The 72,089-nt window shown below is 42.5% G+C and overlaps 2 protein-coding genes and 1 long non-coding RNA gene across 4 annotated transcripts in view; all 3 read right to left on the reverse strand.

The window, feature by feature from the left end:
- The window catches only part of LOC124285169 (acid phosphatase type 7-like), an 18,628-nt gene extending 15,818 nt beyond the window's left edge, over positions 1-2,810 (reverse strand). Inside the window, 1 exon segment of the mRNA XM_046721351.1 lies at positions 2,674-2,810. Within this exon segment, the coding sequence (XP_046577307.1) occupies positions 2,674-2,782 (109 nt within the window). The 5' untranslated portion in view covers positions 2,783-2,810.
- Positions 2,811-4,315: 1,505 nt separating this feature from the next.
- Positions 4,316-33,344, reverse strand: LOC124285168 (acid phosphatase type 7-like). 2 transcript variants are annotated; one of them, XM_046721350.1, is made up of 12 exons: positions 33,189-33,344; positions 32,400-32,600; positions 14,323-14,499; positions 13,483-13,508; positions 13,135-13,232; positions 12,453-12,521; positions 11,651-11,765; positions 11,409-11,522; positions 9,634-9,762; positions 8,703-8,774; positions 8,217-8,354; positions 4,316-4,710 (listed from the first exon to the last, which is right to left on the reverse strand). In XM_046721350.1, exons 1-12 carry the CDS (start codon positions 33,295-33,297, stop codon positions 4,636-4,638), a joined length of 1,323 nt encoding a protein of 440 aa, XP_046577306.1. In that variant the 5' UTR covers positions 33,298-33,344; the 3' UTR covers positions 4,316-4,635. The 2 variants fall into 2 exon arrangements, with proteins under 2 accessions (XP_046577306.1, XP_046577305.1); XM_046721349.1 differs by lacking the exon at positions 9,634-9,762 and adding an exon at positions 9,815-9,943.
- A 17,819-nt stretch (positions 33,345-51,163) lies between these two features.
- LOC124285188 lies at positions 51,164-68,831 on the reverse strand. Its single transcript, XR_006900751.1, has 5 exons — positions 68,790-68,831; positions 66,279-66,425; positions 65,304-65,839; positions 62,934-62,936; positions 51,164-51,174 (listed from the first exon to the last, which is right to left on the reverse strand). It is a non-coding gene; the product is annotated as an uncharacterized LOC124285188 (long non-coding RNA).
- Between the last annotated feature and the right edge of the window lie 3,258 nt (positions 68,832-72,089).

Here is a 72,089-nt window from a genome sequence, read left to right on the forward strand (position 1 = left end):
ATTTACGGAAGTGCTTTGTTAAGCAACTCAACCAACATGGACATTCTTAAATCTACACAGGTGTTTATCATAAAAGCAAATCTGTTTCATGTTGGCACCACTGACTCACAAGTCTTAATTTGCACATGTTGACCTTTGTTACTATATTATTTAAGTCTTGAAATATGTTTAGATCAATCTTCTTATTGTTCATCGTTACTGGACTGGTATTGATGTAAACATTCTTGCTTGTTTACCAGTCTGTGTTTGTTTTGGACAAATAAACATGTTTAAAACATATCAATACTGCGACATAATTCTGCTATCAGTGAGCTCAAATTTACCCATTGCCAATTTGCATTCTATAGTCAGGTTTTTGTTGGTATAGCGATATTGAAAAAGCATGTTGCAGGCTTACATAGGGAAAATGCTAGAAGGCTGGTGAATGTTGGTGATGGTGGTATATATGCTGCTACTCCCATGCATTTTATCAGGGAGACCATATAACGGGGACTGGTCACTCCTCGAAAAGCCCCTTAGCGTATGCCTCGGCTTGTCACATGACCAGTGTAGCCAATATGGTGGCAGCGTAGTTTTTAAGATTGAGCCCGTTTTTTTTTCAACAGCTGATTACATTCGCTGAGAGTTGTGACAACTGAAAACGTACATGTAGAAGATAAGTTACCTATTCTGTCACTTCATTTTAAGTCAAATAATTGTTATTAGTGTCAGTATTAGTGCAGTAGATTTGTAGTAAAGTTTCAAGTCGGCATGTTGTAGCTCACTGGCTTCAATTCTCGGTACACAGCGAAGAAAGACGTGTTTGCAAGTAACATTGATAGTTTTATAACTAAAAAAAATTGTTTGGGTGTATTTGAGGTGTGTGAAAAATATGACATATCGCCGATCTGCCATTGAAATACTACAGTGCGTTGTTTGAGTGTTTCTAGTTATTGTTCTAAAACATCTTTCACATACACCTTTAATTTTTATGAGGGGAATATACCATCAGGTGAAAGGTGTTTGCAAGTAATAGTGATAGTTTTATCATTTTAAAAAAATTGTTAGCGTGTACTTGAGGTGTGTGAAAAATATGACATATCGTCGATCTGTTCTGATCTGCCACTGATGCTTGTGATGCTTGAGTGTTATAGTTCTAAAACTTCTTTCTTTCTTGTTGATCTTAGTATTTGACAAAACTGGAAAGGTGTTTACAACGATTTGTGATAGTTCTAAACTTTCTGTTTTTGAGGGGTGTGTGACTATGTCAGTTAACATTCTGTCAATGCCAATGCCATTTCACACATGCAATAAGATATCTGAGTTATTTACTAATGTAACAAATGTCTGTAAGTAGATTTAAAAAAAAAAGGACAGCTGATGTTAACGCATGTGTTTTAGCGATAGTTTTGCGTTCTTTAACATGTTTGGGATGGCCGTGGTGTATCATTTATTCTTTCATTCATTCACATATGTATTGCTTTCTGTTGTTCTTTTTCTCTATTGCTTTCATTCATTCACATATAATTCTTGCTCTTCATTCATTCATTCATTCATTGTAAAATTCCGACTGTGTGTGTTGGAGCATGACGAGGCACACGCTAATTAGTACAAATGGTAAAGAAAGCAAGCGAGTGACCTATCCCTGTTGTAGATTATCCCTGATTTTATTCAATGAGCTGGAAAATAGAATGTTTTACACACGTTCTGCTTCCTGATACCTCTACTCAAAATAATCTGCTGCCATTGTTGACCCCCTGGTTGAGTGACATGCGAGAAAGTTCAACAAGACTGATCCTCTTTAGGGAACACACTGAATGTCTGCCCAGCAGCACCTCCCTACTTAGAAACCGGTACATAGGACCTGTCTAGACCAGATTTTACTGGTCTTCACGATTTTGTCGTACATGCTGCTTGAACATGACAAAATGGTTTATTTAAATATTATGTTTACTTTCTGTCAAAGTAGTCTCCACTCATCAGTATGATGTATACTAATTCACGAAGGCTAACAACCCACCAGCTGTGGGAGATGCATAGCCGAGAGCCGCGATGCGGTCCATAGGCTAATAGCCTATGGACAGCATCGTGGCTTGCCTATGGCATAGGCGCCTGACTCTGATATATTTATAAGTATGACCTATATTATATACATTATGCGGTCCTATACAGTCAAGACAGGGTCATGTCTTGACTGCATAGGACGGCATCGCGGCTCTCGGCTAGGAGATGCACTCTTCTCCTGTTATAACATGACTTGTAGTATGTAAAAATACATTTCTGCTTGTTTATCAATCCATTCCACTTCTAAATGCCCTTCAAAGATTAAAAAAAAAGGCTAGAATGCACTTTACCGGGCGCAGCCCTCGCTGCTCCCTTTACGATCCTTAGGGTTTAGGGTATGCCACCCTTTACGATCCTTAGGTTAGGGGTTAGGGGTTAGGGTTAGGGTTAGGGTTAGGGTTAGGGAAACCCAGCAGCGCTAATTAATCTGAAAAAGTGCGCCCGGTAAAGTGCAGTACTCAAAAAAAACACTATTGTGAAACTCAGTTTGAAACTGGGAAATAACCAAGCCTTGATTTTTGCCCAGTTTCAAAGTGATTCAAGACGGGCAGCGGCTACACAAAGATAGACTACATCTATAAGAACAGTCTAAGTCATCTCTTACTCTGATAATGCTGTGAAAACACTTACGGCCATATGACAAGTGTATCTGCTCTGGTTGTTGGTAACTTATGCCATAGGATCTCTGTAAAACTGTCACAAATACCAAGGCACACAACATCGCCCCTACCGCCGCCATGCTGGATTTGTATTGACACGAGTGTTTATGGTCACATGACCCGGGAATGGTCACGTGAAAATGAGCCGTTTTGGGTCGCGCTTCCAATTAAGACTAAAACTCTTCAAATCCAGTTTTTAATCCTTTCACTGCAGTGATTTTTCATATACAAGTCAGAGATTCGGCGACGGCGACTACTACGTATACTATACGTATTTATTTTTAAATTGAGAAGTTGACGCGCTTTACTTTAACCACTTTGCAGTGCCACAGGTCCGGTCACAGTACCAGGTCGCCGTGACTTGGTTGATATATAGCCTGCTAGCTGGGTCCGGGCACAGTTATCAGGCCACCGTGACATGGTTGATATATCCTGCTAACTAGGTCCGGCCACAGTTATCTGGCCACCGTGCAGACATGGTTGATATATCCTGCTAGCTGGGTCCGGCCACAGTTATCAGGTCGCCGTCACATGGTTGATATATCCTGCTAACTAGGTCCGGCCACAGTTATCTGGCCACCGTGACATGGTTGATATATCCTGCTAGCTAGATCCGGCCACAGTTACCTGGCCACCGTGGCATGTTTGATATATCCTGCTAGCTAGATCCGGCCACAGTTATCAGGTCGCCGTGACATTTTTTATATATCCTGCTAGCTAGATCCGGCCACAGTTACCTGGCCACCGTGGCATGTTTGATATATCCTGCTAGCTAGATCCGGCCACAGTTATCAGGTCGCCGTGACATTTTTTATATATCCTGCTAGCTGGGTCCGGCCACACTTACCAGGCCACCGTGACATGTTTGATATATCCTGCTAGCTAGATCCGGCCACAGTTATCAGGTCGCCGTGACCCTGCTAGCTGGATCCGGCCACAGTTACCAGGCCACCGTGACATGTTTGATATATCCTGCTAGCTAGATCCGGCCACAATTATCTGGCCGCCGTGACATTTTTTATATATCCTGCTAGCTAGATCCGGCCACACTTACCAGGCCACCGTGACATGTTTGATATATCCTGCTAGCTAGATCCGGCCACAATTATCTGGCCACCGTGACATGTTTGATATATCCTGCTAGCTAGATCCGGCCACAGTTATCAGGCCACCGTGACATGGTTGATATATCCTGCTAGCTAGATCCGGCCACAATTATCTGGCCACCGTGACATGGTTGATATATCCTGCTAGCTAGATCCGGCCACAATTATCTGGCCACCGTGACATGTTTGATATATCCTGCTAGCTAGATCCGGCCACAGTTATCAGGTCGCCGTGACATGTTTGATATATCCTGCTAGCTGGGTCCGACCACAGTTATCAGGTCGCCGTCACATGTTTGATATATCCTGCTAGCTAGATCCGGCCACAGTTATCAGGTCGCCGTCACATGTTTGATATATCCTGCTAGCTGGGTCCGGCCACAGTTATCAGGTCGCCGTCACATGGTTGATATATCCTGCTAGCTTGATCCGGCCACAGTTATCAGGTCGCCGTCACATGGTTGATAATGATATATAGAGGCTTTAATGATATATAGATACCGAGGCTTTAACTCCACCACGCCATCTGAGACATGTCTTTATTTTCCACTGTAGATAATTAATCAGGGTCGCAGCAACATTTCAAATGTTCCGTTCATTAAAAAACAAACCAAGAAAAGGTAATCAAATAGTTGAAGCAAATATCTTCAAATCTGACGAAATTTCAAGCTCGAAACGAATGAAGACATATCGTCATAGGACAGGATCAACAATATCAAATGTCAAAACATTTTAGAAAACATTAATACAAACTGGATCGTGCCTATATTCGAAAGACAAATTACATGTCATTTACGCATATCTATTTTGGGATAGCTTTCTGTGATTCAGTTGCCGCCACTAAGCCCGTAAGATTCGTGTCTGTCTTTGATGAGCTTGAAACTATCCACGATTTGCCCCTTCTGAAACGAAATAAGGAAAACGTGCATCAGATTCCCATGGCTCAACATTGTCTAATACATGTAGTAAAATATATCAAAAAACTAAACTTCCTCAATATCAATCGTGATAGCCATGTAAATGAGTCACAAACAAGTGGGATAACATTATTGGGGACGTCTTTATCATATCACGTCCTTGACAACGACATAGTGATCTCTATGGAAACGTTGCATCTTAACCCTTATCCCACCAAGTGGGTCATTTGAGGCCCGAAGTGCACTTTGATGGTATGCCAAAACTTCATTTCTTTATATAAATGTTCAGTATTCAATGTATTCCTGAAAATCACAATACTGATTGCTGTGAAAAAGTTTCAATTTAATTATTTTGAAATAATTACCATTACTTTTAAAAAGCACATATTATTGCATTAACTGCTTTGCCGGGCCTCTGAGGCCCGGTCAGCCCCCTCAGCTTCCACTCAACGCCCTTGATAAAGCTTCCTAATGAATACATTGCATAGTAACTGCCAGAAGAAGTTTGAGAAGAGGAACACTTTTTATGAATAGACAAATTCTTTACTGCGGTGGATGCGAAGTTTCTGTGTAGATCCTAACACCGTTATCAAGCAAATGATACACAACATATGCACAAGGAGAATTATATACATGAAGGGTATTTGGGTTTACATGTACGAGTCTCCACATTTGCATTGAATGTAGTAGACAACGCCTGAAGGGTCTTCTTTGTTGCTTGTAGCTGGTTTACTGTTGGCTTGTAGGATATGCTGAATTGATGTTCCTCTCTGGAACACAGCATCTATGTTGGCTTGCTTCTTCAGTAATCTGGGGATATGGTGGCTGGTTGTATCGACATATGGTATACTGGTGATGAACGGGGATGATTGTTGACATGGTGGTTTGTGTTTTGGGTTGAGGGTGGTCTTGATGGTTCTGTTGACTAGATTAGCTGGGTACTGATTAAGGTTTATGAAGACATGGCGAAGGTGTTCTAACTCGACTTCAAGCCTTGAGTTGTTGAGCTGATGTTCTTTGCTCTTCTGGCTAGGGTGGAGATTATACCTCTCCTGACTTGTATTGGGTGATTAGATGAGAAGTGAAGATATTGGTCTGTGCGGGTTAGTTTCCTGTAGACACTTGTTTGGAGTTTGTTTTTGTCTTTTTCTACTTGGACGTCGAATTTCATGCGTGGATGTTGGGCATTAAGGTGTTTGAGAAGGCAGATGGGATCATCGGTGGGGTTGATTATGACAAAAGTGTCGTCTTCTTTCCGGAACCAGCATATTGATGTGACGGGTAAGGTGAGGAGGGTCTTGTCTTCAGGTTCTGTCATGTAGATCTCGGTGATGATGGGGGAGAGATGTGAGAACTCCTAGAGGCAATCAACATCAAACGGCTCAACCCGACAATCAACAGAGATTCTTATTACATCCCTACAGCTTACGATCAACTAATCAAAAATAACCCACCCTTTGTTTACTGGCTTCAATCATTTCTTATCACAACAAGCCTCATGTCAACACACATCGACCTCTTCTGTTGTATAAACCCAAATACCCGTCATGTATATTTCTCCTTGCGCAGATACTGTGTATCATTTTCTAGATAACGGTGTTAGGATCTACACCGAAACGTCGCATCCACTGCAACAAAGAAGTTGTCTATCCATATAAAGTGTTCCTCTTCATCACACCAGCTTCTAAATGCCACTTAAGGAAGTTTGAGAAGCAATTTTCGCGATGTTTTGCTCCAACCTGCTGCTGCAGATGATGATGGTAGTGGTGCTGATGCAGTACCTTCTGACAGTGGAACAGATTCTGAGTTTTAACCTCCCTTTGAAGAAAGTGTTAGTGACAGCAGTGACTGTTCTAATAGTGAAGAAGAACGTAATATCCTGTCAAGCTCTTTGATATGAATCAAAATGGGGTGACCGGGCCTCACAGGCCCACTTGGCGGTAATGGATATGAAGAAAGCTTGGTGGGATAAGGGTTAATATAATAAAGAAATTATCATCCATAAAGTGTCTCACTTTTCTTGTAGCTCATCAGCGTTTGAAATGCCAGTCAAACAGATTGAGTCTGAGACATAAATCTATCGAACGATACCATAAGCATGGATTGGATACAATGACATGGATCCAGCCAGACAGCGAGCTGGACCACCGATCCCACTAGACAAGCCCACAACACGGGTTGCTGGATCCTCACGGGTGGTTATGAATTACAATAAGACTTATTATACCATGACTTCAGTAAATACTGGATTGTGATTGGTTAATTAAACTCATTCAGAAGCATATAATCACGTTATATCATACCTCTGATTTTCCTAATAGCTCTAAATCAAATTTAGAGCTGTTATAATATCGTTATATACCTCTGATGTTCCCTCACAGTGTGTTTATCTCCTAAATGAAGTCTTGACTGGTGGTTTATTTAAAAATATCCAGAATACTTTCAACAATAGTTTGTTGCAGATATTGTGTTGTTTACTGTATTACATACTACAGTTATAGAATGTAACCCAGTTATCGATCCCGTCAGTTTTTGTTATAATGTAAGCGAAGAGCCAGCTAACCTTATAGCATCTTGTCGGTACAACTCTGGTACTCTACATGGTTACAATTCATGGTGTTTAGACACTAGACGAGTCAAACTCTGGGACCAGCGACGTGTGCAAGTGTGTTAAGACACTAGACAAGTCAAACTCTGGGACCCGTGACGTGTGCAAGTGTGTGTTTAGACACTAGACGAGTCAAACTCTGGGACCAGCGACGTGTGCAAGTGTGTGTTTAGACACTAGACGAGTCAAACTCTGGGACCAGCGGCGTGTGCAAGTGTGTGTTTAGACACTAGACGAGTAAAACTCTGGGACCCGTGACGTGTGCAAGTGTGTTTTTAGACACTAGACGAGTAAAACTCTGGGACCCGTGACGTGTGCAAGTGTGTGTTTAGACACTAGACGAGTCAAACTCTGGGACCAGTGACGTGTGCAAGTGTGTGTTTAGACACTAGACGAGTCAAAACCAGTGACGTGCTGGGACCAGTGACGTGTACAAGTGTGTATTAAGACACTAGACGAGTCAAACTCTGGGACCAGTGATGTGTGCAAGTGTGTGTTAAGACACTAGACGAGTCAAACTCTGGGACCAGTGATGTGTGCAAGTGTGTGTTAAGACGCTTTAATAACATTCCTTACAGTGGAGACATCTTTTCCTACGTCGCCAGTCATCCCATTTACACCACAACGACAGTCCACGAGTCACAGGCGGTGGTGTGGCGGTGGGGTCGCCTAGTGGTTAAAGCCGTGATATTGCTGGAATATTGCTAAAAGCGGCGTAATATTGCTGGAAAATTGCTAAAAGCGGCGTAAAACACTCACTCACTCACTCACTCTCACTCACTCACTCACTCACTCACTCACTCACAGGCGACTGTAAATGAAAGTCAGACTTCAAGATGAATGTATTGATAACTGTGGCCTGAAACAATTCTCCAAGTTTCACCTTGTCATCCGACACCTGTTCAAAGCTGATGTGGGTGCTGTTGTGGATGGTCATCCGAGTGTAGCCGTAGTCAAGGTTGCGGAATGCTGACCACGGGCCTGCATCCTTGGCGAAGTTGTCATGGCGCTCACTGCAGCCCTGTGCGAGAAATGTATATTCCACTCTTTAATCTTTATTCACGTTACAATCCAAAGCAAAACCAATGTAAAAGTTTTGGTGTGTTTGGTGTGTCTGGCCCAGTCGTCTTGGGTGCCGCTTTACATAACTCAGTAAAACACAATCAAGTCTTTGGTTCGAGTCCCATATTACCCCAATGATGATCAAAGCACCCCCCACTCCCCACCCACCAGATAGTCAAGTGCGGCGAATTACATAATTCAGGTCTGTTCTGTGAAATAATACACATATACATAATATTTATATACAGTTACATTAATTTTAACCCTCCGGAATGCTTTCTATAAGGTGTGTCACACAACTTCTTACCGCTGATCCTGTGATCAGATGGACGGGGGCACCAGGGTTGGTGTAGGGCTGGTCGTAGCTGCCGTTGTACACCTGTAAACAAACACATAAGAATCTACTGTTAACATATATCGACTGTGTTTCTTGGGTGCACTATCGTTTTTCAAACCTGTTTTTTTGCATTTTCCAGATTCCCTGATACAGAACCCTGCTCCCTGGCGATAACTGATGGACACGTGCCCTTGTCTACAAGAGGACACAACTCCCTGCTCCCAGACCTCATTGTAAAGGTTTACCACTAAGACAGACCTCATTGTAAAGGTTTACCACTCAGACAGACCTCATTGTAAAGGTTTACCACTCAGACAGACCTCATTGTAAAGGTTTACCACTCAGACAGACCTCATTGTAAAGGTTTATCCACTCAGACAGACCTCATTGTAAAGGTTTATCACTCAGACAGACCTCATTGTAAAGGTTTATCACTCAGACAGACCTCATTGTAAAGGTTTATCACTCAGACAGACCTCATTGTAAAGGTTTATCACTCAGACAGACCTCATTGTAAAGGTTTACCACTCAGACAGACCTCATTTGTAAAGGTTTATCCTCAGACAGACCTCATTGTAAAGGTTTATCACTCATCGGTCTCATTGTAAAGGTTTATCACTCAGACAGACCTCATTGTAAAGGTTTATCACTCAGACAGACCTCATTGTAAAGGTTTATCACTCAGACAGACCTCATTGTAAAGGTTTATCACTCAGACAGACCTCATTGTAAAGGTTTACCGCTCAGACAGACCTCATTGTAAAGGTTTACCTCTCAGACAGACCTCATTGTAAAGGTTTATCACTCTGACCTCTATCCCTCTGACCTTGTGAAGGCAGTATAGACGGCCATCTTATTACAATAGTTACTGTCGTTTCCGACATGCTCGCTGACAACTTACTGTTCTGTTAAACACAGGCCAAAAGCGTTCATAGGAATGTTCGTGAGCCCACACCGCCAAGTCCACTCCATACCTGTCGAACATGTCCTCCAAACCGTTAACATGAAGTTTGGGAATGCCAGTCCTTACCTGGACAAATAGAATGAAGACAGTGACTGAGCGCTCCCCTGCTGGTACCCACCTTCCTGTTGTAGACGGGCCACAGTCGTTCGTAGGAGTGCTCGTGGGCCCACAGTGCCAGGTCCACGCCGTACTTGTCGAACATGTGCTCCAGCCCGCCCACATGCAGGAAGGGAATCCCGATTCTGACCTGCGAAGTTTAGATTCACATGACACCTCTTAAACAACAATGATAATCATAGGAGTGAGTCCATAGTGGGTCGCTTTGAACATTATTTATGTTTTATTATGGCGAGAGCTTAATGTGGCTGAAACACCAGAAGTAATGAAGAGATTAACCATTCTGCTCATGGGCACGGGTAGTTAAAGTTAACTGCAACAAGATTCGAATCCACAATCATCGGATCCTGCCAACATTAAGAAACGCATCTCTATGTGCACAGAGATGTGCAGTCCCACTGTACCGTTCGTGTTCCATGGGAGCATACACGCTGAAGAGGCAGAGGAGCAGGAATAAAACCAAAATCACATTCTAACTGCAATTATTCCTTTCTACGCTGTTTTTTGTTTGTTTTTGTTGCTGTTGTTCTGTCTAACAAATCTGATGTTTACGTCGCGTTCCCGATTAGTGAATAGAGTGGCGACATGCTTGCATATATGTGCGGCTGGTTATATTGTTTTCAGTTCAGAATAGTTCTGATTTTACAGAGCTACCACTGAGATACAGTTTAACATGGACAGCCTATTCAGACACAGTACACTCCAAGTCCACCAGTCGTTGCTCAGTCCTGTGCCTTGTGCTGGGAAGGGTAATAACTACTACTCTCTCAACATGTTTTCGTACGACGCGGTGGGGATCGAACCATCGAATTCCGCTCTCCGGCCAGACGCCCTATCCACTAGGCCAAGAAGGCGTTTGCTTTCTGTAGGTCCTCCCTGTTCTAGCTGTCCAGTTCTATTCAGCTGAACATAAATATATACGACGTGGTAACTGTGTACGCAAAGTCTTTTCATTTCCGCAAGTCTTTCAAGAAAACATTGACGGGTGACACTGCTACTTTAAGTGCATTAAGTTACAAGTATCTGATATACTTGACCATCTGACCATAAGAAATCTTCCTGATGATCATATTTTATCTATTATACAGATAACACAACTGGCAAGTGATAGTAACTTCTTACAGACAGTAGCATATGTAACATGTTATATTAGTAAGATCGTTGCATTGCTAGATTACGAATTATTACAAATTATTTTAACGATTACATTATGACAACATTCCTTTGTTTTAACTACGGTTTGCTGAGCTCAACTAAACTAAGCCAACCTCCCCTAACACAAGCTAGCCGTCAAGGTCCGGGTTAGAACTGGTCTTCAGTAACCCACGCTTGTCATAAGAGGCGACTAACGGGATCGGGTGGTCAGGTTCTCTGACTTGGTTGACATATGTCAACGTATCCCATGCTGTTGCTTTCTGGATTGTCTGGTGCGGCGTAAAACTTAACTCACTCACTCACTCACTCACTCACTGTGCTACGTCCAGGTTGTTCAGTGTACACATATCCCAGCTTCAGTGACAGTCAGGGGTAAATGAGAGAAGCATGCGACACACAGGACTGGGAACCAACTGAACACAACCATAGTCTGTCCTCACCAAGCTCTCCAGGTGGGTGCAGTCGTCGTTGTCAGTGTTGGAGCAGTACATCGGTCTGTGTCCCATCGTGATGATCCATGGCCGTTTAGCTCGGTTCTCGGGGAGACTTGCTTCCTGCATAAACACAGGAGGGTCGTGTAAGGTGAATGTGTAAGAGTGAATGTTGTCTGAGTGGAGGTTAAGGACATGTCCACGAGGACGTGAGGAACATTTTCAGTAGTCGGAGTACATGCTGTCCCTACCTTGAGGTCCTGCTCCAACCACTCGTACTGCCGGACAAGCTGAGAGATGCCGTAGTTGACGTAGAAGTAGTACTCGGTAGAGAAGGAGATGATGTGGGCGGGGCCTATGTCGAAACTGGAACACATAGAAAGCAGAGCTGATGAGTCCAGACAGACATGGAATCAAAGACCCCATCACAAGGATTGAGAGAGCAACTTAACGCCACAAACTCCTATTTGGTAAAAGAAGTAACCATAAGAAATGAATACAATGACATTCTCAAAAAGACAGCTATGATACAGTATGGTACAGTATGATGTAAAACTGTGAGTGCCGCACAAGCAACATATTATCTTCGGTCACTTGGACAAATTCTACAGCTGTTCGAAGAAATGCTGTTTGCACCACCCGTTTGAGAATACCATGAGTTCAGTAGGTCCAGAACCTATAAGAGTTTGAAGAATCAAGTGAGATGCAGTTCTGACGAGCATGCCCCATAACATTCTTGAGAACATTATAAAGTTTCCAATATCTCATACAATAGCTGTTTTATTGTGACCTCTTTCAAAGGACCTCTTTCGCTTCCAGAGCCTTGTCTTAAACCAAAAGGCGAGGCCCACTCTGTTGATCAATAACACTCTCCTAGATGAGGTAAGTTGTCGGATGTAATGTGTTTTGACTATACACGTACGTCACGATGTTACTGTGTTATGTACCAGTACACGTTAAATACCTTCCTACCATGTCCACTGGACCTACCGTGGCACTATGCAACGTCGTAATGTGTTTCTGGGATGGCTGCCTATCTGGCACTTTGCTTACCTGAAGAACATTCTATCTGACTGCTCGTCAGACGGCATGGTGAATCTGTTCTTATAGTTGGAGAAGTTGCTGGAACAGAAAAACCAGAATTAACAACGCCAGATCTTGGAAACAGGAGCTGTGAAAATCTGGATAAACACACGTCCTGGACAATTTACCCTGCCCATCTCATGAGTCCTCACACCGACGAAAATGTTCACACATTAAACCTCCGGTAAATGTAATGAGGTCGTCTAGCACAAACAAATAACATCCTTGCAACAATGCGATGGAAATGTTGGGTGGTAAGAGGGCCCAGTGTAGTTACAGAAGATATATTAAGCGAACAAGAGTTTCCAAATATACCACTTCATTCCCACCCAGTCCTCCTTAATATGAACAAGCTACTCTTCATGTTTAACATTTGATAATATGTCATATGCACATTGTAGAGGTGGCCAGTCTGTGGTGACTCGATCACTCCCTCGAATAATATATGAAGTAATTGTTCTTGAAGGATTTTACGAGTCTAAGTCAAAATCTCAGTATTCTGACAATTCTGTTAAGCTAACAAATCTTTTATACACAATCTTTTATTGTGTATAAATGTGCTGTAAACCGACCTCTGCCTAAAACGACATTATGTTTATATCTATCGGATGTCGGTTTAGACAGAGTCTGTTCACTATGACGGTAAACTGACTAGCTGTTCTCGTGGTTGCCAGGGCAGGTCATGTAAGGGAGATAAGCAGCTATGGGCTGAATCTGCCGCATGAAGGCGTCACCGACGGCGCTCTGATTCTGGAATGATAAGGTTGTAATGCGTGTATACAAGCGGAATGGATATTAAAGGTACACCTGGGACGTAGTAAGACTTCGGTAATGTACACATTTGTGTAAGGTCAATTTTACGCACGCACGCACGCAACTAACACGCACTCACGCACGCACACGCCCATACATACATAATTTATGAAGCCAATTATTCCGATAGTGAAATCAAACCGCAGGCACTCACTCCCGAGCAAATGAAAAGTAAACGCATACTCACCTTGTCCATGTCGTAAGCAAAATCACCTAAAAGTGGGAAAACACCGAATGTATTATTTTGCAGAAGAACTAAACAAAACAACACACGCAATATTCAGTTAAATATCAGCACTTTACGACTGAATCGAATATTTATACTATCTCAAAAGCCTTTAATTCAAAAGATAATTAATGTATTGATCGACATTATAATTCCTTAGAAACAACCAGGTTCAACTTTACAAATCGCTTGCGCACTGGTCTGAATAACACGAGTGCCCTTTAGGACTGATACTGGTGGTCCAGTGGTCTAAGCTGCACTTCGCTGTGCAGAGGTGCGGATCTCAGGGATCATTTACTGCTGTTTGTACCTCAACCCGTATCCACATTTGTATTCGCTAAATTGCATTGCTGAAAATAGACTTGGGCATCAACAGTTGTATCCGTACATTTGGGATACTTGCCCCGCACCCATTGTTGGTTCGATCCCGGTTTTTACAGAAACGGTCGGATGGAATAGTGCCTGTTCTTACGTCCGATTGTGAACCACGTGGGATATCCTTCATGCACGTCTGGAACACGGCATAAGTGTGGATACGTGTGGAAATAATCACCCACCAGGGTAAACATGAATACGGATCACGGTTACGGATACCCGGGTGAAAATAGAGACAGGGGTGGACCCGACCTTAGCCCGCTTTTTGTGATTCGAAACCCAGACTTCCCGTCAGTCTGTCAACTCAATATCCATTCTCGTGGTAGTCAATATTCATGAACTGCTCCACTTTGCAGTTGCGTACAACGTTAAGATGACAAACTGTGGATACACCCGACTGCGGAGGGTATTGTTGTATTTACGTACCGATGTGCAGGACGGCATCATACATGTCCACCTCAGACTGAAGTCTGGGCAGGGACTGGGCGTTCACGTTCCCCAGGTCCCCGAACATGACGATGCGGGGACTCCACTCGGTCCCCTCGGGCATGGCTGTAAAGGAGAAGGGATCGCTCCACCCATCGTCGCTGCCGCAGTGGTAGACTGGAGGTGTATGAAACAGACATCGTGACATTTACAAGTTAATTGTTGATGGTGACTATGATATACTTGTAATATTGCTGACTACGGGTCTATGTGAAATAGCTGTTATATTGCTGACTACGGGTCTATGTGATATAGCTGTAATATTGCTGACTACGGGTCCCTGTGATATAGCTGTAATATTGCTGACTACGGGTCCCTGTGATATAGCTGTAATATTGCTGACTAAGGGTCCCTGTGATATACATGTAGCTGTAATATTGCTGATTACAGGTCCCTGTAATATAGCTGTAATATTGCTGACTACGTGTCCCTGTGATATAGATGTAATATTGCTGACTACGGGTCCATGTGATATAGCTGTAATATTGCTGACTACGGGTCCCTGTGATATACCTGCAATATTGCTGATTACAGGTCCCTGTGATATAACTGTAATATTGCTGACGACGGGTCCCTAATATATAGCTGTAATATTGCTGATTACGGGTCCCTATTATATAGCTGTAATATTGCTGACTACGGGTCCCTGTGATATAGCTGTAATATTGCTGACTACGGGTCCATCTGATATAGCTGTAATATTCCTGACTACCAGTCCCTGTGATATAGCTGTAATATTGCTGACTAAGGGTCCCTGTGATATAGCTGTAATATTGCTGACTACGGGTCCCTGTGATATAGCTGTAATATTGCTGACTACGGGTTCCTGTGATATAGCTGTAATATTGCTGACTACGGGTTCCTGTGATATAGCTGTAATATTACTGACTACGGGTCCCTGTGATATAACTGTAATATTGCTGACTACGGGTCCCTGTGATATAACTGTAATATTGCTGACTACGGGTCCCTGTGATATAACTGTAATATTGCTGACTACGGGTCCCTGTGATATAACTGTAATATTGCTGACTCCGGGTCCCTGTGATATAACTGTAATATTGCTGACTACGGCCCACAGTAAACTTCGTTTGTAACGAACACGCTTATTACGAACTAACGATTATAAGAAACTGTTCTGGGTGTCCCTTGCACTTACTATAGCTGTTAATGGAAATGCGTATGACGAACTACGGTTATAACGAACCAAAACTAGTGGTCCCTTGTTCGTCATAACCGTGGTTTACTGTACCTATATGGTATTAATACCGATAGGTCACGATATGAGGTACGCACAATACCCTGTACCTATAAAGTAATAATACCGATAGGTCACGATATGAGGTACGCACAATACCCCTGTACCTATAAAGTAATAATACCGATAGGTCATGATATGAGGTACGCACAATACCCCTGTACCTATAAAGTAATAATACCGATATGTCACGATATGAGGTACGCACAATACCACTGTACCTATAAACTAATAATACCGATATGTTTCGATATGAGGTATGCACAAAACCACTGTACCTATAAAGTAATAATACCGATATGTTTCGATATGAGGTACGCACAAAAGCCACTGTACCTATAAAGTAATAACATCGATATGTCACGATATGAGGTACGCACAATACCACTGTACCTATACTCTAACAATACCGATATGTCACGATATGAGGTACGCACAATACCACTGTACCTATACTGTAATAATACCGATATGTCATGATATGAGGTATGCACAATACCACTGTACCTATACTGTAATAATACCGATATGTCACGATAAGAGATACGCACAATACCACTGTACCTATAAAGTAATAATACCGATATGTCACGATATGAGGTACGCACAATACCCTGTACCTATAAAGTAATAATACCGATATGTCACGATGTGAGGTACGCACAATACACTGTACAATAAAGTAACCTCACGATGTGAGGGTACGCACAATACCACTGTACCTAATACCGATATGTCACGATAAGAGATACGCACAATACCACTGTACCTATAAAGTAATAATACCGATATGTCACGATGTGAGGTACGCACAATACCACTGTACCTATACGTAATAACACTGTACCTATAGTGTAATAATACCGATATGTCACGATATGAGGTACGCACAATACCTCTGGCCTCACAACCTGGGCAAAGGACGTACACAGTCTGTTCGCTGACACAGCTGATGTCCTGATGTTGCATATTAGTCCAGTGGCTTAGGTCCGATTTTCAGGTTTATCTTTACATGCCGGAGTAAAGCATAAAACGTTGCAAAGTGCAGGGGAACATCATGATAAAACATATTTCGGGGTTTGTCCGATGTTTTTGGGACTATTTTCCCAAAAATCCAATAAGGCCTCCAAATATCAAAGAGTGCTGAAGTCCACCCAGAATGGTCGCCGACTATAAAAAATCTTCACTGATTGCAATATGTGAGGTATATTCGCCCTTCAAAGGGCTATTTCTAATACTTTCATGAAATCTAACAATTAAGATTTATGTTTGGTAGTAAAAGATATAATTCATCCTCCAATTAATGAAAAAGTTACTGTTTTGATCAGTCACGTGACATTTTGTCATTTTGTCAATCATCGACCTCTGTGATTCTGAAGTCTCCGTTAACAGTTTCCATTGCAGTTACAGAGCGATGTGCATAGAAGCTGAGAAGATTTACAAATGCACTTCTTTGAGCATAGAGGTTGAGACTTTTTGATAATCTTGTTGATAATGGTACCAGCAGAAAGCCTATTTCAATAGACACTATTTATAGCTCTTCCAAACCTACACTTCCAGACAGTTACTGTATAGTTCCTGCAGTAGCCTGCAATGTGGAGAGAGTTAATGAGGCTGGAACTCACATGCATCATCAAGTCGAGGACAACATCACCAAAGCTAAAGAAGAATCTTTGATCAAGCACTGCATTGGCTTTCTTGCTAAAGAACATTTGAAAAGGATGAGTTTATTTCATGCCTCTCGTCAATCCCACGAACAGGTCGCAGTAGGAATAAGTTCCCTCCTTCCTCTCTCTAAGGACAAAGCCGCAAGTCTTGCCATGGTTAGACATGGTATGTCTATCATCAAGACAGTCACAGAACATTGCAATCCAGGACAACTCCCAGTCATGGCTGTAGACCAACCACTTTGCGTTAGCAAAATATGTTCATTGAAGATGGCGAAAGTGAATTTGGTGAAGACGTGTGCACTATCATGCTTGGAGGTCTTCAAATTGAAATAGCCTTATGGAAAATGTCCTCACTGGAACCGCACGTTCAACAATCATTTGAGGGCTGTCTGAAAAAATTGGATGTCGTACATTGGAGTCCAACATTCAAATACTGGGATTTGATTCTTCATCTTGAGACAATGATACTGATGTTTGTGAAGTCCCATCGTGAAAGAAACATATCTCTGTATATCCAGGTAATCGAACATCTTTTCTCTTGGTTCTTTGCTCTTGATCACACCAACTATGCAGGCTTGTTGTCAGTTCACATCAAAGATATGAAAGCCCTCCCTGTCGACAGAAGAGAAGACCCTTCAGAGAGGTTGGGTTTTCCCCAAAACATCAAACACATTTCTGCCATGCTTTTGGATCAAGCTCATGAACAAAACAGCAAAGTTGTAAAACACTCAGGTGGTGCAGTTGGATTAACAGAAATGTTGCCTTAATTAGATGGGTGATATCTGGACCAGAACATGCAAGAATTCTGCAAGAGTTTGAGAAGCAAGATGACAAGGTGGATACAAGAAGCAATGAACATGGTTTTGCTACACAGCAGACATTTAAGACTCCTGGAAAAGTCTCCTGATCTGATGACCCTTGATGAGCATCACTGTGTTGGTGAAGCTGTTGTAGCATATCACCTCCCTTTTTTCAAGTGACCACAAACAAAACCTCAGTTTAAGTCAAACAGCAAACGGATGACCTGAACAGTGACTACAGTCTCTTCAGTCAGATGTTCATTGAATGTCAGGTACGTCAATATGATTTAAATCAATCTGTTCTCATGAAAACCACCCGTGGCCACCATCCATATCAATTCATGGAAAACTTCAGTTACGAAACTGCAAATCAGAGCTCTTACACTGCATCACTTGAGTATGACTCTGCTCCTGACATTGATGCCAAAGTGTTTGATGGCGCCTCATAGAGGTGATTCCCAAATGTCTGGTGATCCCTATAAACGAAGAGACAACTGGAGGGCTGCCATCGTATGGGCATTGTTTGGGACATCTACAAAGAAGGTAGTATGAAGGAGACAACACGAGAAAAGCGAAGAAAAGGTAGTAGGAGAAAACTTTCCCGTCATACTAGACTACCTATGATCTTTGTTTCTTTTCTAAAAGAATCAAAGGACAAAGAAAAACTCTGGTGTGGCTAGCATCTCTTACCAACCAGGAAAGGTGGTGTTCATAACAGCTGTGGAGTCAGTGGTGACAGTAGGAAGTGAAGAGGATATGCAAACTGGTTGAATTAAAGTCTGCTGTTCAGCTGTGGATGTCATTTGGATAAGGGAAAATCTTCAGATATTATCACATCAACAGAATATTCCAAGATCTGGTCTGTCGAAGATGAGTGGCGCTTCTCTTTTTCCACGCATTCACTGATTCTGACACAACATCACAGTTCAATGGAGAAGGCAAGAAAACTGCTTGGAAGACTTGGATATCTTATGAGGATGTGACTGAGAGATTCCCTTTTCCTGTATAGTATCCATTCCAACCTGTGAACAAAGACTCAGAAGATTTTCATCACTTGAGCTATTCACATGCATCATGTCTGACAGCATTAGGGTCAGTGAACATAGTCAACGAACTGCGACAAGAAATGTTCTGCCACGACCGCAAGATCAAATTGATGCAGAACCTTCTTCCCACTCAGGATGCTCTGCTACAGCACACAAACAGGAGCTTGTACCAGGCCAGCATATGGCCTACTTATTTACTTCCCAGATAGAAAGCACCAGAGCAAGATTTGTTTAGTTGGGCAAGGGACGACAACACATGCCGACCGGTGTAATGCCACTGTCAGAAGCTTCACGAAGTTTTCAAGAACTGTGGCTACAAGTCTCAACCTCTATGCTCAAAGAAGTGCATTTGTAAATCTTCTCAGCTTCTGTGCACATCGTTCTGTAAAAGGAGACTTCAGAATGAGGTCGATGATTGACAAAAAGAAGTCACGTGACTGATCAAAACAGTAACTTTTTCATTAATTGGATGATGAATTATATCTTTTACTACCAAACATAAATCTTGTTTGTTAGATTTCATGAAAATATTAGAAATAGCCCTTTGAAGGGCGAATATATCTCACATATTGCAATAAATGATTACTATGGTCGGCGACCATTCTGGGTGGACTTCAGCACTCTTTGATTTTTTGGAGGCATTCTTGGATGAAAATAGGCCCAAAAAATCGGGCACACCCCAAAAATATGTTTTATCATGATAATCCCTAGCACTGTGCAAGGTTTTCTGCTTTTATCCAGGGGAGAAAAGTCACGTAGTGTTGGAACTGGAAATCCTTATAGTCAGATGACAAAACCAGTGTCCTGAAACTGAGCGTATACTTGTAGTATTTCTGCAGATGTGCGTGTTGTTCATATACAAGATGTACCCCGTCATCTGCCTTTTAACAATTTTTGTAGACCACATTTATGATACGATGATGTGGTAACGATCAAATACACACATATACATCGCTGTGCAGACTTGCGTCTCGTAAGCAACATTTACACCTAACCATCGATCTATCTATCCACTCACCTATCTATCCACACCACAGTATATCTCTCAGGAGTAGGCCCATGATACAGGCCCCTACAAATACTTACAGTATGTCTCTCCAGGAGTAGGCCCATGATACAGGCCCCTACATATACTTACAGTATGTCTCTCCAGGAGTAGGCCCATGATACAGGCCCCTACAAATACTTACAGTATGTCTCTCCAGGAGTAGGCCCATGATACAGGCCCCTACATATACTAACAGTATGTCTCTCCAGGAGTAGGCCCATGATACAGGCCCCTACAAATACTTAGAGTATGTCTCTCCAAGAGTAGGCCCATGATACAGGCCCCTACAAATACTTATTATATGTCTCTCCAGGAGTAGGCCCATGATACAGGCTCCTACATATACTTACAGTATTTCTCTCCGGGAGTAGTGAGGCCACTGCCCATGATACGGGCCCCTACACTTACAGCCTCTCTGATACGGGCCCCTACATATACTTACAGTATTTCTCTCCGGGAGTAGGCCCATGATACAGGCCCCTTCACTGCCCATGATACGGGCCCCTACAAATACTTACTGTATTTCTCTCCGGGAGTAGGCCCATGATACGGGCCCCTACATATACTTACAGTATATCTCTCCGGGAGTAGGCCCATGATACAGGCCCCTACATATACTTACAGTATTTCTCTCCGGGAGTAGGCCAATGATACAGGCCCCTACACTGCCCATGATACGGGCCCCTACAAATACTTACAGTATTTCTCTCCGGGAGTAGGCCCATGATACAGGCCCCTACATATACTTACAGTATATGTCTCCGGGAGTAGGCCCATGATACAGGCCCCTACATATACTTACAGTATTTCTCTCCGGGAGTAGGCCCATGATACAGGCCTCTACATATACTTTACAGTATTTCTCTCCGGGAGTAGGCCAATGATACGGGCCCCTACGTATACTTACAGTATATCTCTCCGGGAGTAGGCCCATGATACAGGCCCCTACATATACTTACAGTATTTCTCTCCGGGAGTAGGCCCATGATACAGGCCCCTACACTGCCCATGATACGGGCCCCTACAATGCTTACTGTATTTCTCTCCGGGAGTAGGCCCATGATACAGGCCCCTACATATACTTACAGTATTTCTCTCCGGGAGTAGGCCCATGATACAGGCCCCTACACTGCCCATGATACGGGCCCCTACACTGCCCATGATACAGGCCCCTACAAATACTTACAGTATTTCTCTCCGGGAGTAGGCCCATGATACAGGCCCCTACATATACTTACAGTATATCTCTCCGGGAGTAGGCCCATGATACAGGCCCCTACAAATACTTACAGTATGTCTCTCCAGGAGTAGGCCCATGATACAGGCCCCTACAAATACTTACAGTATGTCTCTCCGGGAGTAGGCCCATGATACAGGCCCCTACATATACTTACAGTATTTCTCTCCGGGAGTAGGCCCATGATACAGGCCCCTACACTGCCCATGATACGGGCCCCTACATATACTTACAGTATGTCTCTCCAGGAGTAGGCCCATGATACAGGCACCTACATATACTTACAGTATGTCTCTCCAGGAGTAGGCCCATGATACAGGCCCCTACATATACTAACAGTATGTCTCTCCGGGGAGTAGGCCCATCATACAGGCCCCTACAAATACTTACAGTATGTCTCTCCAGGAGTAGGCCCATGATACAGGCCCCTACATATACTTACAGTATTTCTCTCCGAGGAGTAGGCCCATGATACAGGCCCCTACACTGCCCATGATACGGGCCCCTACATATACTTACAGTATTTCTCTCCGGGAGTAGGCCCATGATACAGGCCCCTACATATACTTACAGTATTTCTCTCCTGGAGTAGGCCCATGGTACAGGCCCCTTCACTGCCCATGATACAGGCCCCTACAAATACTTACAGTATTTCTCTCCGGGAGTAGGCCCATGATACAGGCCCCTACATATACTTACAGTATATCTCTCCGGGGAGTAGGCCCATGATACAGGCCCCTACATATACTTACAGTATTTCTCTCCGGGAGTAGGCCCATGATACAGGCCCCTACACTGCCCATGATACGGGCCCCTACATATACTTACAGTATGTCTCTCCGGGAGTAGGCCCATGATACAGGCCCCTACATATACTTACAGTATATCTCTCCGGGAGTAGGCCCATGATACAGGCCCCTACATATACTTACAGTATTTCTCTCCGGGAGTAGGCCCAATGATACAGGCCCCTACACTGCCCATGATACGGGCCCCTACATATACTTACAGTATTTCTCTCCGGGGAGTAGGCCCATGATACAGGCCCCTACATATACCCTCTACAGTATACTTACAGTATATGTCTCCATGAGTAGGCCCCTACACTGCCCATGATACAGGCCCCTACAAATACTTACTGTATTTCTCTCCGGGAGTAGGCCCATGATACAGGCCCCTACATATACTTACAGTATTTCTCTCCGGGAGTAGGCCCATGATACAGGCCCCTACATATACTTACAGTATTTCTCTCCGGGAGTAGGCCCATGATACAGGCCCCTACATATACTTACAGTATATCTCTCCGGGAGTAGGCCCATGATACAGGCCCCTACATATACTTACAGTATTTCTCTCCGGGAGTAGGCCCATGATACAGGCCCCTACACTGCCCATGATACGGGCCCCTACAAATGCTTACTGTATTTCTCTCCGGGAGTAGGCCCATGATACAGGCCCCTACATATACTTACAGTATTTCTCTCCGGGAGTAGGCCCATGATACAGGCCCCTACACTGCCCATGATGATACGGGCCCCTACACTACAATGATACTTACAAACATATTTCAGTATTTCTCTCCGGGAGTAGGCCCATGATACAGGCCCCTACATATACTTACAGTATATCTCTCCGGGAGTAGGCCCATGATACAGGCCCCTACAAATACTTACAGTATGTCTCTCCAGGAGTAGGCCCATGATACAGGCCCCTACAAATACTTACAGTATGTCTCTCCGGGAGTAGGCCCATGATACAGGCCCCTACATATACTTACAGTATTTCTCTCCGAGGAGTAGGCCCATGATACAGGCCCCTACAAATACTTACAGTATATCTCTCCAGGAGTAGGCTCCAGGAGTAGGCCCCATGATACAGGCCCCTACATATACTTACAGTATGTCTCTCCAAGAGTAGGCCCATGATACAGGCCCCTACAAATACTTACAGTATGTCTCTCCAGGAGTAGGCCCATGATACAGGCCCCTACATATACTTACAGTATTTCTCTCCGGGAGTAGGCCAATGATACAGGCCCCTACACTGCCCATGATACGGGCCCCTACATATACTTACAGTATTTCTCTCTGGGGAGTAGGCCCATGATACAGGCCCCTACATATACTTACAGTATTTCTCTCCGGGATGATAGGGCCCCTGCAAATACTTCTTACAGTATTTCTCTCCACTGCCCATGATACGGGCCCCTACATATACTACTTACAGTATTTCTCTCCGGGAGTAGGCCCATGATACAGGCCCCTACACTATACTTCATACAGTATGTCTCTCCAGGGAGTAGGCCCATGTATGATACAGGCACCTACATATACAGGCTACATACAGTATTTCTCTCCTGGGAGTAGGCCCATGATACAGGCCTCTACATATACTTACAGTATTTCTCTCCGGGAGTAGGCCCATGATACAGGCCCCTACATATACTTACAGTATATCTCTCCGGGAGTAGGCCCATGATACAGGCCCCTACATATACTTACAGTATTTCTCTCCAGGAGTAGGCCCATGATACAGGCCCCTACACTGCCCATGATACAGGCCCCTACAAATGCTTACTGTATTTCTCTCCGGGAGTAGGCCCATGATACAGGCCCCTACATATACTTACAGTATTTCTCTCCGGGAGTAGGCCCATGATACAGGCCCCTACACTGCCCATGATATACCCCTACAGTAGGCCCATGATACAGGCCCCTACAAATACTTACAGTATTTCTCTCCGGGAGTAGGCCCATGATACAGGCCCTACATATACTTACAGTATGTCTCTCCGGGAGTAGGCCCATGATACAGGCCCCTACAAATACTTACAGTATGTCTCTCCAGGAGTAGGCCCATGATACAGGCCCCTACATATACTTACAGTATTTCTCTCCGAGGAGTAGGCCCATGATACAGGCACCTACACTGCCCATGATACGGGCCCCTACATATACTTACAGTATTTCTCTCCGGGAGTAGGCCCATGATACAGGCCCCTACATATACTTACAGTATATCTCCCCATGAGGAGTAGGCCCATGATACAGGCCCCTACATATACTTACAGTATATCTCTCTCAGGAGTAGGCCCATGATACAGGCCCCTACAAATACTTACAGTATGTCTCTCCAGGAGTAGGCCCATGATACAGGCCCCTACATATACTTACAGTATGTCTCTCCAGGAGTAGGCCCATGATACAGGCCCCTACACTGCCCATGATACAGGCCCCTACATATACTTACAGTATTTCTCTCCAGGAGTAGGCCCATGATACAGGCCCCTACATATACTTACAGTATTTCTCTCCGGGAGTAGGCCCATGATACAGGCCCCCTACATATATGCCCATGTATGTCTCTCCCCTACACTGCCCATGATACAGGCCCCTACAAATACTTACAGTATTTCTCTCCGGGAGTAGGCCCATGATACAGGCCCCTTACATACTTACAGGATTTACAGTATGATACTCTCCCTAGTAGGCCCATGATGTAGGCCCCCTACATATACTTACAGTATATGTCTCTCCGGGAGTAGGCCCATGATACAGGCCCCTACATATACTTACAGTATTTCTCTCCAGGAGTAGGCCCATGATACAGGCCCCTACACTGCCCATGATACAGGCCCCTACATATACTTACAGTATTTCTCTCCGGGAGTAGGCCCATGATACAGGCCCCTACATATACTTACAGTATATCTCTCCGGGAGTAGGCCCATGATACAGGCCCCTACATATACTTACAGTATTTCTCTCCGGGAGTAGGCCCATGATACAGGCCCCTACACTGCCCATGATTCCCCCAGTATGCCCATGATACAGGCCCCTACATATACTTACAGTATTTCTCTCCGGGAGTAGGCCCATGATACAGGCCCCTACAAATACTTACAGTATGTCTCTCCAGGAGTAGGCCCATGATACAGGCCCCTACATATACTTACAGTATTTCTCTCCGGGAGTAGGCCCATGATACAGGCCCCTACACAGTATTTCTGCTCCGGGAATAGGCCCATGATACAGGCCCCTACATATACTTACAGTATTTCTCTCCGGGAGTAGGCCCATGATACAGGCCCCTACACTGCCCATGATACGGGCCCCTACAAATACTTACAGTATTTCTCTCCGGGAGTAGGCCCATGATACAGGCCCCCTACATATACTTACAGTATATGTCTCTCCAGGAGAGTAGGCCCATGATACAGGCCCCTACATATACTTACAGTATTTCTCTCAGGGAGTAGGCCAATGATACAGGCCCCTAAATATACCTCATGTATTTCTCTCCGGGAGTAGGCCCATGATACAGGCCCCCTACATATACTTACAGTATGGGATTCTCTCCGGGCCCCTACATGGCCCATGATACTTACATATATTACCATAGGCTCCAGGATAGGCCTCCATGACTTACAGGCCTCCCTACACTGCCCATGATACAGGCCCTCCACTACATATACAGGCTCCCTACAGTATTTCTCTCCTCCTGGGAGTAGGCCCATGATACAGGCCCCTACATATACTTACATAGTATTCTCCAGGAGTAGGCCCATGATACAGGCCCCTACATACATATCTCTCCCCTTACAGTATATTTCTCTCCGGGAGTAGGCCCATGATACAGGCCCCTACATATACTTACAGTATTTCTCCGGGAGTAGGGCCAATGATACAGGCCCCTACACTGCCCATGATCTGGGCCCCTACATATACTTATACAGTATTACATATACTTACAGTATATCTCTCCGGGAGTAGGCCCATGATACAGGCCCCTACATATACTTACAGTATTTCTCTCCGGGAGTAGGCCCATGATACAGGCCCCTCCATGATTTACAGTATTTCTCTCCCCAGAGGCCATGATATAGTCATTTCTTCTCCAAGTAGGGCCCATGATACAGGCCCCTACATATACTTACAGTATTTCTCTCCGGGAGTAGGCCCATGATACAGGCCCCTACACTGCCCATGATACTTACAAATTTCTTACTGTATCTCTCCGGGAGTAGGCCCATGATACAGGCCCCTACATATACTTACAGTATTTCTCTCCGGGAGGAGTAGGCCCATGATACAGGCCCCTACATATACTTACAGTATTTCTCTCTCCGGGAGTAGGCCCATGATACAGGCCCCTACTTATATATATTTCAGACAAGATGCTTTCTATTTCTCTCCGGGAGTAGGCCCATGATACAGGCCCCCTACATACTTTCTATATTTCTCTCCGGGAGTAGGCCCATGATACAGGCCCCTACAAATTTACAGTATGTCTCTCCGGGAGTAGGCCCATGATACAGGCCCCCCTCACTGAGTAGGCCCATACATACCCTTACTATAGGGAGGCAGGCCCATGATACACAGTCTCCGGGGGAGTAGGCCCATGATACAGGCCCCTACACTGCCCATGATACCCATGATTTACAGTATTTCTCCGGGAAGTAGGCCCATGATACAGGCCCCTACAAATCTCCTACATATACTTACAGTATTTCTCTCCGGGAGTAGGCTCCATGATACAGGCCCCCTACTAGGCCCATGATGTAGCTACTCCATCCCCTACACTGCCCATGATACAGGGCCCCTACATATACTTACAGTAGTATTTCTCTCCGGGAGTAGGCCCATGATACAGGTCCCTGATACAGGTATTTCTCCTCCATGATACACTTACTTACAGTATTTCTCTCCATATACGAGTAGGGCCCATGATACAGGCCCCTTACACTGCCCATGTATTTCTCTAGGCCTATGATACAGCCCCCTACACTGCCTGGATTCAGGCCTACAGTATTACTCTTACAGTATTTCTCTCCGAGTAGGCCCATGATACAGGCCCCTACATATACTTACAGTATATGTCTCCGAGAGTAGGCCATGATACAGGCCCCCACATATACTTACAGTGCTCCATGATACAGGCCCCTGATACATACCTACTTATACTATATCTCTCTCCTGGGAGTAGGCCATGATACAGGCCCTCCACATATACTTACAGTATTTCTCCCGGGAGTAGGCCCATGATACAGGCCCCTACATATACTTACAGTATATCTCTCCGGGAGTAGGCCCATGATACAGGCCCCTACATATACCACACAGTTTCTTACAGTATGTCTCTCTCAGGAGTAGGCCCATGATACAGGCCCCTACATATACTTACAGTATTTCTCTCCGGGAGTAGGCCCATGATACAGGCCCCTACATATACTTACAGTGATCTCTCCGGGAGTAGGCCCATGATACAGGCCCCCTACATATGCTTACAGTATATCTCTCCGGGAGTAGGCCCATGATACAGGCCCCTACATATACTTACAGTATTTCTCTCCGGGAGTAGGCCCATGATACAGGCCCCTACACTGCCCATGATACGGCCCCTACATATACTTACAGTATTTCTCTCTGGGAGTAGGCCCATGATACAGGCCCCTACATATACTTTTTATATTTCTCTGATAGGCCCATGATACCCCCTACATACTTACAGTATATCTCTCCGGGAGTAGGCCCATGATACAGGCCCCTACATATACTTACAGTATTTCTCTCTGCGGGAGTAGGCCCATGATACAGGCCCCTACATATACTTACAGTATTTCTCTCCGGGAGTAGGCCAATGATACAGGCCCCTACACTGCCCATGATACGGGCCCCTACAAATACTTACAGTATTTCTCTCCCAGGAGTAGGCCCATGATACAGGCCCCTACATATACTTCCATACTGTATATCTCTCCGGGAGTAGGCCCCTACATATACTTACAGTATATCTCTCCGGGAGTAGGCCCATGATACAGGCCCCTACATATACTTACAGTATTTCTCTCCGGGAGTAGGCCCATGATACAGGCCCCTACACTGCCCATGATACGGGCCCCTACAAATGCTTACAGTATGTCTCTCCGGGAGTAGGCCCATGATACAGGCCCCCTACATATACTTTACAGTATTTCTCTCCGGGAGTAGGCCCATGATACAGGCCCCTACACTGCCCATGATATTGGCCCCCTACATATGCTTACAGTATTTCTCTCCGGGAGTAGGGGCCATGATACAGATACTTACAGTATTTCTCTCCGGGGAGTAGGCCCATGATACAGGCCCCTACACTGCTCAGTATTTCTCCTACAGTAGGCCCATGATACAGGCCCCTACACTGCCCATGATACTTACAGTACAGTATCTCTCCGGGAGTAGGCCCATGATACAGGCCCCTACATATACTTACAGTATTTCTCTCTCCGGGAGTAGGCCCCATGATACAGGCCCTACACTGCCCATGATACAGGCCCCTACAAATACTTACAGTGTATTTCTCTCCGGGAGTAGGCCCATGATACAGGCCCCTACATATACTTACAGTATTTCTCTCCGGGGAGTAGGCCCATGATACAGGCCCCTACATATACTTACAGTATTTCTCTCCGGGAGTAGGCCCATGATACAGGCCCCCTACATGCCCATGACAGTATTTCTCTCCGGGAGTAGGCCCATGATACAGGCCCCTACATATACTTACAGTATTTCTCCCATGAGTAGGCCCCATGATACAGGCCCCTACATACTACAGTATTTCATGATACGGGCCCCTGATACATATACTTACAGTATGTCTCTCCGGGAGTAGATGATACAGGCCCCTACACTGCCCATGATACAGGCCCCTACATATACTTTACAGTATTCTCTCCGGGCCCATGGATACAGGCCCCCTAGCATGATACAGGCCTCCAGGAGGAGGCCCATGATACAGGCCCCTACATATACTTACAGTATTTCTCTCCGGGAGTAGGCCCCATGATACAGGCCCCTACACTGCTCCATGATACTTACACTTATGTATCTCTCCGGGAGTAGGCCCATGATACAGGCCCCCTACATATACTTATATATATTTCTCTCCAGGAGTAGGCCCATGATACAGGCCCCTACATATAATTCTTACAGTATTTCTCTCCTGGGCCAGTAGGCCCATGATACAGGCCTCCCTACACTGCCCATGATACGGGCCCCTACAAATGCTTACAGTATTTCTCTCCGGGAGTAGGCCCATGATACAGGCCCCTACATATACTTACAGTATTTCTCTCCAGTAGGCCCCATGATACAGGCCCCTACACTGCCCATGATACAGGCCCCTACAAATACTTACAGTATTTCTCTCCGGGAGTAGGCCCATGATACAGGCCCCTACATATACTTACAGTATTTCTCCCGATGTGGCCCCTAGGCCCATGATACAGGCCCCTACATATACTTACAGTATTTCTCTCTGGGGCTCATGTAGGCCCATGATACAGGCCCCTACAACATATCTTACAGTATATTCTCTCCGGGAGTAGGCCCATGATACAGGCCCCTACATATACTTACAGTATTTCTCTCCGGGAGTAGGCCCATGATACAGGCCCCTACACTGCCCATGATACGGGCCCCTACAAATACTTACAGTATTTCTCTCCGGGAGTAGGCCCATGATACAGGGCTCCCTACATATACTTTACAGTATATTCTCTCCTGAGTAGGCCCATGATACAGGCTCCCTCACTGCTTACATGTATTGGCCCCATAAATACTTACAGTATACTCTCCTGAGTAGGCTTACATGATACCAGCCCCTACATATACTTACAGTATTTCTCTCCGGGAGTAGGCCCCATGATACAGGCCCCTACATATACCTCATACAGTATTTCTCTCCGGGAGAGGCCCATGATACAGGCCCCTACATGATACAGGCCCCTACAAATACTTACAGTATGTCTCCAGGGAGTAGGCCCATGATACAGGCCCCTACATATACTTACTTAGTATTTCTCTCTCCGGGAGTAGGCCCATGATACAGGCCCCTACACTGCCCATGATACGGGCCCCTACATATGCTTTCACAGTATTTCTCTCCGGGAGTAGACCCATGATACAGGCCCATATACCTCTTATGTATGTTCTCTCCAGGAGTAGGCCCATGATACAGGCCCCTACAAATACTTACAGTATTTCTCTCTCAGGAGTAGGCCCATGATACAGGCTCCCCTACACTGTACATGATATATCTCTCCTACAGTATTTCTCTCCAGGCCCCTAGGCCCATGATACAGGCCCCTACATATATCTTACAGTATTTCTCTCTCCGGGAGTAGGCCCATGATACAGGCCCTACATATACTTACAGTATTTCTCTCAGGAAGTGTGGCCCATGATACAGGCCCCTACCCATGACTTCTGTATGTATCTCCGGGAGTAGGCCCATGATATGATTACAGTATTTCTCTCCGAGTAGGCCCATGATACAGGCCCCTACATACAGTTACAGTGTCTCCGGGAGTAGGCCCATGATACATCGGCCCCTACATATACATTTACAGTATATCTCTCCGGGAGTAGGCCCATGATACAGGCCCCTACATATACTTACAGTATTTCTCTCCGGGAGTAGGCCCATGATACAGGCCCCTACACTGCCCATGACAGGGCCCCTATGCTTCTCTCCAGGGAGTAGGCCCATGATACAGGCCCCTACATATACTTACAGTATTTCTCTCCGGGAGTAGGCTCCATGATACAGGCCCCTACACTGCCCATGATACGGGCCCCTACATATACTTACAGTATTTCTCTCCGGAGTAGGCCCATGATACAGGCCCCTACATATACTTACAGTATTTCTCTCCGGGAGTAGGCCCATGATACAGGCCCCTACATATACTTACAGTATTTCTCTCCGGGAGTAGGCCCATGATACAGGCCCCTACACTGCCCATGATACAGGCCCCTACAAATACTTACAGTATTTCTCTCCGGGAGTAGGCCCATGATACAGGCCCCTACATATACTTACAGTATTTCTCTCCAGGAGTAGGGCCCATGATACAGGCCCCTACATATACTTACAGTATTTCTTCCGGGAGTAGGCCCTACACTGCCCATGATATGGGCCCCTACATATACTTACAGTATTTCTCTCCGGGAGTAGGCCCATGATACAGGCCCTACACTTACAGCATTTCTCTCCGGGAGTAGGCCCATATACAGGCCCCTACATACTTTACTGTATTTCTCTCCAGGAGTAGCCTACATGATACAGGCTCCCTATGATACGGGCTCCGTTAATATAGTATTTTCTCCGGAGTGGCCCATGATACAGGCCCCTACATATACTTACAGTATTTCTCTCCGGGAGTGATACAGGCCCATACTTACATACTCCGGGAGGCCCCTGATACAGGCCCCTACATATACTTACAGTATTTCTCTCCGGGAGTAGGCCCATGATACAGGCCCCTACTGCCCATGATACGGGCCCCTTACACTGCCCATGATACAGGCCCCTACATATACTTACATTTCTCTCCAGGAGTAGGCCCATGATACAGGCCCCTACACTGCCCATGATACAGGCCCCTACATATACTTACAGTATTTCTCTCCGGGAGTAGGCCCATGATACAGGCCCCTACAAATACTTACAGTATGTCTCTCCGGGAGTAGGCCCATGATACAGGCCCCTACATATACTTACAGTATTTCTCTCCGGGAGTAGGCCCATGATACAGGCCCCTACATATACTTACTGTATTTCTCTCCAGGAGTAGGCCCATGATACAGGCCCCTACATATACTTACAGTATTTCTCTCCAGGAGTAGGCCCATGATACAGGCCCCTACATATACTTACAGTATTTCTCTCCAGGAATAGGCCCATGATACAGGCCCCTACACTGCCCATGATACAGGCCCCTACATATACTTACAGTATTTCTCTCCAAGAGTAGGCCCATGACACAGGCCCCTACACTGCCCATGATACAGGCCCCTACATATACTTACAGTATGTCTCTCCGGGAGTAGGCCATGATCGTAATCCCTTAATATACTAACAGTATTTGATGTTCGGGAGAAGGCCTACAGTCGTAGCTCATTACATATACTTACAGTATTTCTGTCCAGGAGTAAGCCCAGTGATGACGACTCTGTGTATGTACTGGGCCCTGTGCTCCGTCCCTCCGTCCACAAAGTGGGTGCTGTAGCCAGTAACCTGCTGGTTGACCGCCAGAGGACTGGAACCGTATTTCACAACTGGTATCTTCGTGTCATTGTATGTGTTCCACGTCACGATCATCGAAGACGGGTCACCTGCAACGTACAATGTCAAATATTGGTGTTCAAGGGCACGATCATGGAAGAAGGGTCACCTGCAACGCCACATGTTGGTTTCTAGGTCACGATAATCCGAGGTGGTTCACTTACAACGTTCAAAGTCAAATATTAGTTTCCATTTCATCGGATCTTGGTTACCTGCAACCAATAAGGCCCTAAGACAGTCCAAGAAAAAAGAAAGAATTCAAACCTCTTTTTGTTTCACCAATGGAAATATACTCAGTGAAACGAACAAGGGAACACATGAACGTATGTTGTGCCCTTAAACGCACAATGGTCTTAAGAGGACAGAAATCATGATTTCTGTGCACTTAAGACCATTGTGCGTTTAAGGGCACAACAAACGTACAAGTGTTCCTTTATTCTTTTCCAGGTTTCTTCACAAGGTATGTGTTGCACCGTGAGTGAAATTCTAGAAATAAATAAAGGAACATTTGTACTTTCATGTGTTCCCTTGTTCGTGTCTATGAGTATATGTTTTGCCATCTGTAACCATGTCATAAATGGTGTCATTGGCATGTGTGTATACTGTATATGTGAAGGTGTGATATTGAATATACTTACGGCCGTAAGACAGATGAATCTGTTCCGGTTGAGCGTAGAGTATGCCATGGGCATATTGTAGATATGCCAGGAAGGTAGCGACCAGATGGAAATATGGTCTTCTCGGCATTGCGAACTACTGCCACTGTCCTTATCACAGATCGTCGGTCACATAACCGTACATATTATCACGTGACTATGTGAACATACAGACGATTTCGGTATTAAAATTTATTTATCAGTGTGGACATGACCCTGTTTCACTGATTTGTCATAACGGAGCACACACACATGAAACACTAGTGCTAAACCGATGAACACATTCTTTACACACTTGGTAGCTCGAACCTCATAATTATCTTCCAATGACAAACATAAGGGTTACCATTCACAAATTAATGATTTAACAGCACCGAATATCGATGTCTTCATGATGGTAAACTGGGTCAGTTGATCTGAAATAGAAATTATGCTTAATACAATGTTTTGGCTGGTTCTGTTGTTGCTACTCACAACGGAATTAATATTGTTGTTGTGATCCATTATGTTGGTACAAATATCCTGTATAGCCAATAATAAATAACACCGTCCATTTACACATTTTCCGTTTCACCCGACCTCTACTCTGTTACACTGACAGGTTTGTTGATTGCTCACATTGTCGTCGGCCAGCTGATACACAGATAAACGTACACTGCGATTGGACATATATATATGTTATTACCGGTGACAATCAGTAGAAAGGACATCATTCAGATAAAGGGACAGTTATTAACGCGACCAGTGATACCTGCTCATTGATACACATAGGTGCTTCTTGTGTTCCGTGGTACAACTTCACCTGCAGTCTGTATGTCTCAGCATCACAAGACTCCGTGATACTGCGTGTCCTCGACCATCAACGCTGTGCTACTTTGCTTACAATATCAATCGTTAACTTGTCTAGTCTACTTGTCTACTTCTCTAGTCTACTTGTCTACTTGTCGTATATTTGCAGATCACCGTCATATAGCTGGAAGTGACAATTTCGGCGCCATATGGATGGGCATACTTCATACAGACAGACATGGAGAATTAATGTCAGCATGTACAGCATGCCGATGCTTGTTGACATACATATAATAAATGTCAGCATGTACAGTTGAAACCATGAAGATCCCGGCTAGAATGTGTCTGCAGGAGCCGATGCTTGTTGACATACAGAGAATTAATGTCAGCATGTACAGTTGAAACCATGAAGATCCCGGCTAGAATGTGTCTGCAGGGGCCGATGCTTGTTGACATACAGAGAATTAATGTCAGCATGTACAGATGGAAGCATGAAGATCGCTGCTAGAATGTATCTGCAGGAGCCGAAGCTTGTTGACATACAGAGAATTAATGTGAGTATGTACAGATGGAACCATGAAGATCCCGGCTAGAATGCGTCTGCAGGAGCCGAAGCTTGTTGACATACAGAGAATTAATATGAGCATGTACAGATGGAACCATGAAGATCCCGGCTAGAATGTGTCACCAGGAGCCGAAGCATGTTGACATACAGAGAATTAATGTCAGCATGTACAGTTGAAACCATGAAGATCCTGGCTAGAATGTGTCTGCAGGGGCCGATGCTTGTTGACGTACAGATAAATAATGTCAGCATGTACAGTTGAAACCATGAAGATCATGGCTAGAATGTGTCTTCAGGAGCCGAAGCTTGTTGACATACAGATAATTAATGTCAGCATGTACAGTTGAAACCATGAAGATCCTGGCTAGAATGTGTCTTCAGGAGCCGAAGCTTGTTGACATACAGAGAATTAATGTGAGCATGTACAGTTGAAACCATGAAGATCCCGGCTAGAATGTGTCTTCAGGGGCCGATGCTTGTTGACGTATAGAAAATTAATGTCAGCATGTACAGTTGAAACCATGAAGATCCAGAATGCGTCTGCAGGAGCCGAAGCTTGTTGACATACAGATAATTAATGTGAGCAAGTTTACGTTGTATACACCCATTTTCGATAATCTAGTCCACGTTGTAGACACTCATTTTCGATAATCTAGTCCACGTTGTATACACCCATTTTCGATAATCTAGTGCACGTTGTATACACCCATTTTCGATAATCTAGTCCACGTTGTATACACCCATTTTCGATAATCTAGTGCACGTTGTATACACCCATTTTCGATAATCTAGTCCACGTTGTATACACATATTTTCGATAATCTAGTCCACGTTGTATACACCCGTTTTCGATAATCTAGTCCACGTTGTATACACCCATTTTCGATAATCTAGTCCACGTTGTATACACCCATTTTCGATAATCTAGTCCACGTTGTATACACCCATTTTCGATAATCTAGTCCACGTTGTATACACCCATTTTCGATAATCTAGTCTACGTTGTATACACCCGTCTTCGATAATCTAGTCCACGTTGTATACACCCGTTCGGATAATCTAGTCCATGTTGTATACACCCATTATCGATAAATCTAGTCCACGTTGTATACACCCGTCTTCGATAATCCAGTCCACGTTGTATACAGCTATTTTCGATAATCTAGTTCACGTTGTATACACCCATCTCCGATAATCTAGTGCACGTTGTATACACCCAATTTCGATAATCTAGTTCACGTTGTATACACCCGTCTTCGATAATCTAGTCCACGTTGTATACACCCATTTTCGATAATCTAGTCCACGTCGTATACACCCATTTTCGATAATCTAGTCCACGCTGTATACACCCGTCTTCGATAAATCTAGTCCACGTTGTATACACCCGGCTTCGATAATCTAGTCCACGTCGTATGCACCCATTATCGATAAATCTAGTCCACGTTGTATACAACCGTTTCGATAATCTAGTCCACGTTGTATACAACCGTTTGGATAATCTAGTCCATGTTGTATTCACCAATTTTCGAAAATCTAGTCCACGTTGTATACACCCATTTTCGATAATCTAGTCCACGTTGTATACACCCGTCTTCGATAATCTAGTGCACGTTGTATACACCCGTCTTCGATAATCTAGTCCACGTTGTATACACCCATTTTCGATAAATCTAGTCCACGTTGTATACAACCGTTTCGATAATCTAGTGCACGTTGTATACACCCATTATCAATAATCTAGTCAACGTTGTATACACCCATTTTCGATAATCTAGTCCACGTTGTATACACCCGTCTTCGATAATCTAGTCCACGTCGTATACACCCATTATCGATAAATCTAGTCCACGTTGTATACAACCGTTTCGATAATCTAGTCCACGTTGTATACACCCGTCTTTGATAATGTAGTCCACGTTGTATACACCCATTTTCGATAATCTAGTCCACGTTCTATACACCTGTTTGGATAATCTAGTCCAGGTTGTATACACCCATTTTCGATAATCTAGTTCACGTTGTTTACATCCGTCTCCGATAATCTAGTCCACGTTGTATACACCCATTTTCTATAATCTAGTTCACGTTGTATACACCCGTCTCCGATAATCTAGTCCACGTTGTATACACCCATTTTCGATAATCTAGTCCACGTTGTATTTACCCATTATCGATAATCTAGTCCACGTTGTATACACCCGTCTTCGATAATCTAGTCCACGTTGTATACACCCATTATCGATAATCTAGTCCACGTTGTATACACCCATTTTCGATAATCTAGTCCACGTTGTATTTACCCATTATCGATAATCTAGTCCACGTTGTATACACCCATTTTCGATAATCTAGTCCACGTTGTATACACCCATTATCGATAAATCTAGTCTACGTTGTATACAGCTAATTTCGATAATCTAGTCCACGTTGTATACACCCATTTTCGATAATCTGGTGCACGTTGTATACACCCATTATCGATAAATCTAGTCCACGTTGTATACACCCAATTTTGATAATCTAGTTCACGTTGTATACACCCGTCTCCGATAATCTAGTCCACGTTGTATACACCCATTTTCTATAATCTAGTCCACGTTGTATACACCCATTTATATATATGATTGAAATATGAATGTTTTATCAAACGATGATGATAACCAGATCGAAATATCTATCAATAAAGGTTATGTTCCACATTCATTTTGAATATATTCTATAAGTGCGAGTACCTTCAAAGCATAACAATTATTTTTGTTATTCTCGTGAGACTATGAAGTTGTAAAGCATATACATTCTGAAGAATTAAGAATTCAGCAAAGATTTAATATAGTGCTATCTATCTTTGGGGAATTAATGCAACTGACATTTATATGAACCAGTGAGATATTTTTGAGTCAGTATTTTGATATATTCATAATAGTTGTAACCAAGATATATTCAACAGATACACAGTATATCCTTCGTTGTTTTGTGTTTGTATACTAACACCTTAGAATATCATGTACATAACATGCACATTTTGGCCGTTTGGGGTGTCATCGTTGAGTTTCAGTGGTCCATCCATACGATTCCAACAGCTATTTTCCCCTTTACACCAAATGGAATGGATTTCTGGGGATAGTTAAAACTGAGTATTCCTTTGCAGTAACGTTATATATTTACTTCTCGTACATCAGATTCTTAAAAAATGAAGATCATGAATTTTGTTCAATACACAAAAGGAAAGCTGTGCAGTTAAAGCTTACTTTGATCTTGTGGGTGTCCATCTTGGCAATAACTGATGGCTCAGGTATCAGGGTCACTCTGCAATGCACTACCTTGCGCCATGACAAATGGCACGCCTTCAACACAGGTTGTTTGTCAATCCGTTGGTTTCGTGTACATTAGTGCCATGTCCAGTGCAGTCACCATGGTGACGGCCTCTGCTGAAACAAAGCTCGAACATGTCTGTATGTCCACCACTTGAAGTTACTGCATGGTCGGGATACAAGTAATAAGTAAACTTTCACAGTTTACAGTATAAGTCCTTGTAAACGGCACACTTTCTAAAAACATTATTGATAGCCCGCCTGAAGCACCGTGGAGAAGATTCGGCTTAGAAATTGTCTCCAGCAACTCGTACGTGTGGTAAAAGGCGACTTACGAGATCGGCTGGTCAGGCTCGCCGACATGGTTGACGCTGGTCTTCGTATTCCATTTGCGTCGATCAATGCTCATGATGTCAATCACTGGATTATCTGGCCGAGATATATTCATAGACCTCCGTCACAGCTGGGAAATTGCTGAGTTCGACGTTAAAAAAACAAACAGTTAAATGATCCATCGTTCGTAGGGGCGGTAAAACAGTGGGTATCGTGTTCGCTCGTCACGCCAAAGACCGGGTTCAGTGCTCCACATTGTAACAATGTGTGGAACCCGTGTCTTGTGTCTCCCACATGATATTGCTGTGATATTGGTACATGTTGGTCAGAACCCTACAAACTGACACACCAACAAATGACTGGTTAATGTGTTCCAGTACACACGTCTTCATGACATGTTTCTGGGCCCGTTACTCAAACGATCGTAGCTAAGATGATCGTAACTCCCATACTTTAACGTAGACTTACGACAGTCGTAGCGCTACGATCGCTTTGAGGAAAGGGGCCCTGGTACCATGCTGCAGGTGTGAATGAGTAAGTTTAGTTTTACGCCGCTTTTAACAATATTCCAGCAATATCACGACGTGGGACTCCAGAAATGGACTTCACACATTGTACCCATGCGGGGAATCGAACCCGGGTCTTCAGCGTGACGAGCGGACGCTTTAATCACTAGACTACCCCACCGTCCCCATGCCATGATATTGTTGGAATACTCACTCACTCACTCACTCACTCACTCACTCACTCACTCACTCACTCACTCACTCACTCACTCACTCACTCACTCACTCACTCACTCACTCACTCACTCACTCACCCACCCAGTACCCACCCATGCTTTGAAAAGAAACCTGAAATATTAACAACAACAACAACAACAACAACAACAACAACAACAACAACAACGAACCCAAATAATCACAACTTGTTACGAAAGGCAAGTGTGCCATACAAATATATCAATAGGCATGCATTCTATTTTTATTAAACAATGTATGAATGAACAGTTCGGTTTATCCAACATTAGTTAATCATTAACGTGTCATAAAGGAAATGTTGCTCGTGAACGTCCTTTGTAAGGCGACGAAGAACTTATATAATCACAGCAGGAATAAACCGACGCCTTTCTCTGTGCCGTCCATCGATTTATTTGTGAGGAAATACAAGCTAATCCTACGTCATATGTCACGATGGTAATAACTTTGACAGATCAGAGGGTATTAATCTGTCCCAAATGCATTAATCAGTAACTAATTATGACCTGACTGCTATTTGCATTCCAATTCGCTTTACATCACTGCATTCTTATTAGGGGTTTGATCATATTTCTCACTGGCGTTGCACGAACTTCTCTTTCGTCTCGTTAAATCTACACCTGCTGTTGCCTGTATTATGTCATCATTGGTAGGTGGAAAGTAAACTGCGGTTTTAATTAGACAGAATCACGGCTACTGATCATGTATATTTCTATTGTCTCTGTATCCGCTATCACCAGGCTACCGTATGCATATGTACAAATTGTGCATCCAAGCTGTGGTGGTTGTTGGGGTGGTGTGCGTGCGTGTGTGTTTAGGAGGAGGGGAAGAATGGGGTTGAAGAGTTATTGCTGTTTGTTGCAACTACAGTTTCAAACTGAGACAATATATGCAAATGGGAATAGTGAGATTGTAATACCGCTTGGTATACAGCTGATTCTACAACTACAACAATTACAACTACTACGGCTTTAACTACTACTGCTGCTGCTTCTATTGCTATCATTTACAACATCTACAACAACAACAACAACAACAACAACAACTGCTACTACCACGACCGCTACCACTACAGCCACAAACAAATGCTACAGCTACTACAAAGGTGCATTACATAGATACTACTCTCAATTACAAAACTACTTAAGTTATTACTACTATCTGAAACAACATGACGTGGTAATCTTTTCACTTTCAACGTGTTGAAACGTATTATGGAGGCACCTGTAAAACATATTTTGTAAATTGGGAAGATCTCTAGAACTACACAATCCCAATATGGCCAGTTATATTAATATCATAATTAGTTGTGTTTGTATGATTATGTTGACCCTTCGGGCGCACCATCCATCGATTATGGTTCTGCACGTGCTCAATACCTGTACCCGTCATTAAGCACATATCCGGTTGCAGTAAACAATTCTTACAGCTCGAGGACTTGAACAATCAGTTGATTTCGTTGTTGGTAAAAAAAAATATGAAGTCTCCTAAACTGACAACTGTCCAGTGATGGCAAGTTATTGGTATGCGGAATGCTGGCATGTCATTGGGGGATGTTGGAAGAGATGTAATACGTCTGTGGGAATAGACAATACCCTCCCAGAATTCTTTAAAAATTCAAACATATATCTTGCTACCATATTTTGAATTAATATTCAAAGTGGCTTTAGAAACTTTAACATGGTCCCTTGGGGATATTCTCCTGATATATAAACATGGTAACTTACAAGATATGAACAATTACAGAGGTATCACTCTTCTAAGCATATTCGGGAAAGTATTCACATATATTATAAACACGAGATTAGTTTTTGTGGGCAGATAAGAGCAAGCGGGATTCAGAGAAGGGTATTCTACAGTCGACAATACTTTCACTTTACAGTCTATGATACCAAAATATTTAAGTACTAAAGGAGGTAAATTTTATGTATTTTCTGTTGACTTTGCCAAAGTATTTGACTCAGTAGAAAGAAATATGTTATGGAACTTTTATGGCTTAAGTAAGAAAATGAACAAATTATTATGCAGCATTTATAAGTATGTTAAAGTGTGTGTCCGAAATAATAGTGACATTTCGGAAAGTTTTACAAGCCATTTGGGAGTTAGACAAGGGTGCGTGCTAAGCCCTTTTTTGTTCACAATCCTCATAAATGAATTAGCCATCAAAATTAGGAAGATTTGTACCCATGGTATACAACTTCAACCAGATGTAATTGAGATATTTCTATTATTATTTGCAGATGATATACTGGGGGGAAAATAAGGGATCACATGAAAGGACAAGTGTTCCTTTAATTTTTTCGAGGTTTCATCAAAGCTTTGTATCGCATAGCTTGCGAAGAAACCTGGGAAAAAAAATAAGGGAACACTTGTGCTTTCATGTGATCCCTTATTTTTTTCCCTCAGTATATTATCTTATTTTCTTCAACTGTAAATGGCCTACAAAGACAAGTCAACGAGCTAGAAAAGTACTAATATTCTAATGAATGGAAATTGACGGTGAACAGATCTAAGTCAAACGTCATGGTGTATATAAATGGGGGACAACTATCATAAGCAGAAAAATGGTATTATAAAGGGGAAATTTTGGAGGCCTCATTTTATAAATATTTAGGTGTATATTTCAGTAGAAATCTCTCATGGCACAGACATTCCAATCAGGCAGCAGCAACGCAAGCTAAAAAGGTGTTCATAGGATTTGTAAACAGACACAGACACATATCAGTACTGTTGTATGGCTCTGAAGTTTGGGGCTTACGGAATATGGACTTAATAGAGAAAGTACACTTATATGCATGCAATAAAGTTCTTGCAGTAAAATTAAATACCCCCAGGGGTATGGTTTAAAGCGAAATGTGGAGGCTTCCACTATATAGTTGTTACTCTTCCATAAATTGTCAAATATTGGTTAAAACTGTTAGGTATGCCTTCATATAGAATACCAAAAAGGTTATGATATGGTGATGATGCATGACAATGATGGCAAACAACACTGGGTTACGGGTACTACATGGAATAATCAAAAAGTTAACTCACAATGCAATTATATCATGTCACTGACACAAGGATTGAAAGACATCTATATGCAATCATGGACCGAATCTATTATTATCAAAACAAGTGTTTTACTATACACTTTTCAAAACAATTTCAATGAAGAAGACCACTTACCTAATTTGTCTGTTTTGTTTTTCTCCTTGTTAAAACTGGTCGTTATACAAATCAACCCAGAAAAAGAATTTGCAAATTATGTAACTTAATATTGATGGAAGTAGATACCACTTTTTACTTGTTTGCCCATTATTCTTATTACTCAGAAAAATATTCCATCATATTATCATAATTATTCGATTACTGCTACATTTTCACTATTGTTAACCAATTCAAATGTAAAAATACGTAAGGATTTATCAATGTTTATTTATTGTGCCTTCACTTGTGGGAATAATTTGATAAATGAATAATTAAATCAAATGAATGATTAAATCAATAATGTAAATATGTATGTGCTCTATGAATTGTTTATATTGTATTAACATGGAGTTGTACTATAGGCCCGTATACTGGAGAAAGAATAGTGATTGAAGAGATGCTTGTTGTCATCCATCGACTATCGACTGACTGACCAGGAAACATCAGCAAAGTAATGACGTTGCGGGCCGTCAGCGCCTGATGGATCACGAGTTACAACTCCTGGGGAGGACACAACCCTTCTCAGAATCACCCGTTCATCTCAGATCGTCGTTAGCCCAATAGAACGGTCCGCATGCAATCGGCCAGGTATAGAGCCAGGCGACCCATCATATGTCCGTCGTTATCCCTAGAGCACAAAATATGAAACATCTAGTCACGCTGAGCACACATGTCTCGAGATGACTGACCACAAGTTGATATCCTTGAGCTGTTGTGAGACAGCTAGTGAACTGACAGCATGTCCTGGGGGCCTTGATGGAGTATTTCCAATTCCAGTTTTTGGATGGCCTTTTCGGCAATAGGATTCTTATTAATATTTATAAACCTTCAAGTTCAAGGTTATGTTTAGCTAATATTGGACCTTTAACCTAGACTGAAATCCCGCTGCAGGGTGTATGCGTGTTACAATCCTTGGACCATTGAGTGGTATTAGAGGAAGACGAAATTCAATTGGCTAATTAAACTGACACAAATGTAAGATGTTACTATCTCCCTTACCACTAGGATGGACTGTCCGTCCAGTGTCATGACGTCAGCTGCTAGTGATAGCCACAGTGAGCTAAGTAAGCAGCTTGTGGATTAAGGGTGAACAACATTTGGAAATCTTCAATGTTGCAGCACAATGATGACACGCACTTGTGACTCTGTCCAAAACTGTATCTATGTGCAATGCAAAGAAAGCCACAAGTCTGAGTTGAAGTCGAGAGGTGTGCTCCAACTGAATATGTAGTGCTGTAAGTAAACCGCCAAGAAAGTCCCTATGTACAATCACACATTCTCTTGATGAAGACAACGGATCACATTACCTTTTAATGTCTTAGATATATGTACATATGTGTCCGTGAGGGGCGAGTACCTTCTGAGATGTGCATGAGTCCTGCTCAAATCTGAACATTCTGCGGTGCGTGCTCAATGACCTGCGACTAGTGTATGGAAATTCCAGTGAACCTTTGATGCCATCAAGGATTTCAATAGTTAACAGCGCAGCCTCCTCCATTTCCATAACAAAGGAGCAAACTTGACATGTAGGTTCATTGCCACCGGCAGCATTTCCACGCGCAAATTCAGATGGGAAGTGAGCCCTTACGATGACGCACGGGCGACCTGATATCTGCAATAAACTGATGCGTGAGATATGTATATAATCACCCACTGTTTGAATGAGGTCATTCACATCAAATTTCCTAAGATATGGCTGTATCTTTGGTAATCCCGCTGATTCCACGTCAGTGTGAGACACAAGCCAGTGACGATATCTGTACTGTTTATTTTCGAACAAACCAGTGACGACATCTGTACTGTTTATTTTCGAACAAACCAGTGACGATATCTGTACTGTTTATTTTCAAACAAACCAGTGACGATATCTCTACTGTTTATTTTCGAACAAACCAGTGACGATATCTCTACTGTTTATTTTCAAACAAACCAGTGACGACATCTGTACTGTTATTTTAGAACAAACCAATCACGACATCTGTACTGTTTATTTTCGAACAAACCAGTGACGATATCTGTACTGTTTATTTTCAAACAAACCAGTGATGATATCTCTACTGTTTATTTTCAAACAAACCAGTGACGATATCTGTACTGTTTATTTTCAAACAAACCAGAGACGATATCTCTACTGTTTATTTTCAAACAAACCAGTGACGATATCTCTACTGTTTCTTTTCAAACAAACCAGTGACGACATCTGTACTGTTTCTTTTCGAACAAACCAGTGACGACATCTGTATTGTTTATTTTCAAACAAACCTGTGACGATATCTGTACTGTTTATTTTCAAACAAACCAGTGACGACATCTGTACTGTTTATTTTCAAACAAACCAGTGACGATATCTGTACTGTTTATTTTCAAACAAGCCAGTGACGGCATCTGTACTGTTTATTTTCAAACAAACCAGTGACGATATCTGTACTGTTTATTTTCGAACAAACCAGTGACGACATCTGTACTGTTTCTTTTCGAACACACCAGTGACGACATCTGTACTGTTTTATTTTCGAACAAACCAGTGACGACATCTGTACTGTTTCTTTTCAAACACACCAGTGACGACATCTGTACTGTTTATTTTCGAACAAACCAATCACGACATCTGTACTGTTTATTTTCAAACAAACCAGTGACGATATCTCTACTGTTTATTTTCAAACAAACCAATGACGACATCTGTACTGTTTATTTTCAAACACACCAGTGACGACATCTGTACGGGTTTTTTTTTAAACAAACCAATGACGACATCTGTACTGTTTCTTTTCAAACAAACCAGTGACGACATCTGTACTGTTTATTTTCGGACAAACCAATGACGATATCTGTACTGTTTATTTTCAAACAAACCAGTGACGATATCTGTACTGTTTATTTTCAAACAAACCAGTGACGATATCTCTACTGTTTATTTTCGAACAAACCAGTGACGATATCTCTACTGTTTATTTTCAAACAAACCAGTGACGACATCTGTACTGTTATTTTAGAACAAACTAGTGACGACATCTGTACTGTTTATTTTCGAACAAACCAGTGACGATATCTGTACTGTTTATTTTCAAACAAACCAGTGATGATATCTGTACTGTTTATTTTCAAACAAACCAGTGACGACATCTGTACTGTTTATTTTCGAACAAACCAGTGACGACATCTGTACTGTTTCTTTTCAAACACACCAGTGACGACATCTGTACTGTTTATTTTCGAACAAACCAATCACGACATCTGTACTGTTTATTTTCGAACAAACCAGTGACGATATCTCTACTGTTTATTTTCAAACAAACCAATGACGACATCTGTACTGTTTATTTTCAAACAAACCAGTGACTACATCTGTACTGTTTATTTTCAAACAAACCAGTGACGACATCGGTACTGTTTATTTTCAAACAAACCAGTGACTACATCTGTACTGTTTATTTTCAAACAAACCAGTGACGACATCTGTACTGTTTATTTTCGAACAAACCAGTGACGATATCTGTACTGTTTATTTTCAAACAAACCAATGACGACATCTGTACTGTTTATTTTCAAACAAACCAGTGACGACATCTGTACTGTTTATTTTCAAACAAACCAGTGACGACATCTGTACTGTTTATTTTCAAACAAACCAGTGACTACATCTGTACTGTTTATTTTCAAACAAACCAGTGACGACATCTGTACTGTTTATTTTCAAACAAACCAGTGACTACATCTGTACTGTTTATTTTCAAACAAACAAGTGACGACATCTGTACTGTTTCTTTTCAAACAAACCAGTGACGACATCTGTACTGTTTATTTTCGAACAAACCAGTGACGATATCTGTACTGTTTATTTTCAAACAAACCAATGACGACATCTGTACTGTTTATTTTCGAAATGTCGGCGACAAAGTCGAATGACAAGCACATGTATAGAACCGACCTCGGGATGATGGCGACTGGAAAGGCGCAGATGTTAATGGACGGAAAACTACTTATAACTGACTGTCCACTGGCCATTCTTCAAAAGGCCAATAAAAACTAAGTAAGCCTTTTCTGGCGACGTCATAATTCAACGACTTGCATCGAACAAGTCAGCGAGTCTGACCACCTGATACCTCTTGTCAAAACACATGCGCTGCCGAAAACCAACCTGAGCCCGGATCTCCATATGGACGTTACATGGTGAAATGGGGTAGGGACAATTACCGCACGTGTGATTGTGTAGCTGGGAATGCACATGCTTCAATAAGTGCCCTCTGGACGACATTCTCATTGCAGCAGTATCCATACAGCCCTAGGAACCAAAATATTCTACCATTAAAGATGGGGTACACTATGGAATCCTGGAAGGGACATTGTCGCGTTGTCGCATTGTCGCGTTGTCGCCCTCTCAAATACAAGCAAAATTAAACAAAACGCGACACGAGACGCGACATCGCGACAACGCGACATTTCGCCCATTTGTCGCATTGTCGCGATGTCGCGTGTCGCGTTTTGAATAATATATTTTTCGTTCCTCCAAAGGGCGACACGCGACATAGCGACAATTTTCAAGGTCAAAATATGTCGCGTTGTCGCGCGTCGCCCTATGTAAGATGTGTAAAACAGCCTAAAAATTTACTAAAACGCGACGCGCGACAATGCGACAACGCGACATTTTCATGAAATGTCGCGTTGTCGCGATTATCGCGTCTACTATTAAAATATTGAGTATAGTATGTATTATAACATATGACTAAAACGCGACACGCGACAATGCGACATATTATACGTCGCATTGTCGCGTGTCGCGTTTTCGCCCTTTCGATTACCGGTGCGCATGTGTAGAAAGTCAATTAGTCTACGCATGCGCGAAATGTTATATTATACTCTATTTCAGACTTCACTGGTCTTTTGTTACCTCAATGGTTTTACAATGAAGTAGTGCTCGTAATGGCAATGGGGGCTGCTTTTCTTGAACTTAATGGAAATCTTTCATTGTTGCTTTATTATTTTATATATTGTAACTGTGTTTAGCCAATCAAGTGTGTTTTAGCAGCAAGACAAATTATTAGCGCTACTATTCATTGTAATGACGGCACACGGTGGCCCTGTCATTCAAGGCGAGGCAATTTGCTATGCAGGGTTGTGTCTCTTAGTCACACTAGATAACTATGATCATAGGTTCGAATCCCAGCACCATACACATTCATCACTTTGAACATTTCACCTATATCAAGCTCACAGGTTGTGAAAAAACTCAAATATTGTTAAAATTCAGGCCACATCGGCATAAACATCAGGTGAAGTCCTCCAATGGGTCACTATGTTCGACAGTGTGGCTCCTGACAGAGTTTCTTAATTGGTACAGTCCTGTCCGACGCTGATGAATTTGTCCGACATCTGCCTCTGTTCAACCAGCAGTGGATGGATACCAGGTAGAATGAGATGGTAATATCACTTAACCATCCAGCACCTCAAAGACAGTTTAGGTCGGCTTTGAACGTGATATTCTTCTTGGGAAAACGCCATACAAATGGACTGTTATCATTATGATATTAGAAACGATGAAATCGCTTAGCAGAGTTGCGTACCCTTGGAGTGGCAGAAATCAACCCTCCCTCTCTCACTCCGCTCCGCTCCGCTCCTCCATTGCGCTCCGCTCCGCCCCACTCCGCTCTTCTCCACCCCGCTCCTCTCCGCTCCACTCCTCTCCTCTCCTCTCCTCTCCTCTCCTCTCCTCTCCTCTCCTCTCCTCTCCTCTCCTCTCCTCTCCTCTCCTCTCCTCTCCTCTCCTCTCCTCTCCTCTCCTCTCCTCTCCTCTCCTCTCCTCTCCTCTCCTCTCCTCTCCTCTCCTCTCCTCTCCTCACTCTCTCCTCTCCTCCCTCCTCTCCTCTCCGGCTCCACTACCTTCCTCCTCACTCACTCACTCCTCAAGGTTTAGGGAACTTGGTAAATTAGCAAGATATTTCATTACGATAATGTGTTGTGATGTCTGTTTTCAATTCTATTTGAATCCTATATTATTTATAATAATACTAATAATATACCAAGCGATACACATGTACTTGTATCGTTTCAAACATACACCTACTCAATCATAATAATTTTCAGCAAAATGGCAAAGATTGCCATTTTCAACACATCCATTCCATTAACCAAGAACTCTTAACCCACAGACTTCACGGCACATTTATTATTACTCTGAGTTCGATCCCTGTGTATCTTAGCCCTTTAAAACATTTAAACATAATCATCCTTGTAAAAGTTTTGAAATTCCGCCGTAACTAATAAAACGCGTTTTTTTGATGAAATGTCGCGTTGTCGCGCGCAATGTCGCGCTTTGTTAAAATTTTGAGTATAGTATGTATTATAACGTATTTGACTAAAACGCGACAATGCGACAACGCGACATTTTGATGAAATGTCGCGTCGTCGCGCGTCGCGTCGCGCTTTGTTAAAATATTGAGTACAGTATGTATTATAACGTATTTGACTAAAACGCGACACGCGACAATGCGACAACGCGACATTTTGATGAAATGTCGCGTTGTCGCGTCGCGTCGCGCTTTGTTAAAATATTGAGTATAGTATGTATATAACGTATTTGACTAAAACGCGACACGCGACATTTGACGACAACGCGCATTTTGATGAAATGCGACAATTGTTAAAATATTGAGTATAATATGTATTATAATGTATTGTATTAAAACGCGATAATGCGACAACGCGACATTTTGATGAAATGTCGCGCTGTCAGCGTCATGCTGTCAGCGCTGTTAAAATATTGAGTACAGTATGTATTATATAACCACAGGAGTTCGAATCACTGTTTGGACAATACAAATAAAAGTCTAGACTGTTGCAATCGTATGTTGTTGTTTTATGTTATGATTAACCTATATTTCAAATTTGAACGAGATCGGTGAAGAAATGAATTTTTAAGAAAATTCTACCGCTACACTCATTACATACAATACTCAAAGGGTGACACTGGCGATGCTCAAAACCTTATCGAAAACCGGACAGCCCGACTATTTTAACGTGCGGTTCAATCAAAACTTTACGTTTTCACAAAACATTGTTTTGAGCTTGTAGGTTTATTCTTTTACCTTTCTGCTCATTGTATTCAATTTGTCTACCCGCTTTTGATATTTGAACACTGACCCTCGCATTAGCACTACCCTCTGCTTTGAACAAATGTCTGGCCTCTCTTCGGTAAACATCGACAGTTTCCGTAAATCTTTCCGTGTGCGAAAACGTTATTTATGCAGGTTCGAGACACGAAAATCGTTACAATAACAAAGACCCCATTTTCAACACCGACATGTGCGTTGATATTTCCTGCCATCTCGCTATTGTGTCAAAATCGTACACATAAAACATGGTTCTGAACGACCACATTGATTGAATATAGTTAGCATCTTTATTTTAACATAGTTGATGACGTATAATTCGATGATTTGGTCCCATTTTCTCCTGTTGTATGCTGGAAATAAACTGAACACCCAGTAATAGTAACTAGAAAATTGTTGTTTACCACATTATGTAATCAATAATAAATAGATCTAATACATGTGTAACACATAACTGATTAATTCAACCATTTGTTTTTGACAATGTATGTGAAGAAGAATATATTTATTATTTTTACTCATTTTGCATATATCATTTCAAAATAACATCCATTTCTATTCTTCCATTTTGCATGAGGTTGATCATGGTGATGGAATAGACATAATGATCTTCAGTGACCATGGCATTACAACATCTGCGTGATGCCTGTCATTTTCTGGATATGTAAAATCACATGACTATGATAAAAATAAAACTGAATGTACCCCATTACCCATCCCACTCCAGATACAGCTACAGTTGTTTTTATGTAATCGGAAACGGACACATTATGGAATATAAATAGAAGGAATCAGATAAACTGTTGATAGAACAACACCATGATAGTTGTAGGTTGTTAAATAATCATGGTTTAAAAAGGAGAATATATATCTTCACTTTTCCCACATCTTGTGTTAACCACACATATTCAAATCCAGGTCTAAACAGAATATCTTTAATATGAGTAGCCCATGTGGTACAGCCAGAAGTCATCCATTAGGTAGCCTTGGCAGTCTGCATTCATCCAAATGCAGTAGCCTGCACCAATACTTAATAGCCCTTGTGGTGTTGACAAGTTGGAGAGGGGCTGTGCCACATTCTCCCAAAACGATACCATTGTTTTGAGAAACCATTTATACATTTTATACTGAACATCTTCAATAGTTCAATAAGAATGAGGTACCATATACCTCTGCACCATAACACACCATAGGAACAATCATAGCATGAAATATATACTGAGTCAAAAACTTCACAAAATGTAATTTGAAAAATAATGAATATTTTTCTCTGATGATACATCTATGTATCCGAAATGGGATCCCTATCTTTCGACTCTAGAAAAACGTTAGCAAAACCCACTCAAACCCATCCATTCGTCGTGCAAATGACGTTAGTGCCAAATCAGGTTTTGCACGTGCAGTCGATCACGTGATCTTCGCATCGAAGTTTTCTTCATATGCACGTGTTTGCATTGGCCTCAAGAATTGAAAAAACACTTTTAAACCACAGTTCTAACGGTACTTGAAATGCCACGATTGTCAAATGTTCAACGTGAACGTGCCGTCGGCATGTTGCAAGCGGGAAGATCAGTTATTGACGTCGCAAGAGCAATGGGATGCAGCCGTCGTACTGTGTATGACTTGCGAGGTCGTCTACAACAAACTGGCACCACTTCTGATCGCCCAAGGTCGGGTCGTCCACGTGTGACGTCACGAGCAGAAGACCGTCAAATCGTCCTACGTCACCTACGTGACAGATTTCTGCCGGCTACACGAACCAGGGCTGAGATGATTAGAGGTCGACTGTCCTCACAGACCATTCGAAATCGGTTGCGGGCTGCCAATCTCCATTCTCGACGTCCATATCGTGGGCCAATATTGACGCCGTTTCATCAACGTCAACGTCTGCTGTGGGCCCAACGTCACCTCCGATGGACCCAGAGAGACTGGAATCGAGTCGTCTTTAGCGATGAATCCAGGTTTACCCTCAGATTCGCGGACGGCAGGCATAGAGTCTGGAGACGACGCCGTGAACGGTATACAGGAAGTCGACAGATTCGGGGGCGGAAGTTGCATGGTGTGGGGTGCTTTCTGTGGGAACAACCGTTCCCGACTTCTGGTCATCCGTGGAAACCTCACACAGCTGCTGCTTACCGCGACCAGGTGCTCACCCTGAACTCGTTCCTTTCATGGCGGCTCATGGCCCAGGTCTACAGTTCCAGCATGATAATGCTCGGCCGCATACCGCGATGTTGACACGAAATTTCCTTCAAAACGCTGGAATCAACGTCATGGACTGGCCATCGAGGTCCCCTGACCTTAATCCAATACAGCACGTTTGGGATGCACTTGGGAGAAGGCTTCGTGGTCTTAGGAACCAACCTCAGAATTTGCAGGAACTTGGCGCTGCCTTGCAAGAGCAATGGCGCAGAATCCCCAACCACGTGTTCACAAGCATCAGGCAGTCGATGAGGAGACGGTGTTTGGCAGTGGTGAATGCGCGGGGCGGCCATACACGATATTGAACTGAGAAATTTCGCATTTTTATTCTTGTGACTTGACATTCTGTATACCCATGTTTTGGAACGGCGGTGTAGCCTAATGGAACTGATTATGGCACTGTCAGTGTATCGAGTACATCACACAGATCTCAGCAATGAAATAATAACAATTTAACCATCTTTTGTTCTTTTATAGTGCCCTGAAGAAAGAATGTGAAGTTTCTTTTTTGACTCAGTAGGCTCCTTGGCTTTAGTTCTATCTAGCCTATTGTGTCTGTCACATAACTGATGAAAGTAGTAATAGTTTTAGTTAATATGAATCATATCACTGCTAGTCGAATGCTCTTCGACTGGAAGCACTGGAAGGTCTTTAAGTTTCGATAAATTCATCACCAAACCTTTTTTCTTAGATTAGAAAATATCACTTGGGTATCATGAATCTCAAAACAGAAGAACCCTTTGTTCAAACATCTATCTTAATTACCTCTAACAAAAAATCATGAAGAAGATATGTACCAAACGGTGATACTTTTCACATGCACCGAAGAACAGAAACTGATCAGCTAACGTTTGAGATACATACGGCTAACTTTCATTGTGTTCTCTAGAGAACCGATGAAGATAGCAACTAAAATGTGGAAAATATAATTTCACTTGTCCCTCTGTTGTCTTTGGAGATACATTACTGCAATCGTTAGTTATAATCCACACTAATAGCCCACTTGTACAGGTACATTTTGGTCGAAATCGGACGGTTGGTTTCAGAGTTACGGGTGTTTGAATTGTATTTGAGGGCTAGAAATCGCCCCAAACGCAGCCAGAACACGTTTTTGACACGGGAGCGAATCGTTGAAATGCAGCCGGGGTCGCGGGGGTCATGTTCCTTTTAAGAAGTTCTTAAGAAGAAATAGTTCCCTCTTTAAAAGTCGGTATCTCAGTTGTCTTTAGTCTACGGTCAAAACAATTAGTGTTCTGGAATCACCAAGACTTTGTTATCTATCGTCCTGGGTGCCGTTCCACTAACCGATCTTAGCCCTATGCCAATCGTAAACCCCTAAAATCCCAATCTTAGCGTGACGTTACGGCGTACCGTTCCACTAACCAATCTTACCCAAGTCAATCGTAAAGTTAAGATTCAAAGTCTAAGTTGCCCATGACCAACTTAGGATAGCTAAAATCAATCGTAGAGAAACCAAAATGGTAGCTTTCCTATTCTATGTGAAAAATAAGAGCGAGCATTTCACCGTGAGCGTCCCCTAAAATTCCCCATGAAATGAATTTGTATATTTCTGTGATGTAAACAAACACTGCACTGAAGCCTTACAAATGTCAGGCCAGTCTGACCACTGTCGTCATGGGAACACAACCGAGCGAGTCGGTGTAACACATTTGTACAACATAACGACAGCCGTAAAGTGAACAATGTTCTGAAACAAAAGATACAAATATGTTTGATTTCACGTGCGCTTATTTGGTGGGGGATTCTAAATACAGGCCGCGTGTTATTCAAGACCACTGACAGATTCTACATACGTTATAGAGGATGCCTCCTCACGCCTTGTTTATTCTGATTGACAAGGTTCAGGCACTGACACAATTGACATTTTTAAAGTCCAGACTTAAAACCTGTTCTCAGTATATTAGTAATACTTATAATCTCGGCTGTAAATACTCTCGTGTAAATTATCTGTACATAGCGTTTTGAGCATGCCCCAGGATGTGGAATAGGCGCACTATAAATATGCATTTATTATTATTATATTATGCCTGATACCCAGCGTTCACACGCACTTGCACCTGAAACCAAGGTGCTCACTACCCTAATATTTTGCTCTAGGTTTTTCTACGCGTTTACACTTGGTTGGAAAAATACCCATGAAGGCCGGGTTAGAATATTGAGCTTCAATAACCCATGCTTGTCGTAAGAGGCCACTAACGGGATCGGGTGGTCAGGCTCGCTGACTTGGTTGACACATGTCATCGGTTCCCAACTGCGCAGATCGATGCTCATGCTGTTGATCACTGGATTGTCTGGTCCAGACTCGATTATTTACAGGCCGCCGCCATATAGCTGGACTATTGCTGAATGCGGTGTAAATCTAAACTCACTCACTCACTCAGTTGGTTCGTAAACTACTTCCATCATTTGCAAAGGGAGATAACTCGTGCCTCGCATTCCTCTATCTTTCGCACGAAAGAGTCTCGATCTAAGCTTGGATCGGATCGTAAGATCGGGACCGGCTACGATCGGCCTAAGATCGGGTAGTGGAACGGGTGTAACTTTTAGCTAAGACGATTGTAAAATTGGCGTAACTTGCTAAGATTGATCTTAGGTAAGATCGGTTAGTGGAACGGCAACCTGGCACTTTTTGTGCAGAATTTGCACAATCGTACTGGACATCAGTTAAACAAATATAACTGCCAAACGGTACATTTTAGCGACTTGACCCGTCCAAGCAAAATTGTAGGCATTTTGATTGCGCATCTGCTCAAGAACTTTGGCACTTATAAGATTAGTAGTTTTGCACATACTTGCTTTTGAAACTGAATTTTTAAAATAATTTTGAATTATCTGCCCTTTGCTATTGGGCCTAGAGCATTGAGATTTTAATGGGGAATATCTACACCTCGATGGGCATCTAGGTAACCTTTCTCAAGCGATTCTGTCCACTGGTGCTCTTTGTAGGGTTGGTACAAAATACGGCGGAATAATAAATAATAATAATAAAAACATTAACGATTACAATAGGTCTCCTGCCTATCTTAAATAAATCTGGACATGGTATATTTCCAACTTTCTTTTAATATCTGTACAATGTCATAATAGCCTTTTCAATCTCTACACCAAGAGTAGTTAGTGCTTTAGTCCAAATAAGGATAGGTGTTAACACAATACCCAGATTTCTAGATACAAACCATACAATTTCAATTTAAAGCAAATATCAATAGTGAACTGGCTAACAAATTCAGAGCACTGTCATTCTCCAAAATTCAATGTAAAATCACTGATTATGTGTTGAAATATGTTTGTATGCACAGCCCCAAAGTATAATAAAGTAACGCAAAAAGACTCCATTGTAGCATTTAATCAAACTTGTTAACTGCTGAATAATTGCTGATATCAAATTATATGATTATTAACATGTATCAGATCTATTCTAATATCAACCAGGGTTATCATGCTCAAAATAATCAATATATACTCTCCCAAAAAGAAACGCATCGTGAAAATAGCAATTTCATGTAGCAATGAATGAAAACGTGATTCATTTTACAAAAGGTTTTGCTCTGTTTATGAGTCCTATGGTGTTTATGTTTTGAAACATCACAACAAAACGCACCATCCGTAAAATACCCGTATTTAACAGCATGATTTCGGCGTGTAGTGTCACAGAATACACAATTCACATGCAATGCACGTGAAAGTTGGGGATCAGATAGTCTCAATGATTGGTATAAAAGGTTGATCGTTGCCTGTCGATTATTCACTGTATTTGGAATATTGTTGACGAACGCAAAATGCCACGTCTAAGTGAAGCCAACCGTCATATCGCCATTGGTTTGCTTGAAGCTGGCGTCTCAACGTGCAGTTGCCCGACGCATGAATGATCACCAAAGCACCATTTCACGGCTCTGGGAGAGATAGCGCCGGCATAATGCCCCTCGTAGTGGGCGACCTCGAGCGACCACTGCGGCGCAGGATCGCTACATCCGGGTACATCACCTGCGTCATCAAACAGCTACGGCGACCAGTACCGCTCCACAAATACCCGGATTGAGGAGGCTTTCTGCACAGACTGTCAGGAACAGGTTGAGAGAGGCTGATTTACGTGCCAGAAGACCTAATTTTGGCCCTGTGCTTCGACAACAACATCGTCGACATCGAGTTCAATGGTGCACCAACGTTCAGGCCTGGAACCTACCGAATTGGCGTAGAATCTGGTTCAGTGATGAATCACGATTTCTATTGGAACGACGCGATGGAAGAATGCGGGTGTACAGACGTCGACGTGAACGTTTCGCCCACGCTTGCGTTCCCCAGGTGGACAGATTCGGCCGACAAGATCACCGGACTTAAACCCGATCGAACATCTGTGGGATGCCCTTGACAGACGGGTGCGACGCCGTAACCCTCAGCCCCAGACACTTCAGCAACTCGCACAGGCACTACAGGCAGAGTGGGCTGCGATTGGGCAACACGAGATACTGAGACTTATTCGTTCGATGCCGAGGCGATGCCGTGCAGTTCTGGATGCCCACGGTGGTCACACGAGGTATTGACTTCAGCGCCACCACACGTCTCCATGTGACACTCAAACTGACTTTCCTCGAGTTGGTGCCAAAGACGGATAAGTCTGCATTCCCAGTGTGCAATTTCGCTATATTTCATTCACGCATAAAGCCTACAAGATGTTTCAAAATAAACATAAAAATACAGTTGAAATTCCTATATGCGTTTGGGAGAGTATACATGTATACCAAATGTATACACTGATACTGGCTTCAAGCCATAAAACTACAGTACTCAGGTCAAGTTTCAGTGGTAAAAGCTCAAATAGCGCAATGTACATCTGTATTAAATGTTAATCTTCAAATATATGTACTTTTAAGGCAATGTATGTATTTTTATGGTAGTGTATTAGCATACTGATCATACTGTGTATTATTATATATTCATTTTAGTAAAATAGTGGGTCAAATTCACTGTATTCAGCAGTATAATTGTGTGTTTTTCTGTACAGATCATTTGATTCCCCATGTTTATTTTAATCATAAACATTTCTGAATAATATTGGTAAAACCTTTTCATGTTGTTTTACAAACCGATTCAGACAACATTCTTCGAAAAAAAGTGTGTACATGGATGGATCTGTTTAATTTTATTACAAATTATATGTACCAAAGTAACTCAAGATAAGGAATATATTTTTCTGTATTATGTTACTGAGAGCCGATAATTTTACAAGCACACCCGCAGTTAAAAAACAATGGTTTGAACTTTATCAATTATTTCCTCATAATACATAAGAAAAGAATTAGATAATAAATGGCTTTTTCAGTGTGGAAGCGTTAGGGCAGCAGACCCTGGGAACCAGGCTGAGCCGTTTTCTGTTTCCGAGTCATTAAAATATCCACGGAAACTGTCGATGTTTATCGAAGAGAGGCCAAACAGTGATTCGAACCCCTGTGGTTATAATACATACTATAGTCAATATTTTAACAAAGCGCGACGCGCGACAATGCGACAACGCGACATTTCATCAAAATGTCGCGTTGTCGCATGTCGCGTTTTAGTAAATACGTTATAATACATACTGCACTCAATATTTTAACAAAGCGCGACACGCGACGCGACAACGCGACATTTCATCAAAATGTCGCGTTGTCGCATTGTCGCGTGTCGCGTTTTAGTAAATACGTTATAATACATACTATACTCAATATTTTAACAAAGCGCGACGCGCGACGCGCGACAACGCGACATTTCATCAAAATGTCGCGTTGTCGCATTTCATCGCGTCAAAATGTCGCGTTTTATTAGTTACGGCGGATTTTATAAACTATCACAAGCATGATTACTTTTCGATGTTTGGAGGGATTGGAGTGGGAGTGGAGTGGAGTGGAGGGAATGGAGGAGTGAGTGGAGCGGGGGAGTTGAGTGAGTGAGCGGAGTGGAGCGGAGTGAGCGGAGCGGGGGGGAGTGGAGTGGAGTGGTGAGTGGGTGGAGTGGATTGGAGCGGAATGAGTGAGTGAGAGAAGTGAGTCAGTGAGCGGAGTGGAGTGGAGGGGATTGGAGGAGGAGTGGAGAAGTGGAGTGAGGGAGGGAGTGGAGGAGGGAGTGGAGAGTGGAGGAGTGGAGTGGAGTGGAGTGAGTGGAGCGGAGTGAGTGGAGTGGAATGAATGAGTGAGTGAGTGGAGTGGGAGGAGATGGAGTGAGTGGAGTGGAGCGAAGTGGAAGTGGTGGAGTAGAGTAGAGTAGAGGAGTGAGTGGAGCGGATGAGTGAGAGGTGAGGAGTGGAGTGGGGTGGAGTGGAGTAGAGTGTGGAGTGGAGCGGAGATGGGAGCGGAGTGGAGCGGGGAGGGTGAGTGGGTGGGAGGGAGGGTGAGGGAGGGAGGGAGGAGGGAGCGAGAAGGAGCGAGCGAGCGAGGGTTGATTTCTGGCACTCTAAGGGTACGCAACTCTGCCAAGCGATTTGACCGCTTTTAAAATCATAATCATAACATTCCATTTGTATGGCGTTTTCCCAAGAAGAATATCACGTTCAAAGTCGACCAAAACTGTATTTGAGGTGGCGGATGGTTCTACCTGGTATCTCATTCTACCTGGTATCCATCCACTGCTGGCTGAACAAGTTCATCAGCGTCGGACAGGACTGTACCAAGAATCTCTCTGAGGAGCCACACTGTGGAACATAGTGACACATTCGTGGACATCACTTGATGTTTCTGCCGATGTGGCCTGAATTTTAACAATATTTGAGTTTTTTCACAAACTGTGAGCTTGATATGGGTGAAATGTCCAAAGTGATGAGTGTGTATGGTACTGGGATTAGAACCTATGATCAAAGTTTTCTGGTGTGACTAAGAGACACAACTCTGCACAGCAAATTGCCCCACCTTGAATGACAGGCGCACCGTGTGCCGTCATTACAATGAATAGTAGCGCTAATAATTTGTCTTGCTGCTAAAACACACTTGATTGGCCAAATACATTTACAATATATACAATAATTTTCAAAGCAACAATGAAAGATTTCCATTAAGTTCAAGAAAAGCAGCCCCATTATCATTACGCGTACTACTTCATTGTAAAACCATTGGAGGTAACAAAGACCAGTGAAGTGTGAAATAGAGTATAACATTTCCTGCGCATGCGTAGACTCATTGACCTTCTACGCATGCGCACCGGTAATCGAAAGGGCGAAAACGACACGCGACAATGCGACGTATAATATGTCGCATTGTCGCGTGTCGCGTTTTAGTGAATTTTTAGGCTTCTTTTACACATGTTAGATAGGGCGACGCGCGACAACGCGACATATTTTGACCTTGAAAATTGTCGCTATGTCGCGTGTCGCCCTTTGGAGGAATAGAAAAATATTATTCAAAACGCGACGCGACATCGCGACAATGCGACAAATGGGCGAAATGTCGCGTTGTCGCGATGTCGCGTGTCGCGTTTTGGTTTATTTTGCCTCACTTTACTTGTTTTTGACAACGCGACAATGCGACATAGCGACAATGTCCCTTCTAGGATTCCATAGTCAACACAATATATTTGGAAACTGTTTTTAAAAGGTTTTCAAGTCAGTATAGGATAGATTAGTGATGTATGAGGTAATTTAAGTTAATCATCTGATGTAAACAATTTTACACTTAGAATGTCAAGATATTTAACTCTGAATGAAGAGATGTGGATTTTGTTAGATCCACAAAAGAAGTTGGATATATAGAACGTTTAATAGGATATGTTGGGGATACATTGATGTACATTGTCAACCTAAAATTATATGAACTTGTTAATTTTGCTTCTTTTGATATTAGCATATCTACACCTTGCAAATTGATATTTATTCTTCTATTTTCAAGCCTTATTGTTATCAAGAGTACAATATCACTTAGAAAGTTCCTGATTTTTCCCTTTAATTTCTATATTTCCAGCATTCCGTTGGGGCAGTGTTGGCTAAAAGAGTTTTAAATAGTACATAGTAAAGCGCCAATGTACATTATGTTTTGGTCTGGACATATTTCACCTTGCACACATCAATTAACAATTTATTAACAATACCCCACTAAATAGTAGCTGCAAACACATTGTCAATAGAAGAATGAGATATTAGTTATAGAGGTCCGCCTATGACCCCATTCAATTTCGTGTCTGCCAGAATGACCCCACATTAATTTTTTTGAAAATCCAAATATTTCTTTTCACATTATTTTTCAGAATAATGGACAATTCGTAGTTCTATACATATAATATCAAAGCATAATGCATGTAACATTCAGAAAATAGGTTATAGCTTTCACATGAGGATTTCTCGGAAATATAGGCAATGATAGCATGAATTTAGTGTGCATTCCTAAGAAATGTTATTAATTCAATGTCAATGTTTTCTATAAGTCACAACTGTTATTTAGTGAAAGAAAATCTTTTATGTCCAACCCAAGCTAAGGAAATACGTCCTTCTCTCGCTTGTCTCTCTACTCTTACAGATTTCATAAGTTCTTCTGCGATTGAAACTTTTGTTGTCACTTTTCAGGTCAAATGATCAGTTTTGATTTATTGAACTTCGTGCTTATTGACAGTGGTTACAGTTTATTTTTCCTCAAGCTTAAGGAACATTGGACAGTTTTCCTTTCTCCAGCTAGCGATATTGTTGACGAATGCTTGTTTGTACTGATTGTTTATTGTTTTCTAACTTTCAGAAGCTGGAAAGCAGGAGGAAGGTCCTGACAACGATTGACTGGCCGGAGAAGAAACAGAAAGTTATTCCTCTCTTGGGGAAAGAGTTAACATTTCTCAAATTGGAAAACCAAATAATATGGATTCATCTACATTGATGAGTTTAAGAAAACATCCCGTACTCACTACTTTTTATTCCCTTATTGCTTTTAATTATTTACGCATTTTGAAAATTCAGTTTTATTAATGTGAACATTCCAAATATCAGTTGTTTATCAGCAAATTGTTGAATGTAAATAAAGCTATCATGACTTTGTGTTTTATTCTGTTATTTGTCATCCTGACGGTTTTACCATTGTGCAATTGTATAAAATACCTGATTTGGTAGGTGTGTTGCATGAAACACAACCTCTTTTCTGGAGGAGCGGGTAAGGGGGCCAGCACAACAGATACAGTTTCATGGAAACCAGGTTATAACCTGGGAGCTAGTTTGGAAACAACAATAAACTAAGCGCCAGCAGGTGCCTCCATGAACGAGTAGGCAAAGTCCCGACATGGATCCGGATACTATCCAGATACTGGTGCAAAATGTAGTTTCAGTTTTAATGGAAACTAGGTTATAACTTGGAAACTAGGTTGAAACCTACAACTAACTAAAACATGTAAACCAGGTTGAAACCTACAACAAACTAAAACATGGAAACCAGGTTGAAACCTACAATAAACGGAAACATGGAAACCAGGTTGAAACCTACAACAAACGAAAACATGGAAACCAGGTTGAAACCTACAATAAACGAAAAAACGGAAACCAGGATGAAACCTACAGTAAACGAAAACATGGAAACCAGGTTGAAACCTACAGTAAACGAAAACACGGAAACCAGCTGGATCTGGCTTGGAGGAGTGGGTAATGAATCGCACTGGAAACCAGCCGGAAATGGTGCAAAATTCAGTTTCAGTTTTCATGGAAACCACAATGAAACTATAGGAAACTACATGGAAACCAACTGGAAATGGTGGTTTCCATGTCGTTTCTTCTCAGTTTCAGGGTTCCGGAAACCAACTTATTTTGTAGTGCAGGTAGACCAGACAGGAGTACCTTTAAATAAGTTCATTGAGACAGAATTGGGAAGGATATACAAGACACCAATGCCGTTGTTTAGTTACTGCAATCTTACTGCTTGGAGATAGTGAAGTGGTTAAAGGACCACAATTCCAGCGTAATATGCCATTACACTTCGTATTGCCTGATAGACAACAACATATAATTACTTTATGTACACCAGACCAGCAGATGTTAATGTTGGAAAATAGAAACGACAAACCCGTTCCACTTCCGTGAGTTAGCGAGTCCATAATGAATATATGTAACAACTTTATGGATACACACTTTTGTTTATTTGCATTATGCGTACAGAGGTTTAAACTTTTACACTACTTCATAAGACATTAAGTAAAACGTGTACACCATTGATGTTCGTGAAATAGGAACAATTACTAAATATTACGACAAAATTACATTCACTTGTAATATTGGAAGTACAAAAAGGAAAAAAATATGTTGCAACATTGAATACATATAATTGATGAAGAGTTCCCTAGGGGCCAGACGATAACCTTGATATGTTCACATTTTATTGTGAGAAACTCCCATCCCATCGTGCAAATAGCAGCAAGTTTCATATGTCCCCTGAAAGTCAAATGGCGATGTTCCCATCAACGTCACATGGGTGTATTTGTGTGTATGTGTGTGTGCATGCGTGCGTGCGTGTGTGTGTGTGTGTGTGTGTGTGTGTGTGTGTGTGTGTTTTATGTTTGTGTGGGTATGGGTGTACTTGAATGTATCTACTTCTATTGTTTCTAATGCCAAGGTTTGTTTTCAATAAAGGCACTTATCTTACTTTCATGTAAAAATACTTTAATTTCATTTGTCAATGACGCTTTAACAAGTTTCCGTGTCCCCTCCCAGGAGGGTGACAACTGGATAAAATATTACCCGCTGCCACGGTAACCGCCAAACTCCCCGCCGAGAAGCTGTATCGCTAACAATCGTATGACGTCAAAATGTGATGCATGCAGTGCCCGGAGTTCGAAAACCGTTCGATTAGCCGTTTTTAGAGTTCACTATGTAGACATTTATTTCACAGACTTTCACTGCTTTATTTAAACTATTTTATACATTGAATCGTTTGCACACTCAACTTAAAACATAATTAACCTTTTTTAATGGCAGTTTTAAAAGCTTGTCAGAATATGTTTCACTTATTTAAAAATCCAGTCGAGAGGCAGACGCCATTTTGTTTTACATGTCATACAGTCGGTTGCGATCTTCCAAATAAAATAAAATGATATTTTGTACATTTAACATGGCGGTGAGATAAATACGTTGTAAGCTTCTCCCCTCTGGTAACACGGTCTGATGTACGCCTCATTGTAGCAGTGTTATCCCTCGCCTACCGGTTCGGGTAACACTGCTACAAAGAGGCGTACATCAAACTGTATTACCCTCGAGAGAAGCATACAACTTATAATAACATCTTAATATTTCTTAATGGATGGTGTATCTACACTCATTCATAAATCACCCGGAGATTTTATAACGAATTAAAAGATGATACAGAAAAATATTACATATCAAGCAAAAGCTGAGTTATCTTTTAGGCAAGAATGTAACAATGTATATATGCATCTTTCACTAATGATAACAGAAAAGAAAACCAAAAGAACACCAATACAGCAACACTACTCTAACAGCGCACAAAATGCACGTTACATACAAACTGTGAAAAGTTCAAGCTTACACTGGTCAATACATGCATGTCCCTTTTGTATATTGTTATTGTGTGGGACTCAATATTTGACAAATATTCACATGGATAATAAAGATATTGCTATTAATGCGTACATGTGGGATAAACAGGTGTGGTTTCATATACAGCCGACACAGCAATACCTCCTTACCGGAAACATTTCTGCCTTACGAAGGAAATGAGAGGAATCATAAATTTTAATGGGGTCACGGCATATTTTGTAAAGAAACCGAGGAAGAGAATGTATGTCTGGGTAAAACCAAAAGCAAGATTATTTGTTTTCAATATTTTCGGAAACAAATGGTTATGAAACATTCCATATAATAAACATTCAGACGTCAGCTTCTCAATAACGATGTGAAAAGACAAAATTGAGTTTTAAATTATCAGTCAGTCAAGTGCTGACACTGACACACGTGAGGAAAATGTTCTTCTGACTTGACCTGGAACATGTCAACACAATAAACATGTAGATCCCACCACGTTTGGCAGAGTCATAAAATAGTGTCCCAGTTTTCCAAAGACACCGGACATGGGGACACCAGAAATGGGTTTACACATTGTAGGGAATCGAACCCGGCGTGACGAACGAACGCTTTATCCACTAGGCTACCCACCGCTCACATATCATAAGAAACAATAATAACCTATCCTCGCTAGCACACATGTGAAAGTACATACATTCCCTCTTAGCTTAAGGACGACCTTAACCTTTGATGGACAATGGCCACTGACATTTGATGAACTACATGTATAAGAAATTTAATTCCTTTAGATACACCTTAGCAAACAATTACTCACTATATTTTATTTAAACATTCTTTGTAACCTTGTGGCGATCTCAAGCCTTCAAACTGTTATATTTTTTATAGTTTCTTCTTACAATATCTTTTTGAAATCAAAGAGTGTTCTGTTACTATAATATACGTTCTACATATTTTCATAAACCTTGTTCTGAATGACGCTATAGTCATTGCTCGCCTTTGCCTCGACGTTCAGCCTATCATAGTCGTTGTTGTAGATGTTGCGGCCACTAGCCTGCTCGGATATGGATGTGTAGTTGTCTGGCGGCTGTGTAAAGTTCCTGTCCACTTGGGTTGATGTGTCCTTCTTGACTTTTACTTCATCCTTCTGAGAGAGTTTATCCACTGCAACCTGCGAGGTGCATGGCATAAATGATTTGGTTTCTTGTAGATGCTTTGTAGAAAGAACGGTGGATATTATAAAATACGAAAAGTATCATGTCAGTGACTATCTATATTCACTTAACTCCCTTGTCTTACCAGGCCAACGTGTAATTCCACTGCAAGAATCAGCATGACACATACTCCAGCAACTAAGCCAATTATACCAGCTGTTGTGGGAGTGATTGCCGAAGCCCTCGGTAATTCTGTAAAATAAGAGAAGTAATATAATTTACTATATAAGTGACGTGAGGCGAAATGGATTGTAACTAAGCGACCACGATGATTCCACTTATGTACCAACATGTACCGCAGTTAAGCATGAATACCCCACTCAGACACATTATACTGACTCCGAGCCGACCAGTCCTTGTTGTATCCATTAATGCCGAGCGCCAGGCAGGGACCAACAAAGTACCATAACGTCTTTCGGTATGACGCAGCCGCGGATGGAACCCTCGACCTTCCGCTACGTATACCCGGGCGGACGCTCTAACCACTACACCACGGAGGCGGTACTTGCACTTGTTCGAACCGTAGCCAGGTATGTAGTGTTATACGGATACGATGCCGAAGGTTGACATATATACTCCAGTCAGACTGATTAAACTGACTCCTGCCCGCCCTGTCGTTGTTTTTATCCACTTCCTCCCTCCGTGCATACACAGTCACAACATTGAGAATGACAACCTTTGTTTCTGGTAGTTACGGTATGTCGATGCCACACGTATATATTCCAAACGTCAAGTCGAGAGAATAGTGATCATTTGTTATACGACAGAAACAAATAACACATGGCATAAATATATACGTAGTGACGAAAACACCATGGAATGGATGGTATTGTTTGTACACAGATGGCTACATTGAGTTACCTTGTGTACAGTGGCGCAATGCCCAGCCTTCTTGACACCCTCCACTGCAGGCACCATCTGCAGGACAAAGTGAATCACAACCTGCATATTGTTTTGTACCAGTTCAACGTTAAACGTAGTAGGGTTTGGTTCTTCATGTAACTCATTGATAGTGGGCCGATATTACTAATACGTAGAGAGATTGAACTATAAGCTCCTTCAAATCAAGACAGTTTATATCAATATATTATCAATAGATCTAAATTGATTGTCTTTCACTTATAGCCTTCCACACTCACCTGTCTGACACAGGGGCGTTTCCACCCTGCCTGACATCCATCTGGACAGGTTCCAGTGATGTGGTGACATGTGATGTTATCAGCACAGTGGCCACAGACAGAGTTACAGTTGGCACCATACTTTCCCCTGGGACACTCTGTGTGGAATATCACATAGCAGATACGATTCATCTCAACATATCAACACTGAAGTTACAGTTGATGCCATACTTTCCCCTGGGGCACTCTGTGTGGAATATCACATAGCAGATACGATTCATCTCAACATATTAACACTACAGTTACAGCTGGTACCAAACTTTACCCTGGGACACTCTGTGTGGAATATCACATAGCAGACAAAATTCAACTCAACATCTCAACACTACAGTTACAGCTGATGCCATACTTTCCCCAAGAAACACTAAATGGGGAATATCAGCATCCCGCCTCACACGCAGCGCCACAGGCCCCATCAGCAGGGCAGGAGGAACTGTTACAATGCCTGCCTGCACATCTCAGGGAACAGTTAGTTCCGTAACAGCCATCTGGACAGTCTGAAGAGAAATAGAAATAAAATCGCTATGAACACTTATATACAATGGATTGAAATTTATCCAGATAACATCATAAAATTAATGACATACACTGAAAATTTCATTTCAAAAGCAGTCCTTTCAAAGGGTTAGAATGCTGAACCTAACAATTGTAAATATGCTTGAAAAGTACCTTAACTTAGGCATTGCGTGTAACGTTATCATGGAGCTTCATCATTTTCTTGTAAACACAGTGCAATGGACACAAGTCTCTCTAATCGACTAAATGGGTACAAATAATCCCAACACAAACTGTCGAACTTTCAGGAGAAAATGTTAACGTCACCTCCTTAAATCATGTTTATTGGACTATGAGTACAAAATGAATTTCTATAGAAACACGACACGGCAGTCATGAAATGCACGAAGTCAGTACATTATCAGTAAAAACGAAACATACTTTGTAAACAGTCATCTCCAGTGAAACCAGTGACACAGCCGTCGGGACACTTTCCAGTCACGTGATCACATTGGTTAGATGGCGTCTGACAGTGACGGTTGCCGCAGGACTTGCGACATCCTTCTCCGTACATCCCGTAGACACACTCTGGAATCAATGGACTGTGTGTCAGGAAGTGTATAGTCAGCTACGTTAAGGACAATGGAATGGTTCACGCTATATGTAACATTTGGGGCACAGGATGTATACATTGCTACACTGACTTGCTGGATTCATGATATATTTCATACGCCTGTTTCTCAATCTTTCTAGTTGCAAACTCAAATCATGTAATGTAGCCTAAGAACTGACCGAGATACTTCGCTAACCATGATACCAAGGATTTTCTGAAGCAAGAGCAGTCTCAACTTGGTTGATTTTTTCACAACAATTAATATTTATAGAGAAAAATATTCGTAAACACACCGAGTAAGTTCACATACGCCTACATGTATTATACTACATGTATTCCAAAGATATGCATATAAACATATAGCGTCTGGTGGTGATGCTCGACATTGTAATTATGCAAGAAATTTCATAAGGAACCTAGTCTAAGAATGAGGGAAGGGAAACAAGGAATAAAGTATCATATTAGGTTAACTTCAACCCGGCTTAAGGCCACAATGTTATTCAACAATGACACTTTGCTCTCTACAGTCATTACTGTTTGGGGCCTGTGAAGATCCGGGTTAATATTGATCTTCAGCGTCCCATGCTTGTCGTAAGAGGCGACTAACAGGATCGGGTGATCAGGCTCGCTGACTTGGTTGACACATGTCATCGGTTCCCAATTGCACAGATCGATGCTCATGCTGTTGATCACTGGATTGTCTGTTCCAGACTCGATTATTTACATACCGCCGCCATATTGCTGGAAAATTGTTGGGTGCAGCGTTAAAACACCATAGTTCATAAAAATTACAATGTTTTACCCCATCTATCTTCTCATTGTGACGTAGTAAGCGGGACCAACACAGTCCCAATACCAACTTACGTCAGTTGATGGAGATCAATGTTCCCGATGCGCGTTCTGTCACGTGACTACCATTATTTTTGTACCATTTCGACCATTATTCCCCAACTACAATAGCAATGGCTGCTGTCGTCCTCAATTCAACACTTGTCTTTTCGTGTTCCGTTGTCCACAATCCTGAACTATAAACCGAGGGCACCGATATGAACGCTCGTGGGCACAATTGTGATTTCAACAAGTATGGAAACTATTATCACTATTGAATAAATTGTTGGTTGTTGTTTGTTGTTTAAAATGATGCTCTCAGCAATTTTCCAGCTATATGACGTAGAACATTGAGTGTGGTTCAGACGTTCCAGTGATTAACATCATGAGCATCAATGTATGTAATTAGTATATAATGTATCCACAAATTATTTCTTGCAAAATGTCTTTCACTGTAAAAGTCCTGAGAATATGATACCCTTTGCTAGATATAAATATAAACAGAGGAGCAATGTCTGTTTAAGGCATAACAATGAGAACACTGTATACGCTACATTAATATAACACAATCAGTGGTCGGATATACAAAGAAAGGCGGGGATTATATATATATATATATGTATATATATAGGGAAATATTGGGATATATACTATTCAAAAGAGAAACGCATAACCCAGAAATCTGTTGCGAAAATGTTGTATTTTCAAACATGCATAACTCGTCCACAAACAGACTTTGGTACATGAATATTTGCAGCAGTTTAGAAGGAAGAAAAATGTCTATACAACCAAGTGGATAAGTTTAGGCAACGGAGACGTTGAGTGCCATGGAAACGACGTAGCAAGGGCCCGACGTCGGATCTCCTGTCACTCAGTCCAATTTCTCTCAACCTGTTCTGTACAGTTTGACCGGATGTCCTCCGAAGTCCAGACACCCTGGCTGCAGTGCTCTCACCCGTGGCAGTACGATCACGCAAATGTAGAACCCGGATGTACCGATCTTGGGCTTACAGTGGTGACTCGAGGTTTTGCCTGTACGGGGACGGTCATTTGTTATGCCTGTTTGGTTGTAACGAGCTGCAAAGCCGTGATATCGTGCTAAGACTACCAATCTTCTGTTGCCAGGCGTCTGATTGTTAATCTCCAGCGTGCATTCTTTCAATGGCGATGTTCGGTGTCGCAACCTCATGACGTGGCGAAGTGATTGAACCTTGAAACTCCTTCAAAACGAATGCCGATTTCCGAAAGTTATCTGGATTTTATAGCCAGACAGTGCATGCTTTCTTTGCTGCACAATTTAAACTGGAAGGTGATTTCTGTTGCGTTGTGGCGATGCCTTTTTAATCCTTGTAAGAAATCTCATCAAAATCAACATTTTCAGGTGCATTGGGGAAAATCATGTTATCAGCACTTTGTGACATATTTTGACGATTGTTTGAACACAAGAGGTAATTAATAGATTTTTAAAATACAAAATGCCTATGGGTTTCTTTTTCTGGACAGAATATTACCTTGTCTACAGCCAGTTCCCTGATATCCAGCCGCACATCCACCGATTGGAGTCCATCTTGCAGTGACGTGTATCCGCAGGACTGGTCACAGTTGGCTCCATAATACCCAGAGGCGCATGCTGGTAAATACAGAAAGTGAATCTGTTCGTAACATCAGCGTGTCAGGTTGATGCTGAAGGAAAACCTGAAGTGATGCAGGTCTGAGACGTTTCTGACTTTGCAGCTACCTTCTGTTCATACAGAATTCTTATCTAAAGTCTGAGAATCAAGGATAGAAGTTTCTGACAAAGGGGCGCAACTAAGCGCATCTGTAGCACTTAAGTGTTCGTGCTGGAACGTTCACCTCACATTCCATCTCAAGGATATATATTTCAGGCAAAGGGGCGCAACTACGCACATCGGTGGCACCTGGAACGTCACCTCACAGTCATAATGCAGGTTTATCATTCTTGTGCAGTGTGTCAGCGTTACAGGCAGACTGGCATCACCCAAGACAGACCACGATCAGGCAGAACACATGTGACAACCCAACAGGAAGACCGCCATCTGAGTACTTTTCATCTGCGCAACCGGCGGCAACGGCTGTAAGGCCATGTCATTAGTCGACGTACCGTGCTACGACGTCTACGTGCAGCAGGTATCAGAGCTCGACGTCCCCTGCGTGGAATGGCATTAGCCCAGGAACATCGTCGTCGTAGGTTACTGTGGGCAAGGACTGTACGTCGCTGGCTAATACGAAATTGGCAGCGAGTGTTTTAGAGACGAAAGTCGATTCACCATGTTCCATAATGATGGCCGGGTGCGAGTATACCGTCGCAGGGGAGAAAGATTAGCGCCGAACTGTGTCTTTGATATTGTGAACAAGTGCTTAGGAACACCTAAAATTATCTTTGTTAACATTTATGCTTGCAGAGTAACATTTTCCATTTTCTGTTTACGCATCTACAGCAATATATATCACTAAAACGTAACAATATTTAAAACAGTATTTGCATAAATTTCACATGTAGACTGATTCTATAGGGCATAAAGAGAGGCTAGAATACATGATATGATACACTGGGAACCGTAGACAGACCAAGAAGTGGACGTCAACACATCACAACGCAGCTGAAGCAAAGGTACATATTCATTAAAGGAGCGTAACGTTTCTTTTAGCGTATAGTGAATGAGTGAGTTAATATTCATAGTCACATCGGCAATATTTCAGCCATATCGTGACGGGAACAATTTATAATTATATTAAAGATCAGTAAAGTTAAACATTAAAAGCATGTTGACGAAGAACAGTAAAACTACTAGTGTATCACAGATATCCATTTAAAACTAGTAATTAAATCTAAAATAGTTCAACTATAATTGACAATACAATATACAAACAGGCTATAGATTGCCAACAACTGAAGGTAGATCACAATCCTAGGGACCATGGGGACTTACAGTACATTTGCTTCCTGCCTGAGCCCTAGCTGGATTTACACCATATCCCTTCAGCCGTTAGCAACGTAGACAAATCTAGCCATACATTTAAAAATACACATATTCTACGATTAAAAATGTGTGGAAGTTTGAAATTACTTTGAATGTTTGTGGACTGACGACCCTCCCAGGAGGTTTAGCGTTTGGTGTACATACTGCTGGAATAAAGTAACCGTACATTATTTGATGTGATGCCTTTTTATGCGAAACGATAATAGCATGATTTATGGTGGTTTCCATAATAACTGATCAACTGTTGACAGGATAATAATATAATCGGTATGATTTGACACCAGGCATCGTGACGCCCTCTTTAAGAAATGTGGTGTCAAGCGTCAGTTCTGGGGAAATTCGGCATCGTGTGTGTCCACCATTGGCGTTGACTACGCATGGACGACACTAAGCGATTGAAAACGTTTGGTGAATGTTGTTCCGTGTCTGAAATAACGCTTGTCCCAATTCAGCTAATGTCAATGGCTGATTCTGGGCTTGGCGTTAACGCCGCTCCATTTCATCCCAAGCGTGCTCGATAGGGGACTGGTTCGGAGATACAGCTGGTTAGGGTAGTACCGGAATGTTCTGCTCAGGAATCTGACACAACACGAGGAGACGTGTGGACGGGCATTACCATGCTGAAGCGTAAAGTTACGTCTCTGTCCATGAAGGAACGGCTGCACATGAGGCCCAATAAGCTAATCCCTGATCATTGTCAAGTTGTGTTCGACCATGAGATGTGATGCTTCCCTATACCATCACGCCACCGCCACCAAACTGTCATGGTTGAACAATGCACATATCAGCATACCATTCACCTCGCCGTCTGTACACCCCTGCCATCTGGAACAAAACACCATCCCAATCTTGTCCTCCTGTACCGTAGATGCTGTCTGTGACGTTGGAGCAAAACTGGACGTATTGCTGACCCGGGGGCGGATGTTACGATCCTTTAGTTGGTTCCGTTCAGTCCTGGAACTGATTGGACGTAAGCCAGGAATGGCCGCGAGCCCTCCACATCCTCAATACTCAACGTTTTCCTGCTTAATTGTTGTAGAAAATGCGACGCCGCTTTTGGCAGACGAGAGTTTACATTTGTGTTTTTGTTGTTTAATAGAAGCTACAAAACCCTTTCCACACATAAATGACAGTATATAAAACCTTCACACTGAATGAAAGAACCACACACTGAACAGTACCTCGCTGGTGTGACTATAGATCCTCACTCACTCTAATTCAACGTCTTTTGTGCAGGGGTGTTTCTACGGAGAGTATGGCAAGCACTGTATGTTTACGTAATAATAAATATAAATGGTTTAAAACAATCCAGCCAGCATTGTGCTTCTCGTCAAAGATGATCAAAAAATAGATCATTCATGGGAAGAAGATTCTTTTTCTGTCTCCCGGATAGCTTATCTGACCTTGAGGAAGTGCTGAGTGGCACCCCCCTTCAGTTGGCCCCAGGAGCACGTGCCATACTTGCCATACCTCAGGTACGCCACTGGTGTTGTGCATTAATGTTGCCTGTCGTGGGTCCTCAAAGGGTTCATCAGTGCATGACGTCCCAATGTGTCAGCTCCATATACATATAGGAAGACGTGTGATTTATTTTCGCAACGCTATGCGTGAAGTATGTTCAAACAAAATCACCAACAGACAATCATACAGGTAACCCCGTAACTAGTTCTGTTTAATAACGACCACGCTTTGACCTTTGAACTCGGCCTCCTTTCAGGCATACACCCTCAAAGGGGTTAAAGTATTGTAAAATTTATTTAGAACTGATATGAGCACAACAACAGCCTTGCTGTCTTGTCAGTGAGTGAG

The sequence above is a fragment of the Haliotis rubra genome, unplaced genomic scaffold, assembly GCF_003918875.1.
Source record: "Haliotis rubra isolate DU_JTF1 unplaced genomic scaffold, ASM391887v1 Scf354, whole genome shotgun sequence".
NCBI lineage: Eukaryota > Metazoa > Mollusca > Gastropoda > Lepetellida > Haliotidae > Haliotis > Haliotis rubra.

Bases quoted from the DNA above. Each gene is read 5' to 3' on its own strand.
- LOC124285168 (XM_046721350.1), bottom strand. From the start codon at position 33,297: ATGCCGAGAAGACCATATTTCCATCTGGTCGCTACCTTCCTGGCATAT. The intron at 32,601-33,188 runs GTAAGTATATTC...TGTACGTTGCAG, and splicing joins GATTCATCTGTCTTACGGCC to GTGACCCGTCTTCGATGATC. The intron at 13,509-14,322 runs GTACGTAAATAC...TCCCACTTTTAG, and splicing joins TGATGCCGTCCTGCACATCG to GTGATTTTGCTTACGACATG.